This window comes from Macrotis lagotis, chromosome 1 (assembly GCF_037893015.1).
Source record: "Macrotis lagotis isolate mMagLag1 chromosome 1, bilby.v1.9.chrom.fasta, whole genome shotgun sequence".
NCBI lineage: Eukaryota > Metazoa > Chordata > Mammalia > Peramelemorphia > Peramelidae > Macrotis > Macrotis lagotis.
Window position 1 is genome coordinate 9206887 of NC_133658.1, and position 72089 is coordinate 9278975.

General features: G+C 44.4%; 1 protein-coding gene across 3 annotated transcripts; it reads right to left on the reverse strand.

The window, feature by feature from the left end:
* Positions 1–7747: 7747 nt before the first annotated feature.
* TRIB2 (tribbles pseudokinase 2) lies at positions 7748–50475 on the reverse strand. 3 transcript variants are annotated; one of them, XM_074195098.1, is made up of 4 exons: positions 49960–50475; positions 41009–41301; positions 15215–15711; positions 7748–14772 (listed from the first exon to the last, which is right to left on the reverse strand). In XM_074195098.1, the coding sequence occupies exons 1-3, from the start codon at positions 50227–50229 to the stop codon at positions 15243–15245; spliced, it is 1032 nt and encodes a 343-aa protein (XP_074051199.1). In that variant the 5' UTR covers positions 50230–50475; the 3' UTR covers positions 7748–14772; positions 15215–15242. The 3 variants fall into 3 exon arrangements, 2 of the variants coding, with proteins under 2 accessions (XP_074051199.1, XP_074051195.1); XR_012470311.1 differs by having other exon boundaries at positions 7749–14772; positions 14859–15711; XM_074195094.1 differs by having other exon boundaries at positions 7750–15711.
* Positions 50476–72089: the final 21614 nt, after the last annotated feature.

Here is a 72089-nt window from a genome sequence, read left to right on the forward strand (position 1 = left end):
ATCTGAGTTCAAATATGGCCTCACACACTTAATAATTACTTAGCTGTGTGTCACTTAACCCCATTTCCTTTGCCAAAAAAGTTGAAGTACAGCTATCAACAAATTACAGCACATCTGTAAACATACACACATATTCATGGACTCCAGTATAAAAGTCCCTGACCAGACTGTTCCTAAGGTCAGTAAGTGATTTTTAATTAATGCTATAGATCACAGAATAGAAATCTAGATGAGAAAACTGAGCTGCAGTGTAAGATTTCATAATTTCTTACTGGTAACATCAAGTCGCATACTTCCAGTTATTCATAGCATGTCAGGGTTGGAAGGGACTCCAGAGGCTGCCTCTTCTGGTATAAGCAATTCAAAGGTGGGTAGAAATGCCTTCTGAATTGGGTTCCCTAATCTGTCACTCCAATTTCTTATTCCAACACAGTATTCTGCTTATAATTGAATCAGTGCTGCATAGGAAACAGACATTGATGGGAGATGCAATTATGCTGATTATATCTGGAAAAGGCGCCATCCTGAAGTCTGATTCCAACCCGCTTCAGTGCCTTCCCGTGAAAGACATAATATGGCCTCTTTAGATGAAGCCTCTGCTGCCTGAGTCTTCTCAAAAGGCTCAAAGTTGCCCTTCCCCCCAGCTAACTTCCTTTACAAGACCCCATCATAAATCACTTTACCTCCTCACATTCCACAGCTGTATATGCTGCTGCCCAAGTGGACTTACTCATGTGTAGACAGACAGGAGCACACACCCTCCTCTAGGCAGGCTAATCTTAAATCCTTTGTGAGTTCTGTCTGAAGTTGGGAGTCCAGGCCCATCCTATGTTTTGTCTTCTCATCACCTGATTAGAGTTTAGAGCTTCTGTCAGTGGCAAAATGGATGAAAACTTCCTGAGATGGCTAGCTTAGCACATGATTAGATAAACTTCAGAAGTTCTCTGAAAGAATGGGAGAAGTTCAAGGACAGGGCCATTTCATCTTTGTCTTTGAATTCACAGTGTCTAGACCAGGGTAGGTACTTTCTAAATGTTTATTGAATTGAATTGGGTTGGCCTAAGAGCTATGGCATCAAAATGAGACTTCCAGATCAGGCTGGAGTCTGTTTTCATAATGAGTCCCAGGTAAGAGAGACAAAATGATCTCATATTGGGGAAGTAAAACTGAATTTGGGGTAAGGTGATTCAGGTTAAAATCTTTGTCTGCTGACTAGCTAACTATGTGAACTTGGGCAAAATACATAACCACTCTGACCATCAGTTTCCTTATCATTCCAAAAAAAAGAGGCATGGACTAGATTGCCTCTAAGGGTATTTTCAGCATGAAATCTATGGTCCCATGATAGGAAGCTTTGTTTCTGTCCTGCCACCCATGAACACATACAGAGACCTAAATAATAGCTTCAGGTCTCATTTCTGCTGGGAATGAGGAGATGCTGGGTCTCTGAAGCACCCTCCCCCACACCCAAACACATATACACAATCACACACACACAGTCATATACCAAGACATGTGGGCACCATGTTGTAGAGCAACTCTCAGACATTGGTGGACGGATGAGTCTTAGAACAGCTGGTTATCATATAAAGTAGCAAGGGGCAGGCAACTCATGGGGAAGCTCATTCATGTTCTTGGGTAGGCCAGGTCATGAAAGGGGAGGGACATAAACCAACAAATACAAAATGAAATGACATCGTGGTTCATCATATTGCCACTGCTGACCTCTGGAGGAGTTAGATGCAAAGAAGGTAGTGGCAGAATTGGTGCAGAAATAACCTCCATCTTAGAAGGACTTGGGTTTGACTCTTGCCTCTGAAATAAAAGTTTTATGAGCTCTCAGTGATCTGGACAAAGTTTTTAGACTATGAGCTACAGAGAAGGTTCTCATCATCTGTCCACATGAGAAGAAAGAGATTCTTCACCTTGTCTAGAGAAGAGAGGTCACTACTACCAATGCAATCACAGGGTTTGACTCTTACCTTTTCTGTGTGGCTAATAGTAATGGAGGAATGATATGGGAAAGAACCCAAACTTGTCCCAGATGACTGAAGGAGGTAGGAAGTCCAATGAACCAGTGTACAAGTAGACATGTCTTGGGAACATTGAACTTGACCTGACAGGATCAAAAGAAAATAGATTGAATCTTGGAGGTGAAAGGCATCTGAAAGAACTCTGGATACAAGTCTTCATTTTGGAGATGAGGAAACTAGGCAGCTTCAGTTCAGTTTCCTGCTAGAGTAGAATGGGATGGCAGTGGAGTTGATGGACTATCTTAACCTTCTATGTGGATATATGCTTAATTATAGGCTCCGATGGATCCCGACACAAGAAGTGAGTTACTGAAAGTTTAAAGGGGAGTAGTAATCATGACCTGAACCCAAGTCTCTGTGGTCTCTCCACAGCATCCTTTGCCATCCCTGATCTTCCTGAACTCTCCACTGAACAAAGACATTTCTGATGAAGGAAAGTGAAAAAGTAGAAGGCACTAATGATCTCACCCAATCCCTCTTCCCAGTCACAGAAGAAGTGACTAGAGTTTCCAGGCACAACAGTCTGAATGAAGTAAAATAAAATATTAAAGGTATTTAGAGCATTGAACTGAAAGGGACAAAGAACAACAGATATACAGTCCCTAGCTCAAAACAAAGACTCCTGAGATCTGGATGATGACTGGATAAGATATTACAGTGGGAGCCAAGGACAGAGAAGAATGGCCAAGATTGTGAACCAACACAGAGTATAGGGGCATCAATGGAATTATCTACAGTTGGAACTAAGAGGGGTTAGAATAAAATGTCAGACCTAGGAGGGAGCCTAAAACCTAGGATGCAGAATGACAGACCATAGAAGAGAGGGTGGAAGAGCTTGAAGGAACTTCAGAAACAGAACATTAAAATATCAAACTTGAGAGGGAACTTAGAACATAGAACCCAGATTGTAAGACCTGGGAGGGGCCTTAAAACAGAGAACTGAGATCTGGGATGCCTCATTTCAAAGAGAAGTAAAATGAGTCCAGAGAAGTGATTTGCCTAAAGTGACCAGCCTGCTTTGGGGCAGAGATGGGACTAAAAACAAGAACTCTTAGGTCCTAGCTCAGGGCTCTTTCTACAACAAGATTATCTATCAAGGTAACTCAAAAAACATCTCCAGTCATGGAGACTTTACCCCTTCCAGATGTAGGAGAAAGTTCTAGTGAACAATCAGTCAGCTGAGTGTTTCTCAGGATATCTGTAAATGATCCTGCTAGCAACAGTCTCCTGCTAGTTCAGTCCTTGGAGAAAATAAGTTAATATAAGAAATGCTATGATGTGGCATAATATGTGTGATATATCACAGCAAAATGTGGTATGATGTAATGATATGATAAATGTGGTCTAGCATATATGATGCCATAGGAATAATATAGGATTTCATAGTGCCATATACCATTGTTGTAACTCTCACTTCCATGATACTTCAGGGTTTGCAAATCACACTGCAGACATGAGGATATTTGGTCCTTACAGCACCCCCATGGGATAAATGCTCGCTGAGGTAAATGATTCCCAATTCATAGATGCAAAAATTAAGACATTTTAAGTGGCTTATCTAGACTCCCATACATCTCATATTACTTCCTCTTTTGGGAAGCACAAAAAACTTTTGGAATTCTTTTGAGGCCTGCAGAAGAGTATGTGATTGTTAGGAAACTAGAGGGGGCTCATTCATTCTGACTATGAATGTCATCAGAATCTAAGGAAGACTCAGCACTAATGGAAAACAGGTTTGGGATCCGAAAGGATCTTAGAACTGAAATGTCCCATGCATTTCCTCAGTTCTGTGGTGAATAGATGGCCTCAACAAAGTGTACACTCCCTCCATTGATGCAGTTGGGGCCTGTCTATGTCCTCTCATTAGGGCTTCAAAAGGGCAGCTTTTGTCCACAGCTCCCACAGAAGGAGGACCTCCTACACATTGGGAAGCTTTCTCTAGGGCTTTCCTATACATTAGAGAAAGAGATAAATAGATGTTAATATAGAAATAAAGATATATATATATATATATATATGTAAATATATATATAACACTAGAGAGGCCAGTGCAGATGAATGAAGGAGGGAGGGAAGGAAAGAAGGAAGAGAGAGGGAGGGAGAAAGGAAGGAAGGGAGGGAGGAAGAGAGGAAGGAAAGAAGGGAGGGAGGGAGGGAGGGAGAGAGGGAGAAAGAAAGGAAAGAAGGAAAAGGTGAAAGAGGGAGGGAGCAAAAGAAAAGAAGGGAAAGAGGGAACAAAGGAGACAAAAAAAGGAAGGAAGAAAGGAGAACAGAGAAAGGGACCAATTTCTCAACTGGAAAGAGCTTTTTCTTATGGTGACACTATGACCCAGAAAAATTCAGGGACTTTCCTCTTTCTGTTGGTATCAGAGCTCTTCTGTCATCCTTGATTTTTGACCTGTGACAGCTGGAAAATGATGCTGTAGTGGGCTGGGACTGTCCAGTCTTCAGATATCAGTCCAACTAATAAGTTTCTTCTTCGGAGGCAATGGCAGCTAAGGTGCGCCTAAGCTCCTGCCCTGAGTGGGCTTCAAGGGGATCTGAGTTCCAGGCTTCCTGTCTCCACTGGGTCTTGACTCCTCAACCTCTCTCCCATGAGGCAGCACGTGGCAGGATGAGAAGCACTGTTGAGGACTCCTTTATCTTGACCAAAGGTCTTCACTGGGGAATCTGAAACCTGGGCAAGTCCCATAACCCCCTCATCTGCTGTATTAATCCCCAAGGCCAAGGAAGCCAGGAAACCTGTTCGTTAAGGTCTGGCCTCCCAAAGTTATATGGCACAGTCAGGTCTGGGAGGAAGGAGATGCAGTTGGAGCCACAGAAGGAAAACTGGCCAGGAACTCTCCCCTGGCTGCTCCCCTCAGCCCCCATAAATCACCCAGACTTAAAACAAGGAGGGAAAGCAGATTCTTTTGCACTCTAGGATGACCCTGCCTCCCCCTTTTCCCAGGAGGTAGCATCAATGAATTCAGTGGTTTTAAATTTGGATGGAGAAACACCTCCCCTCCGAGTTATCTGAGCTGTCAGGTGGAGAAAGCCCAGATCTGGACTCGGGCACTCAGGGCTGAGTCTTGGGAGGAAAAATTGAACCTTGAACCTGAGAGATTCCTGCTCCTTCTACTCTCTCTGTAGCTTAAAAACAGCTTTAACTGGAGGCAGCCAGAAAGGCCAACCAGCTCAAGACCAACCCTTTTCATTGTCCTTGCCTTGCTGGAATGGGATGATTTGCACAAGGTCACACACAAAGTATGTGACCCTGTTAGGATTGGATTTCAGCATCCTTTTGCACCAACATCATGCTTTCCCCCAATCCACAATTAAAGGACCAAGGTCTCCAATAATTTCTGAAAGAGAATCCTTCAGAGCATATAGCGGGGACCACAGAAAGAAAACTGGCCAATTTAACTCACACCCAGTGCCTCCAGTTTCCTGGTCAATAAACATATTCTCTATCCTCTTTATTACTTCGATGAGATGAGCCAGGCTCTCCATCTCTCCCCATGTATACCATAGATCATCAGAGAGCTGCTAAGGACAGCAACCAGATCTTGGGTTGCATTAAGGGAGACTCAACTTCCAAACACACAAAAACACTGATGGTCTAAACCAATTAGGAGAATTAGGAATAATTTTATCTATCAGATCTATGGAGAAAGCAGAGATGGAGAACATTATAAAATGCAAATTGGGTAATTTTGATTACATTGAATTAAAAGGTTTTGTGTAAAACAAAAACAATACAACCAAGAACAAAAGAAATCTGGGAGGCAGAAATATGAAAACAATTTTCCCACCTCGCCTTGCTGATCAAGGACTCTTTTCTAAAATACATAGTCAGATTTTAACAATACAAGTCATGGGGCGGCTAGGTGGCGCAGTGAATAAAGCATCCGTCCTGGAGTCAGGAGGACCTGGGTTCCAATCCGGTCTCAAACACTTAATAATGACCTAGCTGTGTGGCCTTGGGCAAGTCACTTAACCCCATTTGCCTTGCAAAAACCTAAAAAAAAAAAAGAAAAAAGAATACAAGTCATTCCTCAATTGATAAATGGCCAAAGGATATGAGCAGGTAGTTTTTTTTTTTGTTTGTTTTTTAGGTGGCTTGCCCAAGGCCACACAGCTAGGTAATTATTAAGTGTCTGAGACCGGATTGGAACTCAGGTCCTCCTGACTCCAGGGCTGGCGCTCTATCCACTGTGTCACCTGGTCGCCCCCAGGTAGTTTTCAGAGAAGAAACTAAAGCTATATAAAGACACATAAAAAAAAAGCTCCAAATCATTATTAATTAGAGACTTCAGATTGAAACAATCTTAAGCTCCCATCTCATACCTATTAGATTGGTCAACATAAAAAAAAAAAGGAATATGATCAACGTTGGAGAAAATATGTTCTGTTAACACACTAGTAGTGGAGTTGTGAATTGATTCATCTGTTCTGAAGATGATTTGGAACTATGCCCAAAGGGCAATAAAACTATGCAGGTCCTTTGACCCAGCAATACCATTACTAAGTCTATATCCCAAAGAGATCATAAAAGGGGGCGGGGCTCACATGTACAAAACTATTCATCGCAGTTCATTTCATGGTGGTAAAGGATTGCTTAATTGAGGGAACACTCTATGAATATCATGAAATCTTCTCATGAAATGAGGTTGAGTGAAGTGAGCAGAAGCAAGAGAAAATTGTACTCATTAACAACAGCATTATGAGAAGATGGGCTATGAGAGATACAGCTTCTCTCAGAAGTTCAGTGATCAAGGACAGTTCTATGAGATCTGCTATGGACAAGGCCATCCATATCCAGAGGAAAAACTTTGTAGTTTGAAGGCAGAGCAAAGCATACTATGTTCATTTTTTAAAGCTGTGTTAATGTTTTTTCTCTCTTTCTCATGGTGGTTTTTTTCTGTTTTAGCTCTAATTCTTTCATAACATGATGAATAAGGAAATATGTAAAAATTGATTATCCATGTGTGACCTCTATCAGATTAGTCTGTCATAGGGAAAAGGAAAGGAAGGGAAAGTGGTAGAACTCAAATCCAAAAAATAAAGGTTGAAAACAATCTTTGCATGTAATAGAAAAAATAAAATAAAATAACATTGATTTTAAAAATGATGAACTCCCTTGACTGTCCAGACCGGGGTGGGGGGATTAATGTCCTTTTCTAGAACCCCTGCTCTGGGTGGGTATTGGTGAACTGAAGGGTGTCTAGGGATGGGCAAGCTGGGTGAAGAAAGTCCTGATCCATGAGGTTGAAGGAATGACTGAAGAGCCCAGAGATGTGACCCATGAGAATGCAGTTGACTTCTCCTCCGAAATAACTATGCATCCACTTTGTAGGCATTTCATAGATTGCCAGTTCTTAATCTGGTATCTCTGTCCCACCCCCACACCCACCCCCACGCCCACCCCCACGCCCACCCCCATGCCCACCCCCACCCCCACCCCTTTAGAATAGGAGCTCTGGAAGGCTAAGGCAACTTTTCCTCTTCCTTTGCAAGCATAGTTCCAGGTCCTCAGTAAGCGCTTAAGAAATGCTAACTGTTAGACTGATCACAGGCTGACAAGACTCCCAGGGGTGGCCATGTGGGAGGATTAAACTTGCTCTCTGACTCCAGATCTGTAGCCAGTCGTATAGACTAGACCAAGAAACTGTAAAGAGGTCAAGGTGAAGTTTCTATTGGGAAAGTTAAAGTCTCTCTCTCTCTCTCTCTCTCTCTCTCTCTCTCTCTCTCTCTCACACACACACACACACACTCAAACTCACAAGCACACAATTGCATGTATCCACACTCACACGTTTATGCACTCATATGCACACTTACACATTCATAAGCATGCACTTGTGCTCACACTCATACCCATTCTCATACACAGGTTTCCACATGTGCACACACATACTCACACACACAAAATCATACACACTCACGTACTCACATTCATACACCCAATATTCACTCACACACATGCCTCACAATGAGATTTGTCCCACTCTGCCCCCACTCCCAAGGAGAATCATCCCCCTGAACACTGTCATCCAGAGGCCAGGCCTTCTTCCTAGGTTCTGCTTCATCTGCTGAACGCATCCTCCATTTCTTCACCTCTATGACTTTGTTTTTCTTTGAACCTACATGCAGATGTTCCTCCTTCCTCTGTTGACTTCCTCCTCACCCTTTAAAGCTCCCCCCATATGTCACCTTTGACATGTAACCTACCTTGATTTGCCAGTACCCCACAGTCTCCCCACTTTCACTTTGCGGAGCTTTCCATTGGCTCTTCCAGAACACCTGAAGTTTGTTATGACCCTGGCACAGGGTCTGGTTCATTGGGACACTGGCTTCTTCTAGTAAGCTAGTTCTCTGAACAGTGTTTAAAGGCAATTCAATTGCATTGCATTATCTATAGTTCCTGTCACATAGCTATGGGCAAAACTCCCCCAAATATTTATAGATGCACATACACATAAATACACACATATAAATGCATATGTGTATATGTATACTTACATATGAATACGCATGTGTATATATCATTATATAAAGCACTTTAAGATTTGCAAACACTTTCCCTCAAAAGCAGACGGTGCAAGTCCCCCCCTTTTTTTTAGGTTTTTTTTTTTTTTGTAAGGCAAACGGGGTTAAGTGGCTTGCCCAAGGCCACACAGCTAGGTCATTATTAAGTGTCTGAGACCAGATTTGAACCCAGGTACTCCTGACTCCAGGGCCAGTGCTTTATCCACTACGCCACCTAGCCGCCCCTGCAAGTCCCCTTTTTTACAGATGGAGAAATCAAGGCCCAAATAAGTGTAATTACATGGCAAGTCCACAAGTTGAAAGAGACAGACAGAGACAGAGACAGAGAGAGATCGAAAGGAAGAAAGATTGATAGAGAGACCAAAAGAGAAAGACAGAGAGTACAAGCTAGGATGTAAATCCTAAAGTTATGGAGTTTCTTTCTCAGCTACCTACAGGCTCTATGTGTGTGTGTGTGTGTGTGTGTGTGTGTGTGTGTGTGTGTAGTAACAGACTGATGGGAAGTTTGAGATGCCTTGGCTTTGGCAAAGCCCATGGCCTTCTTGGCTATGATGAGAAAAAATCCCTCTACTTATCTATGTCTAGGCTTCTGGCAAGACCTGGAATTCTTTTTAGGAAAAACCCTTAAGTGGAAACTGTGATGATTACGTAAGGAGCATCAGTGGAATGATTCCATAGACATGTGAGTGGTCAAAGGGAGAGAGTTCAAGTGTGAAGTGCTCTGGTAGATAATCAGATTATGGGTAGGAGGCTCTCATGCTCACCTGATAAGAAGATGGTGGCAGTAATACTATGGATAATACTACAAAAACCGTTTTGCCAAGTTCTATGAATCACTGCCCATTTGTCATCTTTGTCTAGCCAGTTCTTTCTGAACTTCAATGTTGCCAACTAAAAAATGGGACCTATTATCATATTTGCACCATATCACTTGGTTGTTGTGAAAATAAAAAGGTCATTGAATATGACCTTAGAGGTCAAATAATTTCAATCTTATTTTTAAAGAGGAGGCAGAGTCCTGGAATCATTCCAGTTTCTGGGGTGGGAGATGGCAAAGCAGGCATTAACATACTACTCCTCTGCCCTTCAATTTAGTGGTCCTACCACTCTCCCTTTCTATATAAATGCCAGTCTGGCAGAATGACAAGTCAGGATGAGGATTTAATAGGAAGAGAGTAGGCTGGCTTGTACTTAGATAATTGTGCAGTTTAGCCAAGGATAGCCTGTTGCCTGACCATATAATAAAAATCCTATCCTTTCTTATTAAAAATGTTCTGAAATTAATACTGTGTGAATATGAATCCCAGAACATCTCAGTCTCAGAAAGTTCAATATTCTGGATGACTCTCATGGTAGACTTAAGTAGGTTTCCACAATTTCCACTGATGGCTTCATAGAAAGGATAAAGGGGTACTCCAATGTCTCCAGTACTTCTGATGTCACTGTGGGAATTCCCTCCAGTGGTATAGCGATAGCAACTCATCCCTGCTCTCTCATCATCTATAACTTCTATACTGCCTGGTTTGCTACAGGGGTTCACCCTGTAAATATTCCATGTTCCCCTGCTTTAATTTTTCCTGATATTGAGGATTCTGGTAGAGCCCTCAGATTAGATGTCTACCATCCTCACCTTTTAGACTAGCCTGTCTTCTGAATTTATTATATTTTGCTCTCAATGTCCTATTTATTCTCTGAAATTGCCCCTCATGAATATGTTGTGACTGACTCACACCCCAATTGTTCTGAGATAGACCTGTAAGTGATACTTACTTTTTTTGGAGATTAACATCTTCTATGACTTATAGCTATACTATAATTCTGGTAGAATATCAGGATTCAAAAGATAGGTCCTTAATTTAGGTAGAAATAGAACTATGGACAGTTCTCTCCCTAACTCCACACACACACATATACATACATACACACACATGTATACCTACTCTAAATATATGCATAGATTAATGAAGGGGCACTGTAATTGGTTCATCTATCATTGTTTATCCTTCATTTTCAAAGAAGACCATGACATCAGGGAGGTGGTACCATGACAAACAAATGAATTGGATTTGAGTGAGGGTAGGGAGACTATGCTAAGTCATCAGCCTCACTTCCTCCTCCAGAGTCAATTACATCCAATGGCCAGATAAGGATCAGGACCATTGGAGATGGTCCTGGATTTGAGGCAATAGGGGTGAGGTGACTTGCCCAAGGTCACAAAGCTAGTAAATATCACTTGTCTGGAGCCATATTTGCATTCAGGTCCCCCTGACTCCAGGGCTTGGTGCTCTATTTGCTGAGTCACCCAACTGTGCCAATTGGTTCATCTAATTTATGTTGCAAGCTGGGTAACATATTTTCCTAATCCAACTTGATGTCCCCCTGTTCATGGTCAGGCCAAACTGTTATAGAGTAAGTACATCACCGTTTCCATGGAATTCTAGGAGTGCTCTAGGGCCTGATGCAATCCATATCTGGAGCTCTGAATGTGGCTTCTCCATTGGGAGATCCATCTATGACTTCAGCCCTCTGCTAAATCTCCTATGTGGTGATGGTAAACACCACTGGCAAGACTCCACTTCACTGATTTGACACCAAGTCTTAGGTGAATGATCAGAAAGACAGTTAAACTAGATTCTCTCTCTTGTCATACCAAGGAAACTATAAACCTTTTGATATATCTTGTTGAAATAGTCATTATGGTGCCATTTTGTTCTATAGAATCAGATGAACAATAGTGTTTGCATTTTCTACATCATTCTATTAACTCTATGATAATAAAACATGCCATCTTCCATGAAATATAACTGGTGATCTCATTGAGAATTCTGATCATATGATCAGGAAAAAGAAGTGGGTCCACCATGTAGCTGGACCAGGGGTTATATGGGCAGTCCTGCTGTTATAGCTACATAGTAGAAAGACTGAAAAAATGGCAGAAGGCAATGAATAGATCTTCAGCAGATTATTAATGGAAAAACATGGACAGAAATCACCCAGGATGTATAAGTTGGGTTAGGTTGTTATCTGTATTTACAAAGAGAGTATTTCTTCTAGCCATGATTCCAAGGGTCCATTGAAATACCATTTGCAGCTATTAGTAAATTTTTTAGCTTCCTTTTTGTTTGTTTTGCAAGGCAATGGGGTTAAGTGGCTTGCCCAAGGCCACACAGGTAATTATTAAGTGTCTGAGGCTGGATTTGAACTCAGGTATTCCTGACTCCAGACTGGTGCTCTATCCATTGTGCCACCTAGCCGCCCAGCTATTAGCATTTCTACTGGAAGTTTTCTGATCAGGTTGACGGATGCTGGTGCCAACTCTAAGAGTTTAGTGGAGAGACTATTTTGACTTGAAAGAAGATCCAGTTCAATGCAGGGGATCTGAAATTAAAAGAAGTATGTCTCAAATTCTGATGGTGCTCATCAATCCTTGGGCAAAGTGCTTAGCTACTTTGGCTCTCAGTCTACTCCCCCCAAAACATGAAGTGTGATTAGACAGCTTAGTGGGTTGATGCCTACTACTTCTTATCTGTGTCATTTCAGATTTATCCTGTCACCTCTATGAGCCGTAGTTTCCTCAATTTGTGTGATAGAGGAATAATATGTACCTCTACCTCAAAGATCTCTAGTTAAGAAACCATTGTGCCAACTGTCCAAAGTTGGAATGATATGGACTGCTCTTATCATGCGTAAATAATAGCATGCTCATGACAGACTCATTGTTGCTCATCCATAGACATTAGAATGATACCACATCAAAAGAACTCCAACTTCATTCTCCTATGATATCACTTTCTCAGGCAACTAGACTCTTTGGATCCATCCTTCTTACCCCTTATTAAAACCTATTTTCAGGGGTGTACCTTTAAGTAATTCATGAAAAGGATATATGACTATTAATTGAAATTTCACTCTTTCAGAATTTTTTCTGGTATTACAACAATGAGCCCACATCAAAGGAACTGGGTCTCTTCTGCCAAGGGAAGGGAAGACTGGGGGGAATAAGACAGCCATCTTCTTGTATTTGTAGGGTTGTCACACGGAAGTAAAAGTCTTGGAGCTAAAAAAGTTCTAAATCTCCTACAACTTCCACTGGATCAAGTTCATTTGTTCTATTTGGCCTCACAGGGCATCATTTGACAGAATGGTCAGAATCTGCAAAGGGGTAGACTTGATGCCAGATCCCAAAGTGACAAGGGCTACTTCTGGAGGTAGGGAGATCCCCTTCACTGGAGGTCTGCAAGTCGAGACTGGCTGATCATTTGTTGAAGGAGAGATTGGACCCAATGGTTTCTGAGTTTCCCTCTAGCTTTGGAATCCCAGAAATCTGTCATTTTCAATAAGAGTCTGTGTTAGGAGGCACTGGGGAGACAGCTCCCCAAACTATAACATATCTGGGCAGGTAGGTGAAGTTCCAAGATTGGCAGGGAGAGAACAGAGTCAACCGTGACTTTTAGTTAAATATGCACAATTTTATTTATTGAAGAGATTAGGACAAAAACATGAAATCGAAATCCGTGACAAAGCACCAGAGGGTGGAGAGCCCCGCCATGCACATCACCGATCTTTCTTCCTACAAGGGACTTAAAAAATGAGGGAAGGGGAGGGGAGGGGGAGGGAGAAACCAGACAGACAAACAAACGGGGGGAAAAAAGGTCCTTCTTGACACAGCACCATCATCAGAGTGTAAAAAATAAAATAATAAAATAAAATAAAATAAAACAATCCTCCTTTCGAGAGTCTCAGTGATCAAAATGAAACCGAGGGCAGGTCGGCGGTAGCTCTGTCTCCTGGGAACACTTGTCTTGTGAGTGTGACCATGTTATATCCTGCCAGGCAGGTTGGTAGCATCCAAGCATCTGCATGTACATGCCACATACTCTAACGAAACACAAATTCAAGTAACATTTACATCCTAGAGAGTCCACGTGTTACCTACCCAGAAAATGTGACCATTTCACAAAGCACACACACAGGCAGTCAAGTCCCAACAATGAGGTACATACTGGAAACACAAAGACTGAGGCCAAGGGAGTTCCTTATCATACAGCAAGAGAAAAAGGGGGAATCTGCCAAGCTAAATCAAAGAAAGCTAGCTACCTAGGAAAGTGAAAGAAACAGTCATTTCAGGGACAAATACCCAAACAGAGGAAGGAAAAAATAAAAATGATCATTGTCAGCTACAGCATGTAACATGTCATCCCGGTGAACCCGTAATTGACATACTGGCATTAATCTATCACCACTGTGACTTTTTCTGTAATAAATAGTGATTCCGGACAATACAATACAAAACGAAGGTGCATCTCTCCTCTCTGTTGAGCGAGGATGGCAGGCTGCCGCTCTAATTCAGAAGCCAATGGCTAATGAACCCCCCTCCCCATTCCAGTGGGGTAGCAGGTGAGCTCAACCAGGGCCAAGCTCCTCTCTCTGAAAGACAACAAGGTCTGACCCTGGATTTTACTCAGGGGTCAACCAGTTGTGATGCTGTTGTGTTCAAACCCAACGTTGAGAATCACAAAAGAGTCCAATGAGAGATCCAGGAGAGCACCCGGAAGTTAGGATGTTAAGAGTTGGAAGGGACTTGAGCAATCACCCTCTTGTTTTTAACGGAGGAAGAAACTGAGGCCAAGAGAAGAAACTGGACTGGACCAAAGTCACACAGTGACTTAACAACTTCCTGTTCTCTCTGGCCCTTTTTTGCTCATATCAAGCACAGCAAAAAGGGAAACCCATGTTCCCAACCTATGTCATCGATAACCAAATTATGTTGAGCTTTTCTATACTTCTTTTTTCCACTTCTCTTTCTCTCTCTCTCTTTCTCTCTTTTTAATTAAAAAAAAAAACTCCAGTAATTAGCTCTTTTAGCAATAATGCTCCTGGAATTTCAGAGTCCTAATAGCTTCCTGTGACAATCCATTCAACGCAAAACAGAAGGGTTTGCTGAAGGAGAGAGATCCTTCCCCAGGAGGGGCAGGAAGCACTCAAGTGTCAACTCCTGATGAGAATACTAATGAGTTGACTTAGAAGAACCAGATCAGATGTGAACTGAACTCTTCCGGTGTTCGTGTTCGCCTTTGGCACCCATCTTTCCCACGCCAGACCATTTTGCACCGGCTTTCGTTTTGTGTTGGAGTGAGTCCCATTTAGTTATCAGACAGGTTGGTTTGTTTTCTTGGAAAGTAAAAATTGTCGGCCAATCATCCCTTCCCTGAATAAATGACAAGGAATTAATTACTAACAGTGCGATGCCAAATGTGTGTCTGAGGCAAAAAAGGAAAAAAAGAAAGTTTCTACCCCACTGAGATCCGCAAAACACAACAGAAATTGGAGTGGTCGAGAGCAGCCCCTGGATTGGAGAATCGACATGTGGCATCTCCTCGGAGCCTAGGTACGTTGAGGGGAGTCACGCCCTCTCCCTATTGCCTTGGCTCCCATCAATCTACCCTGATAGCAGAGTTCTGCCCTGGCCCACCCCACCCTGGCCTCAGCGATCCCCCGTGCTACATGTGGTGGCGAAGGGCAGCTCTCGGAGGGCAGATCTTCTTTTCTTTGACCCAGGAGCTTGTGTCCCTCTTTTGCTACCAAGCTAGGCCAATGTGGGTGGGTGGTAGAACTCAGTCAAGAAAGGATCCTTCATGTGACTCACGTACCTTCTAAACACTGAGTCTTTAGGTGTGCTCAATTAAAAAAAGGGTCCAAGTCTTCCTCCATGTTTACATCCGGCACCAGCTGGTCAGATACTTCCTTAGCACCATATCCCGAATTTGAGACATTAAAATCTGTGGAAAACCAAGGATGGTCCAGAATCTCCTGGGAGGTCAGCCGCTCAGAGGGCTCCCGCCGAAGGATGCTACGGATAAGACATTTTGCCTTGGGGGAGAGAGTCTCTGGAATGTTGAACTGGCCCCGCCGGATCTTGCTGAAGAGGGAGCTGGGCTCAATGTCATGGAAAGGGTATCGTCCGACCAGCATGGTGTAGAGCATGACGCCCAGGCTCCAAACGTCTGCGGCTTTGCCAGAGTAGCTGCCGTTGGTGTTCAGGATCTCCGGGCTCACATAGGCTGGGCAGCCGTGCTTGTCCGACAGAGAATCGTCCCCTCCTCTCAAGATGTACGCATCTTCCAAGCTCTCAAGTTTTACTCTAGTCCTGTAGAGAGAAGGGGAAAGAGAAGCAGAGAAATGAGCAAGGACCTCCTGAAGAGAACAACAGAATGAAGAGATAGGGGGAAAAAACAATCACAAGTCTCAACTATAGAATGAAACACGTCATCTCCAGAGAACCCCTACCTGATGGATTAGAATACATAGGGTGAGTCCAGACAACTTAACACAAACCAAAGAAATAGCTCATTGTTCTAGAATATCTGATCATTGAAGGACCTGAGAGCAGGGAATGTCCTAGTCTTTAAACGGAAGGGCAGAGATGGAGGGACCATAAACCTAGGACCTAGAAGGCCAGAAAGTTAAGAAATTTGTAATACAAAAAAAAAAAAAAAACAGAGAAGAAAATACCACAAGGAAACTTTAGACAAATACTGTTAGAGCTAAAAGATGTTCTCAGAATGAAGAATGAGCCAAAAACAGAACCTTGGAATATACAATGTCAGCACTGGAACGAACCTAGAAGAAGGGTCAGAGCCAGAAGGGACTTGAGAACACAGGATAGAGAACATTAGAGATAGGAGAAGTCTTACAAGTGAGACAAGAGGATGCTGAAAGGAAGGACGCTTCAAACATAGAGGAGCAGAACCTGAATGAGTCTTAGAACAAAGTTTATAGATTATAATAGCTGGAGGGTTCTGAGAAGTTGTTGAGTCACAGGAGATGATCCTTCTTGGATTGAGTAGGGATTCTGTAGACAATCTCATCAAACCCTGTCATTTGACAGATGAGGAAACTGAGGCCTGGACGGGGAAGTGTCTTGTCTATAGTTAATAAGTAGGTAATAAGCAGCAAGATCTTGGGTTTGGAGTCAGGTCCTCTGCACTGAGAAACTGTACAATCTCACTCATGTATTCTAGGTCTTTCCCTGGGGAAAAATAAATCTTTCAATTTCCTTCCTAGATTAGTTAAATGATATCAGGGAAGTTTCAGAAAACAAGTCAACAGTCCTCTCTTTTCCCAATCACAGTTCTTTACCTTCTACCCACATTTTTTGATTTTGTTTTGTTTTATTTTAAATAAGGGTGAAGTGAAGAAAGAAAAATATTCTAAAATCCTCATCTTTTTTGGTCTCTTTCTCTCTCAGCTATGTGGCATGTCTCTTGTCAAAGAGATTTAGCAATCCAGAAGACTGAAGAAACTGAGGCACAGAGTGACAGTGACTTATCCAAGTTCATATGGGTAAAAACAAGCCTGGAATTTAAACCCTGCCTCCCTGAGTCCTGGCCCACTACTGATTCCACTCCAGATCTGCCTTCCCTAAATTCAAAGTGCTACCTTTTCCTCTTGGTGGAAAGACTCTTGAGAGCAGAGTTCCTGTATTTTCTTTGTGTTAGGGCATGAACTCCCTTTAATAGTCTAAAAGTGGACCTTTTGGCATAATCATATTTTTGTCATAATCAAATACCTACAAAATAATGCACAGCATTTCAAAGGAAACTAATTTCACTGAAATACAATTTGTCCTTCCTATATTTCCAAATTTTATCCATCCATCCATCCATCCGTCCATCTGTCCATCTGTCTGTCTATCTATCTATCTATCTATCTATCTATCTATCTATCTATCTATCTACCTATCTACCTATTTATCTATCTATATCTGTCTGTCTATCTATCTATGTATCTCTATAGATCATCTATCTTATGTTCGTCTATCATCCATTTGTACATTTTTAATTTCTCTATCTCTTTTTATATATCATCTATTTGTCTGACTATCTATTCATCCATTCATCCATCTATCCATCCATTTACCTATCTAAAAAGTTCCCAGACTTTATGTTAAGAACCCCTTCTATACAGGCAACACATTCCTAAGTAAATGAGCAGCACCTCTACTTCCCCACAGTAGCTATGGGTTCCCAGACAATGGCCTAAATGCTAACAGGGTAAGCCCATAACAACTGATGCCATGGATCCTCTGGTAATGTAAGCTTGATCATTGGACCAGACATTGATGATGAAGGGTAAGTTTGTTGTATAAGAATGTGAATGTGTGTGTGTGTGTGTGTGTGTGTGTGTGTATTATAAATGTGTGTACATAATGCCGTGTATATAAAATTATGCAATTTATAATGCTATATGTCTCTGTCTCTATCTCTTTTTAGCAAATCTCCCAATTGGGCAGAGAGAAACAGAAGACTTCTCCAAATATCCATTTTCCTCCCCACCCCCTGCCTCAAAATGCCATAAAAATAGAACAGAGTCGGATGGGCTCATCTCGAATTGTCAGCTTAAAGACAAATCCTTCCTAGTCTGTCAGTGGCTGCTCTGCTCTCTAGGGCGTGAGGCAGCCCTTACCCTCAGACCAACTGCCCAGGAATGGAGAATTCCTAATAGCAGCTAATACTTGCATCATGCTAACAATGTGCCAGTCATTGTCTTGAAAACTCTATAATTGTTATCTCATTTGATCCTCACCACAAGTCTGGGAAGTAAGAACTATCATACACATCATTTTACAGAGAAGGAAACTGAGGCAAACAGAGGTTAAGAGGTTTGCCAGGGTCACACAGCTTGAAAGTACCTGAAGCCATAAAGGAGAAGTGACTTATATAAGGTCATGTAAGCACTAAGTGGCATGGCAGAATTTGAATTCATGTCCTCTGACACCCACTTTCTAGTGGTCCACACTGTTTCTGTCGGTCACCATGGGAAAAGAAACCTCTCTGAGTCTCCTTGGCAAATGGGGTCAGTCTTTGTATTCTGCATTCCTGACCTCCCCAAGGAGTTGTGAGGACCAATGAGAAAACATATAACTCAGACGCAGAAAGAAAGGGTAATTGGTTTAATCAGTATTTGCTGGCTGATTAAGTAATTAAGGATAAGAAAGATGATGACCAGCCTGGGGTCCCTGCCAGGGCAGACCTGTTTAAGGACCTGGGGCTATTTCTCCTTAGGAAGGAGCTGAGGGTTCCTGGCCTCCCAAACTCCAAAAGCTGCTATGTGTGGAAGAGAGGCTGGTCAGGTTGGGTCTGGGCATGGGAGGCTGAACTCGGAGGAATGGGAAGAGATGGCAAAGAGCCTATTTTGTCAGGAGAAACTTGGAAAGAAGGTGGGCTGTCCACACCCCAGGAGGTGCATGTTCTCCCACACTGGAGGGTTTCCAGTGGTTAGGTCTACCAGGTAAGGGTGGGGAATTCCTCTGAGGCAGGGCTGCTTTGAGCTGCTCTAGAGATTTCTTCCTTTTCTTGAAACTGAAATTCTGCCCATCTGTGGTGGAATGATTTAAGCCCCTCCCAACTCTAAATGGATAACCCCATCACTTGTGCCAACTTGTGATTATTGGAAACTCCCCCCTGCTTGCCTCCTTCTGAGATGTCCAGGCATGGGCACATCCCTCCCCTCTCCCAGTTTCCTCCTTTAAACCCCAGATAAAGTCCCTCCTGGGGCATCCAGATGGCAGAGGACCACAGAGGGGCAACCTTCTGGGTCTCTGCATCACCAGGTGTCTCATGGGAACGTGTCTGGCTCTTGTGAGTGCTCTCCCTGTAGCTGCTACTGGGCAGGAGGCCGGTCTCCCCTGCTGGGCCTGCTATTGCTCAAGATGAGAGGAATAAGCCAGAACAAGGGCTGAGAATGGAGGAGGGGGAGGGCCAGCTTCTCACACTCAGAGGTCATTTCTTCTGCCCCTTCTCTGCTTAGCAAACATCCTGTTCTTGTTTACATCAATCCATTAGGAACAGTACAAATGGGAACATTCAACTATGTTGAAGTAAGGGCCTCCACCTAGTCAACAAGAGACTCTAATGGGAGGCCAGACCTGCCACTGAATCTGGGCAAAGCCTTTGTCCTCTTGGGGTCCCAGGTGGCTCATCTGGATGATGGAAGGGAAAGGGAGAGGGGCCGGATGAACTCTCAGTTCTGAGATCATTCCCTGGTGATGTTCTCTCTTCTGTGTTCTAAGGTCCCTTCCAGGTCAAGGGAACCTGCTCTGATCTGGGGTTCCCAACCCCCAGCACCTTCAAACCGAGTCCCATGTGGAAGATCCTGCCCATTGCAAGACTGCCCAACTCCACCATTAGAGGATCATGCAAGTTCCAAGGCTAGTTATCAGCCAGGAACATGGCACCCTTACTCCCAAGTCAAAGACTCCCAGCCTCCCTTGGGAGGGGTCATCCCATGGACCTTGGGATGCTGCAGGGCCCCTGCTCCCAATGTAGCCGCAGGGCTCCAGTCCCTCTTTCAAGTTACAACATGGGAACAAAAAGGGAGGTCGCAGGAAAAATCCATCTGTCTGATCGCTGATAAAACAATGCTTTCACTTTTTATAATATGTGAAAGGGGAGAGATAAGCCTGTCCGCTGCACCCCCCCCCCAGACATATACATACCCAGACAATTCATATACCACATACACACTCACACTGTACACACATTCACACACATCAGACACATACATACATCACATTCATGTACATCTCCCTACCCCTCTACCCCTCATTCATCGTCTGGAAGGGAAGAAGGGGGCTGGGGCTGTGTCTTCCCATGACTGGTGAATGGAACCACAGAGGCGCAGTCAGAGGGTGGGGGAGCCCTCCAACGGAAATGCGTGGCCGTCTCCATGGAAACAGACAGGGAAACCCAGGAAAAACAAAGCCACTCTGAGGGCTTATCAATATGCCATTCACTGACGCAGCCCAGCCAGGCTGAACGGGGAGCTCAAAGGGACCCCGAAAGCCCAGGGCTTCTCCACATTCCTTGGCCCCAAGTGGGTTGGGGGGAGGGGGATGCAGCATGCTCTTACCCCCTCCCCCACTCCCTCCAAGAGATGCTCAGAGAAGAGCCTCAGCCCCCCCAACCCGAGCCCTGTCCCCCAAGAGGTGGGTGGCATCCTCAGACCCCTTCTGGCCCATATAGGATCCACAAAATCCTCAGCTTCTGCTCAGGTCTGACAGGCTAAGGCTTCTTCTTCAGATGAGGAAGGGAGGGGCCTTACGTTCCAGAATTCCACCCTGTCCTTTAACAGAGGAAGAACCCCAAGTGGATCGCGCAAGGTTTTGTAGACCATATTATCGATCCACATCAGAGAGTTATTATTAACTGCACAGCTGCAATTTAAACGCAAACCCTCTCCTCCTCCTCCCTCCCTCCCTCCCTTCCCTCCTCATTTTGTACTGTATGTTATACAATAACTATTTAGATAGATCTAGCTATATCACTCCAGTGAAACAGTAACTGGTCATATCTCACCCCACACATTAATGAAAGCATCCCAATAAAGTGGTGACTTGGTGTCTGAAGATCTGGGTTCAAATTCCACCTGTGAAATTCAACTGTCTTCATCTGGAGAATGGGGCTAAAAGTACCTGATGCCCCAGGCTCACAGAGGGTCTCGAATGGACTAGCAAGCTTAAGGTTGTAGTAGGATTTCTAATGCCAAGACATCAGTGTGGATTAGAGCAGATGGGGGAACCTTCTGGAGGAGGCAGGACCAGATTGGGCCAGAAAGGATGGGCATAATTGAAGGAAGCAAGGTGGGTACCCTGGGGATATGGGGGAATGGCAGGGGACACAGTATGAACAAAGGCATGGATGGCAGAGAATTCATTCATCAAGAAACATATCTTAGGCACTTGCAACAATAACAGCCACAATCATGCACATAGATGCTTCCTATGGGCAGGGACTGATTTTAGTTCTTTTTGTGTCCTCAGTTTTAGAAAACTGCCTCCCCAGATGACATGTGCTAAGAGTGTAAGAGCCCTGTTGGCTGACACAAACACATGTATATCCCATATGTATGCTACATAGATGTGTATAAATGTGTAAATAAGGCACACACATGTGTGTGTATGATCTCTCTCTCTCTGTATATACATATATATATATATATACACACACACACACACACACACACACACACACACATATATAGATATAGATATAGTTAGTTAGAGAGACAGAGAGATTTAAGGTTTGTGAGGCTGTCTGTGTATCATCTTATTTGTTGAGAATAGCCCTGGGTTCCACTGCCCTTGGTGACCATCCAGTCTCATGAGTCTCTCTGCCAATGACAGTGAGATTACTCCTCTCCTCAAGGAGTTCTATGCCCCTGCTTGAAGGACCTAGGCAGACCCTGACTCATCCTATATTATAGGTCGAGACATAAAATAAAGGGGACTCTTTTCAGGGGAGTTAGAAATACCCCTTAAGTTTAGGGCCATGGGTCAACAAATCACTGTTGACCCTTCTTTAGACCAGGACACACACCAGGAGTGTCTAAGAGTGCATCATCTGTATTCAGTCCTTCCCATCTTTCCAAGAACTCCCAGTACAAGAAAGAAGCAAGAAGGGCAAACGCCATGGATCCCTCCTACTTCAGGGATGAGAAAATGGAGATATGAAGCAGCCAGGATCATGCAAAGTCAGGATTCTAGCCCAGAACCTCCTGCTCCAAATCCACTGTTCTTTCTCCCTTCCCACCTTCTTGGTTATGCAATGGACCAATGGACAGAAGGACCTGCTTGTCAATTCTGGTGCTAAGTAAGGCACAAGAAGATGATGGTGGGTGCCGATAGTTAGCAAATCCACTCAAAGGGTGGCCCAAATTCCTTTGCATTTTGTGACTTTTCAACCAGACCTGGGTCTTCATTGGCAGAGAGAAAGGAAACCTTGACAAGATACCTGATGGACCCAAGGTCACAAAGTAAGCATGGCTCAGAGGCAAGACTCAAACTCAGATTCCTCTTTTGACCTACATTGACTTTGTTGTGGATATTATTCCCCCCCCCCCCCAGGAGAATGGATGCTCCATAGAGGGTAGGGGCTGTTTCTTGTTTTGTCTCTCTATGGACCAGAGAGACAGTCTACATAACCCTCTGAAGCATGAGCCTTGGGTTCAAGTTCTACCTCACTTGTCTTTTCTAATGACATCCTTTGTAGGGTCCTTTGACCTCTAGATCTGGTCTTTGGAACCTCTCATAGTCCCCAGCAAGTCTCTAAGCCTATTGGGGCGGGGAAGGGAAGGGGTAGGCCAAGCACTGCACTAAGGGTTTTACAAATATTAAAAGCACTACCTCCTATCAGGTGCAGGGGAGGTGCCACTCTGCACTGGTTGAGGAACTCTCCTCTTTGGAAGCTAGAGATCAATGAGATCGCAGGTCCAGTTCAATAAAGAGTAATTCCGGTGACTGGCACATACTCAGTACTTCATAAAAGCCTGCAAATGAATGAATGGTTTCAAGTCGGAGTTCTACCTAAGACTAGCTGTGTGTCCTTGGGAAAGTACCTTCCTCTCTCTGTGCTTCCCCCCACAATCTGTGCTCTTAGGATTGTTTACAGCCCTCTACAAGACAGAGCCTGGGAGAAGATTTCCCTTCTTTAACTGTGATTACAAAAGCCTTTCACAAATGAAATTACACCCTGCCGCCAACACTGCCAACACTCTGAAGCGCATGTCACTTTTCCATAAATCATTAAAACCCAGAAGGTGTAAAGGATTGGTTAATTTTTCCCTCCCTCCCAACCTCCCTCCCTTCACTAGATCCAGGGCCTGAAAATAGCTCTTCTCTGGGAGAGGCAGTACAGGTGATTCATAATTTCATTCAAAATTAGCCAGAGTCCCACAGGCTGGCTTCCTGTGCCCTGAAGAAACTGGGTGTGGGTGAATCCCCAGATCTGGAGATGGTTGGCATGGGATAGAAAGAACTCTGGATTCAGGGGGCAGGAGATCCAAATTTCTTCTATTCCTGGCTTCTTGAGTTTCTGGGCAAGTCCCTGCTGTGCCCCAGACCTCAGTTTTCTCATCTACAAAATGGACATGTTCATTCTAAATTATTTACCTCTCAAGAAAAGAATCTAGGGGGATCTTGGACTGGTAGCCAGGGAACTGGGTTCAGGTCTTGTTTCTGTTAGGACTTTGGAAAAATCAATTGCTCTCCCCAGATCTCAGGTGCCTTATGTATACATTTGAGGGCTGGGCATAAGACTCAAAAGCTCCTTTCCAGCTTTAAACCAAGGTTCATGTGAGATTAAAAATGAGAGCTTTAAGATCAGGAGAGGAAGACTATCCTCATAGGACAGATAAGGAAACTGAGGACCAGGGACAAATTGCAGAGAGTCAAGATCCAACTCCACACCCTCTAATTCCAAGTCCAAGATGGAACTGGAATAAATAAGGGAATAAATGAACAAACATTTATTAGTCAGTAATTACAAGACAAGCCAGGGATACAAAGAAGCCAAGACAAGTCACGTCTCCCAAGTGTTTCCGTTCTTCTGATAACTTGCCATCTCTGGAGAACATACAGTCAACTAGAACCCTGGGAAACATCCACAAATTCAGGGGATAGGAGGTGATACAAGGAAAGGAGACACAGTCACCAGTGTAACTGGGAGAGGGCTTTGTCACGGGAGGTCACGGGAGGAGAGAGAAGGGAGAGCCCAAGAGTGGTAAAAGTCCAAAAGGATGAAGAACAAAGGTAGATGCAGGTAGGAGGCTGGAATGAAATGACAGGGAAGGCAAGCTTGGAAAGGAAAGGAGAGAGGAAGGGGATTTGACCTTGACCAAGAGAAGGCAAACTCCTTTTTCTTTTTTTTGCAACCTCCCTCTTTAACAACTGAAATAAAGGGAGGAGAGAGTGAGGGGTCAGTAGAACAGGGAAGAGGAATGACTTCAAGGCCTTGATTTTCTCAGTAAGACAGAAGGAAACCTAGATCTGTGTAGAAAATTTGGAAAGAATGAGGGTGTGCTGACCTGAAGAAAACTCTGGGTGACATATTAGCCATTTTTAATCATTTTAAAGGCTGTTCCATGGCAGAAGGATTAGATTTAAGGACAAAACTAGAATGGGTGCATGTTGCAAAGAGAACAATTTAAGCTGGTGTCCAGAAAATAATGGCAAGCTGTCCCAAAGAAGGAGCTGCCTCAAAAGATGGGGGCTCCCCCTCACTTGAGTGGTCCAATCAGAAAAGAAGGAACTCCTTGGCGGGGGGGCTCTTCTTTATATTTTATTGTGGAGACTCTGTTGGTTTGGGCTAGCTGGCTGCTAGCCTGTCTCTCCTGAATTCTGCGATTCTGGGAGCGATGAGGAGACTGATTGGGGATGTCCTTGGCAATTAGCAGAGATATGTCCACTGGAAACTGGGTAATAGACATTTAATCAGGACAGAATGAAAGATCTACCCTTCTGAGGTTTCAGTTCAACTGATTCTAGCTAACAAGAATGGATAGGAGAGTGAACTATCATGGAAGACTTCAGCAGAGCCACCAATCTGACAGACTATGAGCTCAAGTGTGGAGGATTGTCTTTGACATTCTGGTTATTTCTCCTCACAGGCAGAGAAGTAATCCCTTGCTTTCTTTCAGAGGGGCCAAGGTCTATTACAAGAATGACAAGGATTCCATTATTTGATAAAATCTGTCTGAAGAGAAAAATAAAAGTGTCTGTTCTCTCCCTCTCCAACATACATGTGATTCCAATAAGGTTCTGTTTCCAGGTTGGAGATGGAAGGTGACCTCAGACCATCAGGGTAGAGAGAACCAGAGGGTCCTAGGATCCCCAAGCTGGAACAGACCTCAAAGCATGATTATTACCTTCACTTTAAAGCTGTGGACCTAGAATCAAAGAGATTAAGTTGGATTAGGGTCAGAACCAGTCTCAATCCAGGGCAGAATGTAGCTGATCGGGGTTGGCTAGGTGGCTCAGTGGATAAAGCACCAGCCCTGGAGTCAGGAGTACCTGGGTTCAAATCCGGTATTAGACACTTAATAATTACCTAGCTGTGTGGTCTTGGGCAAGCCACTTAACCCCATTTGCCTTGCAAAAAACCTAAACAAAAAAAAAATGTAGCTGATCCAAAATGACCCAAACCCTGATAGCAAGGTAAAGTCTACAGGTAGAAGGGCCCTTTGTGGAGGACCTTTAGAACTAGGAGGAAGAGTTACAAAAGAAAGAAGACAAAAAAGTTAAAATACAGAAAAACAAAGTCCTAGAAGGAAGACATTAAGGAGAGAGAACCCAACAGACATGAGATTCATTCTCCTTTCTGTGTTGGAGTTGGGAAGTGGAAAATATGATAACTCGTGGGTCTATGGGAAAATATGATAGCTGGAGGAAGTGGCTTCAAATCCAGCCTCACATCCTATTTGCTCCATCTTGGACATGTCACTCAGTTTCCTCATCTGGAAAGGATAAGGATCAGGCCAGAAGTTCAAAGTCTCTTCCAACTAATTATAAAACAACAACCACAAAAGACTTTCAGATGCTATTTAAGGATTTCAAAGCGCTTTTCAGATCTCGGGTATCGATGATTCATAGGGTTGTTTCTTTCCCATTCCATGTAAGCAGAGGGAAGGAAAATCTCAGCACTGGAATACAAACAGCCCTCAGAAGCCATCTGCATTATCCGGATGTGAGTCCCCTGGATGTCATTCCTCACACAGGAACCTCCAGGCAGGACAAGTGCCTGAAACTAGACACAATAAGACTTGCCACCTGAACACCTAGCAAACCTGGAGATGGGGGCATTGTGAGGGATCAGGGCAAGGAAGACACTGAATGATATGCCAGCAAGTTTCTGGACTGTTTTGCCTAATCCTGGAGCTTCATTGGAAGAGGGAGCTGTCATAAAATTATAATAAATAATAAAAAAAGAAATCCATACTTTCTCCACATCTTCTGGACATCAAGAACAGCCATGTGACCCCAAAAGGTTACCTTGCATTGCCCAGCTAGTACTACAGGAGACAGGATTTGAACTTGTCTTCCTGACACCTCTCCCCATAAAATAGCTACCACAGGAGAGATTCTTCTACATACCTGCCCAGCTCCCAACCTTTTCAAGAAGGGCCTGGATTTTTTCTCTTTTTCTCAACCACTCCAATTTTCTCTTCATTTCTCTAAGATAAATAAATAATTGTTGCCTCTTCCTTCAACTTCCAATTTTGGTAACTTGAGAATTTAGTCATTCCATCTCTAAATAACAATTTAGTTCTACTGGTTGAAAGAAACTGGTTATAGGGCAATGGGTAAATCACTAGATATCAAATCAGGGTGTGGGTTTGAATCCTGAGTCACTCGAAACTTTCTGGGTGTCAGATCCTCATCTTTAAAGTAAAAGGACCAGACTAGTGGATGTCTTCTAGGTTGGCACGTATTATGATGCTATGACCTGAAAAATGGCCAGGCAGATAAAGATGAACTCAGGGTCCTTTCCTATCCCAGACAGATGATGGCCTAGTACAGGTGGCCGATACCAAAAAGAGCCTTCAAGGTCACCTAGACCTGTTTGCTTGTTTTGTAAATGGGGAAATCTGCTCAGAGATACTCAATGTCACCCAGGTCACCATCCCATGATGAATGTATCAGGTAGCCACATTTGAAAACAAGGAAATAATTTCCAATCAGGTTTAGGCCTTAATTCTCTCTTACTTAATGCAATTCTTTTATTCACTCACACAATGGGCAAACCTCTGAGGAGATTTGGGTCTATTGTTACAGAGCCTTCAGGCTCTCTGCAATCCTGTGGGAGGCAGGTCATGCAAGGATGATTAACCCCATCTTGCAGAGAGAGAAATAGAGTCATGGAGAGACTTCTCCACCATCACATACTCAAGAAGGTGCTGAACCAAGCTGACTGGGGGTGGGAGGCTAGTGGAGTGTGACAGAAAGAACACTGGGAATGGAGTCAGGAAGGCCTGAAACTTGTTCACTACACCGCTTTAATAGGTCAGTAGGAAGAAACACAGAGTTTGGGGCAGGGGAAGTTTTCAAGTATGTCCTATTTTTTAAGCCTAATTGAGAAAAATTGGAATAGGGGCCTTGGAGGGGAGGGAGGTCATTGTTTTTAAACATCTGAAGAAAACTTTTGGAAAAGGGGAGATTGTACCAGGTCTGTTTGGCCCCTCTTTGAGAAGACAAGAATTAAAAGAAGACAATCCTAGGGAGGTGTCCATTCTCTGCCATGTAGGAGCTGTGTGACCATGAGAAAATCATTTAACTCTTCAGTGCCCTCATCTATATAAGAATAAGAAGGCTAATTAGCAGGTATATGGTGCTGACTGTATACCAAAAGGTTTACAAATTATTATCACAATTAAACCCCATAACCACCTGTGAGACAGTTCATTTTATAATTGAGGAAACTGAGGATAAGTGACTTGCCCAGCATCACCCTAGTCAGAGTCTGAGATTGAATTTGAACTCGGGTCTTCTTGGTTCCAGTGTTCTATCTTGCTGCATTCTAGCTCATCTGTAAAATAAGGATAATAAATCTTTGGGACCTACCTCAGAAGGCTTTAATGCCAATAAAACTTTGGTGATGACTATGTGAGGCCAAGGGAGATGTAGAAAGAGCAAGGGTTTGGTTATCAAAGGGCCTGGATTCGAGGGTGACTCAATGACTTTGTATGTCATCAATTCTGGTCCATAGGAAGAGACTTGCTTGGTTCTCGGGTCAGGCTACATTCAAATTTCCCCTTGGGGCTCACACTAGCTTTGTGACTGCAAACAAGTCACTCATCCCCCTGTAAAATGGGTCCATTCAAGTTTGAGATCTGTGATTTTAAGAGTTTTCCCTTGATCTCACTTTGCTCACCTCTAAAATGGGGACGGCAATGGGAACTGTTCCTCTTTTTCCCCCTTTGGGTCCCCAGTACATAGCCCAGTGACTGACAAATGGCAGATGATTGAGTAAACAATCATGGACTAACCCTTGCCTGCTTCCCTCACCAGGGTATGGTGAGGACCAAATGAGATGAGGCTTTTTAGACTGTAGCATGTTTCCCATGTGTAAGGGACCACTGATCTCAGAAAATCTACCTTCCTGCCGTTTTTAGGACCCAGACTCCATCCTCCCGCTGTTCACCTTCCCAGATGATTTGCTCTAAAAGAACTAGGGACAGGTTGTGCCAATGATTGATCTCCCACACAGAAACCAGAGGGAGTGGACACCAGCTTCTAACAAGGAGGGGGAGGCCCTCCCCTGACAAAAGTTTCATCCTATTTCCTCAGAGGCCAAAGAGAGCCACTAAGCTATGTGAAGGATCAGGGAGTCAAATACTCATTCATGACAGTCCAATGAGGGGGCTGTGAGATAAGAATTTCAGAATCCCCCCCCCCCCAAAAAAACTAACAGGTTCTACTATGTGAAACTGGAATCCTGCCCACAATAGCCCTGCCAAGTGCTCACCCTGATTCTGCTTGGTTACCTGAAGTGAAAAGGGACTTCTTGAAATAGTCCATTTCATCATTGGGGCAGCTACAGATTGCTAATAAATAATATTCATATTCCCCTTCATGGAGTGATTTAAGATATCCAAGGCATTTTACAAAATGATCATATTTGTTTCTCCCTGCAACCCTGGAAGATAGATTATCATTGCTATTTTAAATTAAGGAAATTGAAGCTGAGAAGTTAAGTGACATGCCCTGAATCAAAGGCAGAATTCAAATGTACATTCTCCTGATTCTAAATCCAACATCCCTTCCTTTATGTAGGCTGGTCACATCCCCAAGGTACTTTATGATTTCTGAAGTATTCTTCTTTTGATAATCCTGAGAAAAAGATAGTGCAAATTCTACCAGCTCCATCTGAAATGAGGAAACTGAGGTCCAGAGAGGGGAAGTGACTTGTCTAAGATCACTCAGCTCAGGAATGGTTGAAACAGGGCAAAAACTCCTGCTGGTCTCCTGTTTTCTAGACTGGAATACTGTTGTTCTTCCTTCTGTCACCATGCTGCCTCCAGGAACTTCTTCCTTACACCAACCACACCGTTAATTCCCAGGCTTCGGCTGGTTTTGAGCCTGTGCTGTGTCAGACTCCGAGGATGCAATGGCAAATATGAAGCAGTCCTAGCCCTCAAGTGGCTTAGAGCAAGAGATACCATGTATCCAAGCCATTGTACACAGATGCAGCAAAGGAAATAAAATGTGTCAGCCCTGGGACAGACGAGCAACTGGGAGGGATGAGGAAAGGTCTCCTGCAGAAGGGGATCATTGAAGAAAACGCATAAATGATCTGGAAATCGGTTTGATGTTACAAGGGATTCCTGAGTGAGGTCCGGTCCTCCACAGAGGGGCAGGATAATACATAGAACTCCCACTAGGAGCAACTATTGTGGAGAGATTTTACAAGGACCTAGAGATGGAGGTGGGGGATGGGGGGGAATGTTGGGGAAACAAGAACCATTCAGAACCATTGGAACTATCATGAAAAAAAAAAAGGATTTGCCCAGATCTGACTGGTCTGAGTACCATGGTGAATGGAAGTGTCAATGAGAAAGATTTTTCAAATCTGAAATGAAATTCTTAATGAAATTAAGAGTAAAAGACATTTTTAACAACTTGAGGTATCTAACTATTAATGGGCTGCCTGGGCTCTCTGTCTCTCAAGGGGTTCAAGCATAAGCTGAATAACTCCCTCACAGGCATACTGAAGAGAGGATTCTTGTTTTGGGAGTGAGATTGGGCAGCACCTTCCCAGGGTGAGCTTCTGTGATTCTGGGAACTGAGGGAAGAATCAATAGAGAGAGTTTGGTAATAGCACTCCTTGTTCCCCACCATCTCGGGGCAATTTTTTCCCTATTAGCAAGTAAGTCCATTGAGAGAAGAGATTGTTTCATCCTTTGTCTTTCTGTAACAGTATATCCAGGGCAGTGTCTGACATCAGTGCTTGCTGCCTGGGATTGGACTGACCCACACTGCATCTCTTGTGTTTAAAAAAAAAAAAAAGGTTGGGGCAACTAGGTGGCACAGTGGATGGAGCACCAGCCCTGGAGTCAGGAAGACCTGAGTTCAAAAAGGCCTGGGACCTTTTATAATTACCTAGCTGTGTGACCTTGGGCAAGTCACTTAACTGCATTGCCTTACAAAAACCAAAAACCAAAACAAAAAATATATATAGTGAAGGCCAGGATTTCATGAAGCATGAGAAATCTTCAGATCAATGACCTGATGAAATACAGACCTAACAACAATGCTCCTTTCAGACTCTGACTTGTGCACAGTCCAGACCACTCACTTTATACCCACGTCAACTCTAATGATGAGTTCCCAAATGTAGAGAAGCATTTGATCAATGCAACATTATGAACTGACAGACACAAGTACTATAGGTCTGATCTGATAATGAGGAAACTGAGGCTCAGTGACTTGTTCATATAACTAGGAAGGAACAGAGTGAGGATTTGAATTCTTCTCTTTGATGCCAAGTCTTGCATTCCTCCTCTGCTTCACTTGGCTTCCTCATTACTCCCATAGCCTTCTCATAGGTTTTCCTGTTTCTTCTCTGTCCCTGCTCCTCTCTTTCACAGTATTACCAGACCAGATGGATCTTCCTTATGTACACCTTACTCAAATCCCTTATTTCAGGGCCTCTACTGACCCACAAGTAAATTTCTGGCTTCTTAGCATGGGTCCCAAGGACTCACTGGCTAGAGCACCAGACTCTCTTGTCCCACTTATTTCACACTATTTTTCATCACTTGTGTAATACTTTGGTCCAAACAAACCCAGATATACCTATTATTTCCTATCATCTGCCTCCTTGGAATCTCCCTTCCTCCATGTCTGATTGCTGAGCTCCAGTTCAATCACCTTGTTCCAAGTCCAGCATGAGCTCCTCCTTGACGCACACAAGGCACTTGCTCTGGTAGTAGTGACCTTCCTCCCCAGGTCTCACAGTACACTCCTATTTTCATCTCACTGATGTAATCATCAATACTTAATAAAGGAGTTTGGTCTAAGCCACACCCATAGGTGCTTGAAAGGTAAAGATGGGAGGGGGGATAAAGGACTGAAGGGTGAATATTGATTTTTAAGAAGAAAAAGAAGGGGAAGAAAATGGAACCTATAAACCAGAGATTAGTGAGTTTGATTGAGATTTCTGGCAACATCTTAATATGTCTTATGTAAGACATGATCAGTGGATAGCTAGTAAAAGAACCAATATGGCTTCACCCCCAAGAGTTCACAGAAGACTGATCTCTTCCTTCCTTCCTCTTTCTGAGGGGGCAATAGAATCATCACTCGATAGAATGGGAATCATTTTCGGACCAAGACCAAGGGTGTGTGAAAGTGGAATGAGCTGCCTCTGGAGGGAGGGAGGGTGGGAGTTGCTTTGTCAGCAAAATCCTGGCCACTTACCAGCCACCTTACCCTGGCTTTGTCTCTCATTATCTGTATGACCTCAAGCAATGAACTTGGCCTCCATCATTCAGAAAATAAAGGGATAATCTTCTTCCTACTGAAGATGAATGATCCTATGGCACTCATAGTATGTAGCACAGACTAGGACCTTAATGGATGCTTGTTCATGGATCCTTTAGTTATAGTGGATACTTTAAAAAAATTGCGATTGTTGAATTCAACTACTTTCCTGATTTACAACAAGGTATTATCATTCCCATTTTACAGATCAAGAAATGGATCCTCCCAAGGACTGCACTATCAATGTCAGGATATGAAGTCAGGTCCAGACTAAGAGCAATTAGCCTCTCAGAATCCCAGTGAGTCTTGAAACAGGCCAACAGCTTCGTCTAGGGACCAGCAAAAAGTCAACAGATGCTAAAAGGGAACATGAGAGTGGCCCAGCACCAAGTTCTAGGGGTTCTCCAGTGTGGGTTTTCCCCACACTGATGCCATGGAGCCAACCGCCTGTGGTTGAGCAGTTCTTGCCCAGACCTGCCCATAGTGCTTGACAGATGGTAGCTACTGAGTCACCTGCTCTTTTAATACAACCCACAGTCCCTCCAAAATGGAGTGATTGGAGGGAGTGCTCCCTGAGGAGGAATAATGACAGCATATTTTGGAAAATTAGAGTTCAGGTACAGACAGAGACCCTTGTGAGATCAGCAAGACCCTGGACCTTTCACTGGCCCATCTGGCCTAAGATCTCACGTTTCCCTCATTAGCCTGAAGAGGGAAGGCAAAGAAAGTATTAGCCACTGCAGAGTCTATATATAGTGGTGAGTATTAGAAGTACTTAGGAACAGATGTCATTTGCAGATTCTTCCTAGTCAGGTTATTAGACAAAACAACACTCTGAACATCAATTTTTCGGATGCTTTGGAGAGAGGACAAGATTTCATACAATCTAAGATTTGAGGCTGGATAGGACCTGGAAACCCAGAACATCAGAGCCAAGAGAACCTGAGAATGTAGAATGTCAAGAGTTGCAAGAGACGATCCGCACAGTTACACTGAGGCCTGGAGACACAGAAAAAGACAAAACCTAATCCCTGCCTTGAAGGAATTGAAAGTGAATATATGTCACAGAAAGACAAAGCCAGGGGGAACCTACTAGAACATATGTTAGAAGAGACCTTAGAACATAGAGCATGAGGGGTGGCTAGATGGTTCCGTGGATAGAGCACCAGCCCTGGAGTCAGGAATACTTGAGTTCAAATCTAGCCTCAGACACTTAATGATTGCCTAGCTGTGTGGCCTTGGGCAAGCCACTTAACCCCATTGCCTTGCAAAAACCTAAAAAATGAACATAAAACATGAGATCCAGAAAATACCTTACTGAAGATCCTAGGAGATTAAAACTAGGAGAGACTCTAGTGATCACACACACACACACACACACAGCCCGATCCCTCATTCTTTCAAAAAAGAAAACTGAAGCTCAGGAAGAGGAAATGATTTGTCAAAAGTCTCACAGGTAAAAGTGTCAGAATTCAAACCCCAGTCCTCTGCTGGAATTCCATTCTACTAGAATGATCTCTGAGCTCCTCAAAGGAATTGAAGCGTTCCTCCTAAATCTGAACACCATTTAAGACTTGGCGCTCATTCAGAAAAGCTAGATCAAGGAGGAGAGGGGATTCAATGCCATGCCATTCAAGGAATGGTGAAGGAGCTGGGAATATTGAACGTGGATGGAAGATGAAGACCGAGAACCACTGATTTAGAGACAAAAGGAATTTCAGTGGCCACTCTCTTCACCTCACAAACCGAGGAGGTCAAAGAACATGCCTAAAGTCACATATATAGCAAGGGACAGAATGGGCATTTGAACTCAGCACCAGTTCACAAGTGGCATGATTATCTTTAAGAGTAAGGATTAGAATCAGAAGGCAACCCAAGATCACAAGGGATTAGTTTGATGCCCGAAAACAGAACCAGAGACAATTGGGGGAGGGGAGGAGTTACAAAGATGCAAATTTGATAAGAAAATATAAAGACAATTTCCAGTAATCAGAGCTGTCCCATAGTAAACTGATGACTTCCAAGGACTCCCCCTCAGCTGGATGACTACATGCAGGTCCTTTGTAGGGGAGGGGTGGGGTTAAGGGTGGGATAGACGGGCTCTGAGGTCCTCCCAAATCTGTAATCCAGTGACTTGCAAAAGAGCCAGATGATATGAGAGCAGTATAAAAACCAATCTTCTAATCAACAAAACAATGGGGAGGGAGCTGTCCTATGAAGGAGGGTCTTCTCCATTACTAGAGTATTCCAGGAGAGAGTGGAAGATTGCTTATGAGTAAAGATATGAGGGTCTGACACATGATAGAGGGTCCAATTGGCTTGGACAGCATATCAGTCCCCTTCCAATGTTATGATGTTAAGCAGCTAATAAATGAATTATTCATTGAGTCATCCATTCATCCAGAACCCATTCATTAAGCACCTACATGACTGTTAGACACTCCTATTAGAAGAACAGATTCCACTTGTCCTCTATCATCTCTCATCCGAAAACATACACTGGGGGAAGGGAGAAATCAGGGCATCATTGACAGTAGGCTGATGGGATGGTGATCACCCAGGGAGGGGCAATTTCCCTTTCATTCATTTCCACAAACACTTATCAAGCCCCAGCCCCACTCAGAGCACTCTATTACTCAAAAAGTAATAATAAATAATAAGATCCAATTTTTATATAGCACCTACTATGGGCTCTAAGCTTAGTGCTTTCTAATTATCATCTCATGTGATCCTCAGAAGAATCCTAGAAAGTAGGTGCTATTACTTAACCCCATTGCACAGATGATGAAAGGGAGGCATATAGGATGAAGTAGTTTGTTCAGTGACATAGCTATTAAGTATCTGAGGCTGGATTTGAACTCAAACCTTCCTGCTATACTATCCACTATGCCACCAGCTTCCTGGAGAAGAAATAAAGATCAGGATGCCAGCACTGCATAGGAGTTCAAATCCCATCTCTAATACAAACTAGTTACCTGACTCTAGGCAAGGCATTTAACTTTTCTAAGGTTTAGTGCACTCATCTGTAAAATGTGGTTGTTATTAAAACCCAGCCTGAGTGACCCATCCCCCAGTCTCGATGGGAGACTGAAATGAGATAATGCTTTTGGATGTTACAGCATTTTATCAATGTTAGACATTTTACTGGTGATCCCAGGCACAGAATCATAGAATTTGGAAACTATCTCCAAAGCCTTCAAGTCCTGTGCCAAAGGAATCCCCACTATGACAAGGGCTCAAAGATGTCCCAGGAAAGGGATCTGCCACAACCAAACTCCCAGAGAAGTTGCTTCCATTTCCCTTCCTCATAACAAGCCTAAATCAGTCTCCTTGCTCCAAGCTGCAAGCTCCTAGTACCTCTGGAGATAGCTAGGTGGCCCAGGAAATAGAATATCAGCCTTGGAATCTGGAAGGTCTGAGCTCAAATCTGCACTCAGAGACTTCCAAGCTGTGTGACCCTGGGTAAATCACTTCACTTCTCTCTGCTCAGTTTCCTCATCTGAAAAATAGGAATAATACTAATATTTACCTCCCAAGATCATTGTGAGAATCATTAAGATATTTCAACAGTGCCTGCTGAGGTATATCTTATTAAATGTGTTTTCCCCTCCCTTCTCTCACCTATAATATCCACTCAGATATTTTAAGAAAATAATCTGCCCTGAGCCTTTTCTTCTCCAAGTTGAACCTCCACAACTCCTTCAGACTAGGAGAGGGACTGGCCCAAGGTCCTTCAGACTAGGAGAGGCAGCCCAAGGAAGAGGCTGCCTGCTTCCCTGGAAGATGCCTCCACCTCCTCTTCACTTCTAGAACCTTCAGTGAAGAAAAACCCAAGCAAGTCAGGATCATGCCTTTCTGGGTGTCCTAATTATATGGCCTTCTTGCAACAGCCCTCCTGACTTTCTCATTCCTTTTTTAAAATTTTTTATTTATGGCAATGGGGTTAAGTAGCTTGCCCAAGGCCACACAGCTAGGTCATGATTAAGTGTCTGAGGCCAAATTTGAACTCAGGTCCTCCTGACTCCAGGGTCGGTGCTCTATCCATTGCTCCACCTAGCTGCCCAACTTTCTCATATCCTATTTATGCATTGTCTTCCCCCATTACAGGGTCAGCTTCTGGAGGGCAGGGACTAGCTTTCCTTTTGGTTGTATTTTTATATCCAGGGCGCAGCATAGAGCCTGGCCTGGGATAAGTCTTAAAAAATTATATTACCTATATTATCTATATGATATAAAACTATATGTGATCTAGAGCTACCCACCCGTCCATCAATTTAGCTAGCTGGTTTTCCTCTATCTCTCTAATGCCTAGCTAGTCATCTGTATTAATCTATATTAATAATAATAATAATGAGTAACATTTATAAGCAATATTTTTTTTTTGGCAAGGCAATGGGGTTAAGTGGCTTGCCCAAGGCCACACAGCTAGGTCATTATTAAGTGTCTGAGGTTGGATTTGAACTGAGGTCCTCCTGACTCCAGGGCTGGTGTTCTATCCACTGTGCCACCGAGCCACCCTATAAGCAATTTATAAACAATTTTTATCTCATTTGATCCTGGCAACAACCCAGGAAAATAGGTACTCTTATTATCTTCATTTTACATTGAGGAAACTGAGGCAAAGAGAGGGTAAATGATTCGCCCAGAGTCACACAGTTAGTATGTGAGGCTGAATTTGAACTCGGGTCTTTCTGACTCCAGGTCTGGTACTCTATCAACTGTAGCCCCTGAAGGCTTTCTCTTTCTCCTTCTCTCCCTGTCCTCCACCCCACTTTCTGCTTCAGTCTCTGTCTGTCTGTCTCTCTAATTAAAAGTAGGATCAGCTCCTGGACTCAGGCTGCTGACCGCATGCTCTTTCCTCCTTCCATCAGAACACATTGGCCTGCACTTGGCATTAGAAGGAGCCTGGCCAGATGTCTGCCCCACATCAGCCAATGCTATGACACACGAATTTGTAATTGGCAGGCCTGCTAGGTCCAGGGATCCACCACGAGGGAAAAATAGAAAGCATTCCTCCACTAAGGGAACTCTTCTGAAGCCATTGCCAATCGCCAACTCAAGTGCCCAAGTTTGTGTGTGGGTGTGGATGTGGGCGTGGGTGTGCATGAATGTGTGTGGGTGAATAGTAGGGATAAACAACAATTCTGAGACTCCCTAGCCTGGGGCCTACAGTGCTGTGGGATTTTTCCCTTGTCATGGAACTAAAGCCAAAACCCAGGTTTGTTGGTGTATGGAGAATTAGAAATGGGGTCCTGCCCCCAACAATTGAGGATGTTGAGATCTAGGTCCAGAGCACCTGTCCCCTCAACCTAACTGCCAATGGTCAGAGGCCACTGCCTGTCCCAGGCCTAAAGGGGACATATGCAGGGTGAGGTTGGGTGAGGTTGGGGGGCTCCCTCTTCAGGGGTATGTGAAAAGAACTAACTTAATATGTAAACCTGGGTCCCTTCTAAGGGGTATCAGGATTTCTAAGGTCCCTCTCAGTTCTGATATTCCATATTGCAGGCTACTGACCAGGTCTGTTAATCCTATATTCGAGAGGTAGGATGGTATAGTGGATAGAGCATTGCCCTTGGAGTCAGGAGGATGAGAGTTTGAATCTGGGCTCAGATACTTGAGTCTTCCTAGCTATGTGACCCTGGACAAGTCACTTAACCCTGACTGTCTCACTTCCAGGGCCATCTCTAGTCGTCCTGATTCCTATCTGACCACTGGATCCAGATGGCTCTGGAGGAGAAAGTGAGGCTGGTGACATAGCACAGCATTCCCCTCAATAAAATCCAGTTCACATGCTTGTCATGACATTATCTCCCCACTGTCATGGTCATCTTCAAAAACAAAGGACAAACATCATCATCATCATCATCATCTGGCCACCGGACTCTGATGAATCTGGAGGAGAAAGTGAGGCTGGGGCCTATGCAGAGGTCCCACTCAATCCAATTCATGTGCTTGTCATGGCATCACCAACCTGATGCAGCCTTCTTCAAAAATGAAGGACGCATATTACTCTAGGGGTCCCTCCAAGCTTTGCCATTCTATGCTCTGAAGTTCCCTCTCATTTTGCACATGCAAAGGCTGACAAGTCCATTGAGATGGAACACTCCGCTCAAGGATTCTGGGACAATCAATGGTGCCACAAGGAATGTGTGTCTCTTTCTGGAGGAAGGATGAATCAGGAGAAGCTGACACCCCAGGGACACTCTAGTATAGGGATTCCCTGGAGGGCTGGGCAGGGTGTTAGGGGTGGGTGGAAGAAGAGGAGTGTGAGAGAAGCTTCCAGACTGCATGCATAAGTGAGTATGTTTATCTTTGTCACCACTTCCTGTGTTTACATTATCTTCCCTGGTAGGACATAAGCCAGCTACTCCCCATCCAACAGATCTCCTGGCACCCAGGGAGAAGGGAGGCCCCAGCTCTGGCACTACTGAGAAAAGGGCACAGCAATGAGATGCAGGGAGATCCCAATGTTCAGTCTGGCTCGAGTACCAACAGGGACAATCTGAGTCTTTAACCTCACCTGGAGAAGATGGAGGCTGAACTGGTCCAGATGACCTGGAAGATCCTCCCAAGCTCTACTTCAATGACACAGGATCTCTTTGAAGGTTTTGCTCTCTCCTCTATTAAATGAGAGGACACAAAGCCCATATACAGGGTCCCTTTGACTGAGAAGGCCATTGGGTTCATTTTTATCTCAGGTCCTTTGTAGACCCATTTAAGACACTCTTATCTGAGCCCCTTCCTGAACAATGCAATCATAAACTCTAGAACTGTCCCTCGACTCCACCATCAGACCATTTCTCTACCAGTAGCCCAGGAAACCAAGGGAGTTTCCAACCCAGGTGCTCCGTACCACCATCAAGTCACAGACCTGCAAAATAAATTACTGCTTACATTTTCCCAAGATTCAGAAGGATCTTCCTGCTAATAACTCTTGGAGACAGGCAGAAAATGCCCTTCCCACTCCTTATAAGCCCACTACTGATCCACCCCATCCATTCACCCAAGATTTCTAAGCACCAGTCTGGCTGAGGAAGCAAGAAGGTAGAATATGAAACCATGCTTCACTTTTCCTCAATTACATGAAAACAATCCAAAACCTGGAAGCCCAGTTGTTGCTTCAACATCCACTGGTGTTTGAACCCCCAAAGAATCTTCCCACCCTTAGCTCTATAGTCCCCAAACCCAAACCAGTGGTCCTCAGAGTCTAAAATCCTGTTTCATTCCCACTTTGGAGAGGATGGGAGAAGCTCAGAAACACCTGCAAGAGTTCATCAGACTCTACTCCAACATCACTCAGTTCCCCTTCCAGAGCTGTCTCCCCCATGGCAAGCAGCAGCCCACAACTTATCCAGACTCTCTGAATCCATATTGCTTCTACTTTGCCATGACTTATGGGGGGATCCAAAGGGATGACATTAAGGGAAGAGACACCATCTACAGTGGGGTGTGATTTTTCCCATGTCATGGAACTAGAACCAAAACCCAGGTCTGTTGGTGTATGGAGAATTAGAAAACATATAAGACCTTAGAACACAGACTACAGCGTTTATAGAGAAGACCAGAGAGGGATTCACTCTGCCCGAGAACCTGCAGGTACAATTTGTGGTAAGGAGTTAATAAATAATTCCTAATTGGTTAATTGCTGATGTTGGAGCTCGATTCTGGGATTAAAATTCCCAGAACTGAGAATTAGAACGTATAGGACCTTGAGCAAATTACCTTCCATCTTTAGGATACAATTTCCCTCTCTCCAAATTGAAGGCATTAGATTAAATCAGGAATTTCAAATTTGGGGTCCACAAACTTTTTTTTTTTTTAAGATTTATTACTATTTTAACATAATTGGCTTCCTTTGTCAAACTTCATTATTTTCTTATGAGAATTTAATATCATTATTGGGGCAGCTAGGTGGAACAGTAGATTAAGTTCCAACCTTGGAATCAGGAGGACCTGAGTTCAAATATAGCCTCAGAAACTTCAAACTCACTTAGCTGTGTGACCTTGGGCAAGTTGCTTAACCCCATTGCCTTGTAAAAATCAGGCAAAAAAATTTTAAATCATTATTATGAGAAGAGATCTGGAGTACAGGTCACCAACTAATTGAAAAATCTTCAGATTACATTTCTATTCTGTCCTGTTCTGAACCACATGAAATCCTCTGCTCATTCTATGAGTTTTTAACTAACTAAACATTTTATTCTTTAAATTTAGATAGGAGAAGAAACAGGGCTGAAGTGTAAACCCTCCCAGACACATTCCATTTTACTTAAGAACTGAACAATAGCCTCAGAGAACATCTAGTCCAACCTCCTTATTTTGCAGAAAAGGAAAGTGAGGTATAAAGAAGAGAAAGTAATTGCCAAGGTCACAAGATATTTTAGACAGATTTAGAGGTGACCTAGATGTGCTAACTAAAAAGAGAGAATACAAAGATCTAGATCTGAGGAGAGGGAACCTGCACAGCAGCAAAAGTCTAAGATTTAGCCTCAGAGGACTTCCTTTTAAATCCATTCTCTGCTATTCGTTAGCTGTGTGTGCAAAACCCTAAAATATGTCCTTTCTCAGTCTCAATGTGCTCACCTCCTTTTGAAAAAGCACCAGCAAAAAAAATATTTATTCACTTGGAAGTTCCCTATGCCCATAGAATCACACATCTGGCCCCTATTCCTACTTCTGTTAATATTATCCAATTACACTGAACTGTACCCATAGAAAAAGGTCTATGTATTCTTTTGCCTTTCTCATCTTTTAGGCTTTTGCTAAAATCCTTGTAGATTTTCTCCCAGAACCTTTAAATCACATTTATCCTGTCTGACTTCCTGGAAGCAGAGATTTAGAATTGGAAGAGACCTGAGAAGTCATTAAAGTGAGCTCCCCCTTTTTTTTTTACAGAGGGGAAAACTGAGTCACATAGCGAGTAAAGGTCTGAGGCACGATTCAAATCTAGGTCTTTCTGACACCAAGCCCAGCCATCCTTCCTCTCTATTAGATAACTACCTCTCAGGGAATTCCCCCTGCCATCATCAAATTTCTCATCCATCTCTATGACGCGTCCACTGTTAGAGTGGTAACCTTACCACCAGGCCACAGTGGAATGCAATGGAATGAGAGAGCAGGGAGTCCTTACCTTTCTTCATCCTTGAAGATGAACTTTCTTAGCTTGAGGTCCCGAAGGACCAGTCCCCCATCATGACAGTGAGCCACAGCAGATGCAATCTGGTAGAAAAGTTTGGCCGCTTCTTCCTCCTTTAGCTTCTTGCAGGTTCGCACAAAGGAATGCATGTCCCCATAGCTCCGTTCAAAGAAAACATAGGCCTTGGTCTCCCCAAGAAGAATTTCGGTGATTTGGTTGATATTGTTGTGGGCAGGCAGGCAGAAGCAGGGAGCCAGAGACTCCTGGTAGCAGCTGACATCAAACACCTGAGGAGATAATAATGTTTATCTTTCATTTTTGAAGAAGACCATGCATGACATCAGGGAGGTGATACCAAGGCAAGCACATTGAATTGGATTGGGGGGGGGGGGTGTTGTGCTCACCAGTCTTACTTTCTCCTCCAGAGCCCCAGTGGCCTGCCATGAATCAGCACAACTGGAGATGACTCTGGATGTGAGGGAGTCAGGGTTAAGTGACTTGCCCTAGGTCACACAGCTAATAAGAGTCAAGTGTCTAAGTCTGGATTCGAACTCCTGTCCTCTTGACTCCAAGGCCAGTGCTCTATCCATTGAGAGGCAGAAACAGGAGAGCAGAGGGTCAGGACCTGGCTGAATGGGCCAGCTCAATGTTAATATAACCAGAGAAAGAATGTCAGAGAATGACAATACCAACTATCAGACCTGAGAGGGTCATTAAAACCTACAACAGAAAGTGACTGAGCTCAAAGGACCCTTATCGAATGTACCAAAGAAGATCAGAGCTGGCAGGGGGCACCTTAGAATACAGAACATCTAGGCTGGGAGAGACCTCAGAATAGAGAACAAAGGAAGGGACTTTACAGCAATCAAAGCTAAGAAAGTTATTGAGAATAAAAACACAGAATGTCAGAGTTGAGAGGAGCCTTTAGACCACAGTGTCCAGTCTTTTAGCTCTTCTGGGCCATATTGCCCAACAAAAACTTGCCAAGGGCTGCGTATAGAATTTAAAATTTATTCACGCCTACAGTGGAACCCATGATTCCAATGAGCATCATAAAATATAATGAGGTCTAATACTAAAAAACATGGAGTATAACAATACTCAAAAAATAATGTCATTGTTCATGTGAACACTATGCCTGTTTTTTTCAATGCCAGTAGTTTTATACCTGAGTTGACAGAGATTGTGGGAATGCAGAGAATATTTTCAAGATGCTCAGCTGAAATTTTTGCTTTATTTTAACTGTTTTGCTTGCTTCATATAGGAAAAATATGAGACACCATGAGCACGGCAGGTTCATGAAATGTTGTATAGTTTTCTTGAGGATGATACAACTTCTAAAAGTCCAATAAAGACACTTGAATACTTTTTTTTTTTAAAGTTATATATCTGGGTGGATCTAGATGGTCAGTGGATAGAGAACCAGCCCTAGAGTCAGGAGGACCTGAGTTCAAATTTGGTCTCAGAAACATAATAATTATCTAGCGTGTGACCTTGGGCAAGTCACTTAATCCCATTGCCTTGCAAAAGTAAAAAAAAAAATTGTATATCCGAATACAATTCTACACATTCTATTTGCAAGTTTGCAGGCAATGTTGATGCCACCTGAGAAGGGAGTAGCAAATAGACTGAAATGCAATTGGTGTTTTCTAAAATCTTGAAACCTATTCTCAAAATCCTGTGACAAAATAGCAATGCTTCATATAATAAATTTGTCTGTTGCAATTATGACGAGTCATTTCACATTTTAAAATAAAGATCTTAATTCCTCTGTGCATATCTTTTGTGAAAATAAAAACAAAAACTCCAACAGTCTGTGAGACTGCACAATATTCATTACATGTAGAAGTCATGTTAGTTAAGAGTTAAGCTGAACTGGGGGAAGCTAGGTGGAACAATGGACAGAGCGCTGCTCCTGGAGTTAGGAGGATCTGAGTTCAAATCTGACCTCCCACACTTAATCCTTACATAGGGGTGTGACCTTGAGCAAGTCACTTAACCTCATTGCTTTACAAAAACATAAAAAAAAGAAGCAAAACAAAAAAATGAAACAAAACAAAGGGATGTTACATTGGTGCACGTGCTCATCCATTCCTTTGATGTGGGCTTCACGAATGGGCGTTGAGGGGCATATGCACCCCAGGGGTCATGGTTGGACACATCTCTTAAGACAGAGAATGTCAAAAGCTGGCAGGACCCTTTGAACACAGAACAGGAATGACGAAGGACCTTAGCCAAAGAATAAAAACTAACCAGGAACTAAGTAGGAACAATCTTGGGGAAGAAAGAAAACACTAAAACCAAAGAGAATATGTGGGTATTGGATGACACATCAGAGATATGGAAGATGTTGGCACTGGATGGTGCATCACAGATGGATAGCCTGACCCCCCTCATTTTGAAACCGACGCCCAGAGAAGAAGAGAAATAACAGGGTCGAGTTCACCCTGAGTATAGCAAGAGGGCCAAGACTACAACTGTGTTTTTGTATCTCTTAGATCCCATTACAGTTTCTAGACAATTCATTTCCTTAAAACTGTTAGTGACTTCCTTGTTCTAGATATGAAGGGTTAGTAAGGGTTAGTAAGATGAGTAAGGCCCAAGAGGGCTTCAGCCTAGCAGAAGAGGTAGACCTATGTACAAATAATTAGAATCCCCAGGAGAATGTGTTTGAGACGTACAAGGGCTGTAAGAGTTCGGCGGCGTGAGACATCAACGCCCTTTATTTTTTTGGGGGGGGTGGTCGAAGGCTTCATGAGGAGCTTCCGTGGCAGTTGGATCTTGAAAAATGGGTTGGACCTCAACAGGTAGAGAGTCAAAGGAGCAGAGAATTCCAAGTCTGACAACTACCTCATAGCTTTGTCTCTTTTTTCATTCTGTCGGTAAATCATAGGCATAGGTGAGGTGATCGGACCCCTCCAAAGCACCAGGACCATCCCACAGGGACCCAGGCTGCAAAACCTATTGAAGCCTAGTCTATCGTCCCCAAGTCCTTGAATTCATCATGTGACTGAAAAAACATGGCCAGGAATGAAGGTTAGCAATGTCGTTCATGCCAGAGCTTATGAAGGAGAGAGAGGCAGGCACAAAGTGTGGGTGGAACCCTTACTTAGAAAGCAGCCTGGCTCCATCTCTAAACAACGCACTTCATATTATCAATTAACATCCATTCAGGACTTGGGAAGTCTATTAGCTAGGAAGCAGAGTCGGCAGCTCCCTAGCACTGCAAAGAATAAGCCTATAGATTCAGAGCTAGGAGAGATCTGGCAGGTGTCCAGTTCAAAACTCTCATTTTTCATATGGGGAAGTTAAGGAAGTGAGAGGTGAAGTGACTTGTTTAAGGTCACACACAGGAAGCAAGGGTCAGAGCCAGGATTTCATCCCAAGGTATAAGATCATACATTTCAAGACAGAAGGGAATCCTGACCCTCAACCAATCTACTCATTTTTCAGATGAGAAAACTGAGGCTTATTGAGGGGAAGTGGAAGTCACACAGGTAAGAAATGAAGACACACAGGATCCAAGGAGAAACTTAGACCACCCAAGGTCACCCAGCCAGTGCTCAGGGTGCAAGGTGGGGAACAAGTTCTGATTGTGGGTGAATGAGCCCTAATAAATCTATCTCCTGAAACCCACCCAGTCACCACGGCCGCCACCGAGAATCTAAGAATGAACAGCACATCAACATCTCTCCCACGACCACAAATCACACAGGGAGACCCGTCAGCTGTTGACCTCAAGCTCTGCCCTCAGAGGATGAGCAATTAAGGTTAGGAAATGACTGAATCAACTGGAACACCCAGAAAGGGGCAGGAGAAACTGGGGGAAGCCTCCCAGAGCTCTTGGAGAGTACTCCCAGGACATGACCAGCCAGCCACAGAGGGTGTGTTAGAGAATAGCAAATGGGGGGCCAGCACTTTTCTGTTTGACATCACTAATTGCATTTGATTACAATTTACCATCTACTTCTTAGGGGCAGGCTGCTTTTTAATTTTGTTTAAATTAAAGTTAATTCCAGAAATGATTTTCTAGAACTATTCAGCAAATGTGGAGCCACAGAACGTCTACTACTCTCACTAATCACATGACCTAGGGCCAGGGACCACTCTCTCCCCAGTCCTCAGTTTCTTTCTCTTGAACTCAGATGAAGGACTGGGATAAGAAGACTTTAAGGATCAAAGATTTAGACTCAAAATGATCTCATCCTTATTTCACAGAGGAAGAAAATGAGATCCATTGAGGCAGGTGACTTGTATCACCATGACTCACGTAGGTAGCATATGTAGGATTCAAACCCAGACTCTGACGCTGAATGCAGGGTTTGCTCCATTTTCCTGCCCACCTAATATCAGAGCTGAAAGGAGGCTTAGAGCACAGACATTGGGGGTTTTCCAGAATTTGAGCAACCACATCATGAAGCAGTCAGGAACAAAGGAAAAGCTGTCTATCCAAAGAGTTAGAGGACCTGGGCTCCTATCCCAGCTCTGCTCCTTGGGGGGGTGACTCTGAGCAAATCACTTAACCCTCTTTGGACGCCTGCGTAAAAGATTAGGACTAAGCTATGAATCAAAGAACCCCTCCTCTTAGCAAGATGTAACCAAAGATCAAATGGGGAAGCTTTTATAGCTTCCTTACCCTTGAATCCCCTACAAGATCCCTCATACAGACAGAGCCTTAGAAGGACCTGGGGTGGACCATCCCTCCTCTCTCAAATCTTTCTTAGCTGGGATTTCAGAAGCTCAATCGCCTCATTTGCAAAATTGGGATGATCATCATGGCCTCTACCTCACAGGTTTCAGAGAGATAATTAATATGTGAAGTCGTCTATAAACCTATGAGATTAAGCATCAGCTCCTGTTATAAGAGTGAATCCCGGATCAATGTTGTGAAATTGGATGAGGTCAAAACGCGAGTGGAGGAGAGAGGGAGAATGACCTTGGCAGGCAGCATCAGTCCCCCATCTCCCAACTGTTCCTTCCATTGCCCTTTGCTGCTTCCTTTCATCTGACGAGGCCAGTGCAGCCTCTTGTTTTTCCTGCTCAGGGCAGGAATCCCTCCTGGCAGGAGATAGATTTCCTAAAATCAAAGGTGGAAGCATCAGCTAGACCAACAGGAAAGGGGGGTGGGGAAGAAAGGAAGGGTCATGGTCTAAGATGGCAGGCGATTTCCAAAAAACAGAGCAGTTCCTTCTGTCTCATAAATTGAGAAAGCCAAATTTTTATGGGAGGAAATAACTTCATTTATGAGTTTACATTGCCAATCAATTCCCCTCTTTCCCCCAAAGAGGAAACCCAGCCCAGTCTTTGGTCCGTCTGGTTTCTTCATTTGGGGACTTTAATTATAGAGGGTGACCAATGACAGGCCTCTAAAAGCTGGCACCCTGAGATATCATCCAGGCCAGTCAAACCATTCACTTTAGAGAGGCAGAAACTGAGGTTCAGGGAAGAAAAATCACAGGGTCGAGATTGAGTAGAGGGAGGGCCCTAAGTAGTCATCTCAAGCCTCTTCCCTGTACATGAGGCATCCCAGGCCAGGCCAGGCTGCTAACATGCAGGGTTTTTTTTTTATTGTCCTGTATACATATGTGCATGTGTGGCTACACATGCGTGTAGTGTGTGCATACAGAAATGCACAAATGCATGCATGTTACTTCAAGGTTCAGCTGAGTTGCCTCCTACAGGAAGGTGAACCTAATCACAGCAGTTGCTAAGGTCCTCCCACCAGAAATCATTTTCTGTTGTTTTTTTTTTAAATCAGGTTTCTATTTAATTTTCTGAGTGCCGCTATTTTCCTTTGATATAAGGTCAGCTCCCTGTGGGCAGGAACTAGTTTGTTTCTTGGCTTTGCATCCCCCCCAAAGTATGAAGCAAATGGGGTGCTGTCCTGTGTTATCCCACAAATACAAACCGCCTTCCTATGTCTGGGGTCCAAAGCTAGCTCTCTTTCCACTCTCCACACTTGATCTAGGAATCATTTGACCTCTAATCACTTCTTCCCAGAGAGGCACTCTAAGTGAGAGACAAAGACTGGGATTGGGGGGAACAAAAGTTTGAGGTTCAAGAACTGTTTCAGACTAATGGAGATCTGCATCGGGGAAAGCACTGCCCACGCTGGGAGTCCCTCCTGGTACTGCCATAGTTGTTCCATACTCAAATGAAAAGGAGGGGGAAAAAAAAATCAACCTTCCAACCAAATAAAGATGCTCACTATTCTTCCAGTACCTTAATTATCTCTAGTGTTGGAAATGAATGTAATTCTCTGGGAGATGACAGATCAGACGAATTGTTGGAGTCTCAAAATGACTCTTTCTTTGATAGTATTCTCTTCCAGAAGCCTTTAAGGATCAAGGGGAAGATTTAAGATGCTAACTACAGAATTCCTTATCTTATAAATCGAGAAACTGAGGCCCAGGGAGATTAAGGGACTCCCCCAGGCCCCCAGGAAGCAACCTCTGAAGACCAGATCTCAACCCAGGGGACCCACAAATCCAGACAAGTAAGGGCCCTGGAGTAGGGCAGATCCGGATAAAAATTTGACTCAGACTTGGACTAGCGATGCGATCTTGAGACAGTCACTTAAGCGGTTTGCCTCAGTTTCTTCGGATGTGAAATGGAGGCAGAAACAGCACCCACTTCCCCAGGTTAGTTACTGTGCGGATCAGATGAGGGGTCTGAGACACACAGTGAGCATTTGATAATTGCTTATGTCCTGCCTCCCTTCCTCTTTCTGGCGCTGCCTCCTTATCAGGGCTGCTCCTCACCCCCCCCCCCCCCCCCCCCACCGCCGCACCTCTCCTTTGTGCCTCTCCACCCGCCTGGATGAGGGAGGCTTTTGTTCTGCAGTCCAGGGTGTCAGGGAGGGAGAATCCCAAACTGAAGGGGCCCTGGCTGCCTGGGCTGCCTTGGGCGGCCAGTGCTTCCCAAGCCCGGCCTGGAGAAGCCCCCTCCCCGGCCTCCACCCGCATGGGCGGGGAGGGTGCCCCGGCATCATTGTCTGAAGGCAGGTAGCGGAAGGTAAAAACGTGCCCGGCGGCTTCGGCTAACCGGTCACCCCAAGGCTGTCCTCACGGGGGCGTGAAGGAGCCTCTTCTGTGGTGCGGGGCGGCACAGGGGCCCCCGGGCAGCAGAGAATGACTGAGTACAAAGCTGGGCAGGTCGGAGTGCCCGGGTGGCGGGAGGCCGCAATGGCAGCCTGGGCCGGGCCGCGGGGCGGGCAGCCGCCCGCTCGGTGCTGCCTTAGAACGATGGCAATGAGCGCAGGGCTCCGGGGCAGCCAGGCGGGCAGCCAGGCGGGCAGCCCTGCTTGGGAACAAAGGACTCTGCCCCGAACTTTGCTGCAGAGCCTCGGACTCGGCCAAGGAATCCCGGCGCTGGGCAGAGAGGAAGGAGGCCCCTTGGCACGGAGCGGCTGCCCGGCAGAAACTTGGGCTCCGTGGCACCTGGCCATGGCCGGGGCTACCCGGGGACTTCTGGCCACTGCCTTGGGGGAGCTCAGGGGGCCCTGGAGGGGCCCAAGTCTGAGGTCAGAGGTCCGAGCCTCCAAGAGGCGGGAGGGGGCCGAACATTCCAGATGCAGCGGGGGGGGGGGCACGCGCCGCGCAACCACCTTTCAGGGGCAGAGGGAGGCCACAGGTCCAAGGATGGGAGCTGGGAGACCTGGGCTCCAGCGGAGGGTCTGCCCCTTTCCCAGGCCTTCGCCCTGGCTCGAATGCACCTCAGTTTCCCCCTCTGTAAAGAACAGGCAGATGCCGAGCACCGCGTCTCGTTTCCTCCGGAAGGCACTGTGCGTCTCCCCTAGGCTGCCGCAGTCGCCCCTCCGGGCTGTGTCTGGGGCGGGGGGCTGTGTGGGCCCCTGGGCCGCCGCGGCTCCGTGGGCAGCCCCGCTGTCCTGGGCCAGGCCCGGCGCGGGGAGCACAAGGGCAGCAGCAGCAGCAACAAGAACGATGCTGCTGCGGCGGAAGCCAGCCGGGGGGCTGCAGGGGGCGGCCGGGCTGGTCTCCCGGGACTCCCGGGGGCACACGCGTGCACACACACACACACACACACGCACACGCGCGCGCGCCGCAGACCCCGCGGCACACAGCCTCACAGCCACGCAGACGGGGCTACGCGGTCGCACAGGCGTCCACACACCCTCCCGCAGCCACGGCCACCCAGACGGACTGGCACTTACACGCTCACAGCCCCCGGCCGCGCACAAACCCGCTCACACTCAGACACGGCGCCGCCGGCGCGATGCACACGCGCGCGCACACAGACACACACTGACACGCACAGACACACACAGACACACAGACACGCACAGACACACGCACAGACACACACAGACACGCACAGACACACACACAGACACACAGACACGCACAGACACACACACAGACACACAGACACGCACAGACACACGCACAGACACACACAGACACACAGACACACAGACACACAGACACACACACAGACACGCACAGACACACAGACACGCACACACAGACACACACACACAGACACGCACAGACACACAGACAGACACACACACACAGACAGGCACACAAACGCGCACTCGCACCACTCCGCCACGCACAAACACACAAACACGCTCGCGCTCACGGGCACACCAGCACCCCCGCTCCCCAGTCCTCCTTCCGCAGGGTCAAAGCCCCCCGCGCCCGGGCCGGGCCCCGCTGCCCACGCGCTGGCTTCCCACCAACTTCCCTCTAACGCCTCCCAGGGAGCCGGGCCGCCGGGGCAGGGCCGGCGGGCCGGGCGGTGCGGCCCCATTGTGCGGCCGGACAAAGCTCCGGGAGCCCCCCCCCCCCCGGCCCCGGGCCCACAGGCACTGTCCCGGGGCGCCCCGCTATTGTCCCGAGCGGCCCGGAAAGTTGGGCGCCGCGGCGGGCCGGGCCCCTCGTCCCGCAGCGCGGGGGGCTGGCGGGGGGCTCCTCACCCACCTTGCAGACGAGCTCCTCGCCGCTGTGCAGGTGCGCCGCCCGGAACACGCGGTCCCCCTCCAGGGGCTCCAGCAGCAGGTAGGGGCCGAGGCAGGAGGCGCAGTGCGGGCCGCCGGGGGCCTCGGGGGGGCTGGGGCAGCCCAGGCCGGGGCCCAGGCCGGGGCCGGGCTCTGCGGGCCGCGGCGCCGGCGGCTCCTCCAGGTCCTGGGCCTTGCTGCGCGGCCTGCCATGGCGCGAGATGGGGATCGGGGGGGACCTGGGGATGCTCATGGGGCCGCCGCCGCCCCTATTGTTCCCGGCCCGGGGGGGGCCGCCTCCCGGGGAAACCGAGGCAGCGAGGGGGGGCGCCCCGAGCCGCAGCCGCGTCCGCCCGCACCCCGCGAGCCCCGGCGGGGGAGAAGAGCTCGGGGGTCCCGGGGGCTCCCGGCCGCCGGAGGGCAGCAGCGGGGGGGGGGGGCTCCCCGCGCCCCCCAAGCCGGGCCGCCCGCGGCGGGGGGGCTCCGGGAGGTGGTGGGGGCGCTGCGGCGGGGGACAGCGGCGGGCGGGGGGCCCCCGGGCTGGCCGGCCTCAGGGCGCCCGCATCGCCGCCGGCGCGGCCGGGCTCGGGGGTCCGAGGGCGCCGGGGCTGGAGCGGCCGCCGGCGCGGGGAGCGGGCGCGAGTGTGCGGCGCCGGAGCCCGAGCCGGCCGGGGGGCGGGGCGGGGGCGGGGCGGCGCTGCGCGCGCACCCGGAGCTCCGCCCCCGCCCCGGCTGCGAGTCAATGTCACCGGCGCCGCCCCCCGAGACCCCGCCCCCGCCCGGCCCCGCCCCCGGGGCTCCCGAGTCAATGTCACCGGCGCCGCCCCGCCCCCGCCGCGGCCCCGCCCCCGCCGCTCATTGCCTGTCCATCACGCCCACCCCCCCCCCCCCCCGCCTGCCCTGCTCCGGCCGGGGGTCGGCCAGTCCGGGAGGTGTCCCTCCGCCGGCGCCCCCCGCCCCCCCCCGCCTGGCCTTTCCCGCCTTTCCTCCCCTGGGTGAGCCCGCGGGGTCTCCCTGCGGACCAGCCCCTCCCCCAGCTGCCCCAGGTGGCCCGGAGCGGGGGGCGGGGGCCGCGCTGGGGGTGGGGGCCGGGGCCCCCCCGGACCCGCCCTTTGTGGCAAAGAAGAGAGCAGGAACCCCCGGGGGGCAGGGCCGCCGGGCCCCGGGGGGGGCGCTGACCCGCAGAGACCCAGGGGACCCCCCGAGGCAGCGTCCCGCCCGCCGCAGCCCCCTCCCGGGGGTCCCCCGAGCCCCGCGGGGCGCCCACACCGGGAGGACCTGGCCACGAGACCCAGCCAAGGTCTGCAGCCCCAGGGGCCTCGGGCCCCCCTCCTGCCCCTTCGGGCCCCCCCGTGGGACCTGTCCAGGGGCGCCCTGTTGTCCACAGAGGCCAGATGCACAGGCAGCCCTCACTGCTCATGCCGGGGCGCCTCCGGCCGGGACCTGACAGGACAAACCTCCATCATCCCCAGAATTTCCTTCCTTCCCTCCCTCCTGCCTCCCCCCCCCCCTCCTGCCTTCCTTCCTTCCTTCCTTCTCCCCCCCCCCCCTTCCCTAAGAACCTTTGAGAATCGGGGAGATCAAACTGAGATGAGTCTGGCAAACCCCCCCCCCCCCACTGCCTTTCTGCAAGGCGGACCGGGCCCCTCCAGTGCCCGGAGAACGGGGCTGCACAATGGGATCCCATGAGCTGGGCTGCCCGTTAGACAGTCTATAGGAATTGGGGGGGAGGCCAGGGACTCCCATCCAGAATGAAGGCCAAACCACAAGGATCCAGACCCTCCCAGCTGGGTGACCCAAGCAATGGGACTCCTTGAGGAAAGGCGGCCGGTCTTTGTCTTTCCGGGATCCTCCCAGCCCTCAGCAGGAGCCAGGACGCAGGGAGCTGTCCATCCATGAATGGTCGTTGGGTGACTGACTGACCACAGAAGTCCCCTAACTTCTGGGACTTTGTAGATGAAGGCAAATAGCACCTCTGAGACCAACCCCAGGGGGGCTGACATGGGAGGGATCCTCGAAAGTCAGAGAAAGTGGCCATCATTGTCCATAAAATAACTGCCAACGGGAAATGATTTTCTCCTTGCTTCCCTCCACCAAATCAAAGGCAAAGACAAACACGATGAGATTCAGAGAAACAAACAGAGCGAACTCTCTCCCAGCTTCATCCAAATCCCTGATGCTATAATTGAGTCTGATGCACGCATGAAAGACATGCCACTATAACCTGCTTGGGAGATTTTCAAAAGGGGAAACCCAGTTCCATCCACTTGGGGGCAGCTCTTCAGAAGGTTTTTCCTCTGAGCAGACCTCATTGCCTCTTCCCTCGTTCCCCCTCTTGGTGTTGTCCCCTCGGACCAGGGCAAGGCTGGCTCCCCATCCATGGGCCAGTCCTGATACTTTGGCACAGCTCTCCTGGCTCCCCCCCGCCCCCCGCTCCGGTCAGTCTTCTCTTCTACAGGATCCAAATGTCTGGTGGTTTGAAAATACCATGAAAAGCTTCTACATCACAGAGAACAAAGGAATCAGGACTAACTTGGGAAAGCCTATAGGACCAGAGACAAGGAGAACCACTTACCCAGTGACCACAATGCCAAGTGAAACATCCCCTAAGAGGTAATAGAACTTAGATCCTTCTAGTGACAAACCTGGATTCCAGAAGACCCGTGATGAAACCTATTCCTATCCCTAGAGGGGGGAGGTTCCAGGTGTGGAATGCAGTGTATATACTATCAAGGTGCATGTGTAGGCTTATTCTGCTCTGCTGCTTCTCTTGGTCATTCAGGAGGGTGCTAAAAGGTGTTGGGGTCTTTGGAAAAATGGTGATCACTGAAACGAAAGTATCAATTAAATATTTTAAAAAAGAAAATCATTTGAATGAAAATCAATTTTCTTTCCTTCCTACCCATCCCACTCACATGTTTAAAGAAAAGCAAAACAAGACCCTTATAAGAATTAGGCAGAGTGGGGCAAAACTACTCCCTCCATTGTCCATGTCCAAAAATATGTATTTCAATCTCCACTTAGATCTGCTCCTCCGGGAAGGTCCTCAGCAATTGTGATCTGTCATTGTTCAGCTAGGAGTTCTGAATATTTTAAAAGAAGAAACAACCAAATTGATTCAATGATCTGAGCTCCTAGCAAGGCCACTGGAGGAAGAGCCTATAGAAATATCGAAATATAGCCTATATAGAAATCAGGGTGCTAGGTTTCTTACCCTTACTGACCTGTGACTTAGGGTAGACCTTGAGCAGGGATCCTTCCCTTTTTGGTCCTGCTTCCAGATTTATAAAACAAAAATAAGAATACTTGCCATTATCTATCTGAAGGCCAAGCTGAACTACAGACATGTTGATCCAAGTTAGTTGGTAGTCCCTAGTGAACAACCAAAGTCCTCCCATGCCAACACCCAGGTGGTCTTCAGTTCTCAGCATCATCTGTGCTCTCTCCCATCTGGGTATTTCCATCAACATGGTGGGTCATAAACTTCCCCTTTGCCTGTTTTTCCTTGGGCCTCTTGTCCATATCTTCTGAGGTTCTTGCCTAGGGACTCCAGCTTCAACAAACCTGGGTACATGTGGTCTGCCACTGTTCATTCCTCTTGATTCACTTCCCCTGAAGTCATGGATCTTTCTGATTCTTTATCCTTCATTCCAAATCAGGTCCCTCCTCATCCTGACCTGGCACTCATCTTCATGAACCTCCCCATTTCCCTTTGGCACTGAAGACCCCCCCCCCAAAGATATTTCTGCTATTTCTTTGACCTGTGATTATTCCAGAGGCCTAGGGCTTGCAAAATTCCACCAAATAGCCTTGTTTGGGAGGAATTAAGTAGAGGAAGGCATATGGAAAACATAAAGCATAAGTGCAAATATTTTGATGAATACCCGGGCCCATTTTCTCCATTGCCCATCTTCTCCTTCCCCTGAGCTAAACTGGTTTATTGCAAGATTAAGGTTTTAAAGTCCAAGAGAAACCAAACTAAGATTCCCTACAGAGAGCCTGAAAAGGGGTGAGGAGCAAGCCCTAATGTTAGAGGAGGACTTCAGAGGGCACAAGGAAGGATGCAGTGGAGGCAGGGAAGGTTGTTGGTTTGACCTCCAGAGAGGTCCAGGAGGGCACAGACCAGCAGAATCTCTGCTTTTATACAATTTCCAGGATTTTAAAGCTGGGACATTTCTAATGACTTCTTTTCAAAAGTGAACCAAGTGAAGTCATGAGAGAAGAGAAATAACTTGCTTGAGGTCACCCAGATGGATGGCAAGGAGCAGAACCAGGAGTCCTATGTAGGTTGCTGACTCCAAATCCCCGCTGATTCACTCCACATCCACACAAAGCTATTCCATGAGACTCTGAAGGGAGAATGTGCTCATTGTTATCTCATCTGAAAATCTCCCTACCATATCCTTCCCTTCCCAAAGGTAGCCCACCTGTCTTACCCCATCTGTGGGCAGCAGTTCAGTCCTGCTTCATTCTCTTTCTGAATCTGAGCTCTCCTTCATGTGGCATTCCCCCACTTCCATTGGTGCTCTCCCAGTTTCCTAATCTAGTGTTTCATCTTGTCTTGGAGGTGACATTATTTGCTGAAAAATATAATTAAATACATACATTTTTCTATTCTCAAACATTTATCCTTTGCTCTCTCCCATTCCCCTCCCTTAAGGAATTGGGGGAAGGGAACAACATTTTTGTAACAAATGCAGTTAGTACCTAGACAAGTCTTGGGTGACTTGGTCCTGGGTGACAATGAATTCTTAAAGGTTCTACCAGAAAAAACTTAGCTCTGGAAATCCACACCTCTCCCTAATCCCCACCCTGCAAACTCCCAAGTGCGTAGACCCTGTGTCAACTATTGCAGTATTCCTTTCAAGCCCATACATTAGGGCAGAGCCCAGAGGTAGATGCAGTCTTTGTTCTGAATGTCAATAGCAGAGCACGGAGGGGCTCCAACCTTACAGGTTGGTCATTAGATGACCAAGGCTTTTACCCTAACAACCACTCAAGATTAAAGGGGGTCGAATTTGAGGGTTGCTGTTGGCATTTGAAGTCATATCCCTAGAGTGACTTGGGGGAAAAAGTTCTAAGAATCTGAGATCTCCAAAGCAGCTTCTAAAGGTAATGCTTCTTCCTCAGTGGATATGGCTAAGAGGCGCTTGTGTGACTTCTCCATTGGCTTGTAGTAGGGATTTCTTTCTGGTGTGGATTGACCTGGGTTAGGTCAAAGAATCTTTATGTCTTTATTACATTTTTGCTCTGTAGAACACTTTGCTAGAACTAGGGCTGGGGATTCCAATACCAGCGATGAGCTCAAAATTTATCTAGGGAATTCATAATGATGTTTATAGAGACTTCTTTTTATAGAGAATCTCATTTGATTTCTATAATAACCCTCTGAAGCAGGTGTTCTTCTTATCCCCATTTTGCAGCCAGAGAGACTGATACACACAGAGGTTAAGTGACTTGCCCAAGGTCACACCACTAAGGTCTTCTCAATGCCAGGTTGCCCTGATATATGCAAATACAAAGTAATTCAGCTGGAGGGATTCAGAAAAATCTCCAGTATTAGGTGATGATACCTGGACCGAGCTCAGAAGGGAGGCGAGGATTCTAAGTGGAAGAGGTGAGAAGGACATTCATTTCAGAGACCAAAGATAGTCACTGCAAAAGGTGACAGATTGCACAAAGTGTGAAAGGAAGGGCAAAAAAAACCCCAAAACAATTCTAGATGGATCATCGAGTCAAACATAATTGGGCTAAAAAGGGTAGCTTTTAAGGTAGAGAGTGAAGGGCTGTAAATGTCACACAAATAATTTGTGTTTGTTCCTAGAGACACAAGGGAGTCACTGGAACTATCTGAAGAAGGAGTGATGAGGTTAGATCAATGTTGTAAGACTCTTGCTTGATAATTATTAAGGTCCATTCTAATACTGTAATGCGGTGATTCTGGAAATCTGGGGATTGAACCATATCCATATTAATGTTAGTATCCTCCCCCCCTCCAACTTCCTTGTATGTCTTTAACATATCTTTTTCTATTTGTTATGTATCTAGCACTATATGGAGATATGAGTGTTCCCATTTACATATATCGACATACAAGCATGTATACAATGCATGTCTATATGTGAGTGTATATATTTATGTCTGTCTATATCAATAACTATGTCTATATCTATATCGATATCTATGGCTAAGTCGATGGCATATCAATAGCTATTTATCGATAACTATGTCTACGTCTCTATCGTATCTATATCAATGTTCCAAACTATTACATCAATGTATATCAACATTTATGTCCATATAGATCAATATCTATCTTTTTTGCTTTTTTTATTTTATCAGTATGTCTATGTCCATGAGTATCTATTGCTGTTTATATTAATATCTATATCTATTTCTTTTATACCAAATCTTGTCTTCATCTCTTTCAGCATCTATATCTATTTCCAAATTGATATCTATGTGTGCGTATATATACATACATACCAATATGATGATGATGATGTCTGTCCTTCATTCCATCAAAGACCATCACATCAGGGAGGTGATGCCGTGACAAACAAGTGACTTGGGTTTGAGTAAGGGGTGCTGTGCTAATTCACCAGGCTCACTTTCTCCTCTGGAGCCATTTAGATCCAGTGGCCAGATATGAATCCGGATGACTGCAAAGGGACCTGGATAAGAGGCAGTCAGGGTTTAGTGACTTACCCAAGGTCACTCAGCTCATTAGAGTCAAGCATCTGAGGTCACATTTGAAGCCAGGTTCCCTTGACTCCAGGGCCGCTGCTCTGCCCACTGGACCAAGTTCTTCTTCTTATCAATATCTATGTCTAATCACATCAATATCGAGTAAGTTTCCATCAATATCCATGTCTATATCAAAGTCTATATTTATGAGTCTATCAATATCTATCCTTGACCCCCACACACACTAGAATGTTAAGCTCCATAGGAATAGGGCTCATTTCATGCTTCCTTTGTCCTAGGAACTGTTCAGAACATGGTAGGTCCTGAGGAAAGCATGTTTACACATCAACTGGACTCTACTCACCTGTGTACATGTCTCACCACCCAGAAAAATGTAAGCTCACCGAGGACAAGGTCCATCTTGCTTTTTAGCCCAGCACAGCACAGAGCTGGCATGCAGTAGGTACCTGATGTTTTTGGAACATGGAGGCTGTAGGAGACAGCCAGCATCTTGTGACAAAGAGGAAAGAGAGTTTCATTAAAATTAGAAAACCCTGAGTTTGAATCTTGCCTCAGGCACTTGCTCTGGATCTCAACATTTCTTCTAGTTTCCTCATATGAATATGGGCACAATAGTTGCATCCATGTCATGAGGCTTTGTAAGGATTACAAATCCAGAGCCAGACATTATTGAACAGATGAAGAAACTGAGGCCCAGGGAGAAGTAACTGCCTGAGTCATGATTTCCACTTGGGGTTTCTTGACTCCAGGTTGAGGTCTTCATGTACTCCACCCACTCTGGACAGCATGAGAGAATCTATGGAAAAGAGCTTTGCCAATCTGAAGTTGATTTCTCAGCGTGAGTCATCACCCCCATCATCCACTGCCTTGGAGCAGGTTGGATGAGCAGACACAACATGCAAGATCTCCATGAAGATAAAGCCAATGCAAGTGCCTCCAGCTGGTGCAGGCAAAGGGCAGCATCAAGATTAACACCCCAGGGGCAGCTAGGTGACATAGTGGATAAAGCATCGGCCTTGGAGTCAGGAGTACCTCGGTTCAAATCAGACCTCAGACACTTAATAATTACTTAGCTGTGTGGCCTTGGGCAAGCCACTTAACCCTATTTGCCTTGCAAAAAAAAAAAAAAAAACCAAAAACAAAAAAAGATTAACACCCCACCCCCCACCCCAAGCCAAGACACCCTGGACTTTGGTTTTCAGCCATTTCAATAAAAGTCAGGAGTGTTGGGGAAAATAGATGGGGAAATATGGAGAAAGATTAGAAAATAGAGCTTATAGATAACTCAGGGCTGAGGATCATGAATTCTTCCCTCAAGAAAAGTCAGTAGGCTCTGTGTCTGGTGAGATCACACTTACATACACACACACACACACACATACACACACACACATTCATTCAGTCATATTTTCTCTCACAACTCTCACACTCACACATTCATTCACACATATTCACATCCCCTCACACTTACTCACACTCATTCATTTGCACTCACACACACACTCATACACACTCACCCATTCATTCCCACATTCTCACACACTCATTCACACTCACACATTGATGCTGATTGCTTATTGATTTGAGAGTACAAATTAGTTGTCTTTGCAGAGTCCGACCATCCACCCCTCATATGTGAACCAAATAGTCCAGGTGCTGTCTGATCTAGGCAAAATACTCTAGGAGCTCCTAGTCTGGGATACTATACTTCTCCTAATTCAGTCTGAGGTTAAATGAAGACTTTGACTGCCTTCCTGAGGTCCTTTTCTGTCTTACTCATCTATATGTTAAAATCTCCTGGACAAAGCTGATCCTTTGACAAGTTTTGGACTGGCCCTTGGTACTCCCCACCATGGCTGTCTGAATCAGAGACCTTTTCTAGAAAGACTTAACCTTTCAACTCTAAACTCCTAGCCTTGAGACCATAATGTACTTATTGGTTGGTACCTTCTTTGGCAGGTTCATTCAAAATGCATGATGGATTGATTCACCACTGACACTAACACCCAAGGCTGCAGCCTTTTACTTATCTGTACAGGGAGTCGGTGAAATGGAGATGAAAACACATAGGAGAAGCTTCACAAAGAGACTCAAACCTTGTCTCCTGGGAGGAAAGCCTTCACATTTGAGAGATCCACCCAGAGTACTATCACTTATGATCACAGATTGGAGAGATGATGGCAGTCAGTTCAGTTATTAATGAACCTACTCTATAGCAGACACTGTACTAAGCTCTAGGGATGCCAAAAAGTTAAAAGACAGTCACTGTTCTCAAGGAGTTCACAGTCTAATTGGGGAGACAACATACAAGCAACTATGTGAGAGGAGTTTCAGAATCAAGTCAGGAAATGCAAGAGAGGAAGGCCCCAGCAGAGAATGACAGCAACAGAAAAACTTAGACATTCTTGGACCAAGCCTCCTGAGTTCAATAAAGTCACTCCTGGACCAAGTACATCCTAAAGGGGAGGAACAGCAGGAGATAGGTCCTGACTGAACTTTGTCTTTCAATCATAATGTACGTTATATGGACTGTGCAGATCTGGGGAAAGACTTTATCTTTCTATTTCCCCCCAAAAGAAAAGCATCCACCTCAGAATAGTTATGTAAGTCTGTATAGATCCCCAGGGGAGGCACATCTCATTAGAGGTTGCGTTGTTTGAGTCTTTAGTAATCCCAAAGAGAATAGGCATGACTCTTTATGGCCTCTGGAATGGCATGTCTTATATTCTTGGTCAGAGTAAGTAAAGTATTTCTATATTCAGTGGTTTATTATGCTGGGCATTTACATAGGAACAAAAGGCCATCTTACCTTTTCTATAAAGATTTAGAAAAGAGCCCAATTCTGCTATGCTTGGAGAAAATCCTGGGTGGAGGTATAAGCCCAAACATTACTAAGAAAGGCCTCCCCAAGATTAAAACAAGCCCTGTAAAATTCAAATTTTGTTCAAAGGCACAGGTTATCTATATCGCCTTTGATTTTCACCATTTCCTGAAAAAAACTGTTGGAAAGAATTCACCACAGAGGAATGACTGGTTTGGGTTTGAGTTACTAATACTGTCTCTATTAAGTCATTTGGTCAGTGGGATATCCATAGTTTTGCAAGGATGACTTAAGTCACTTAATTCTGCTTCAGTCTCTTCACCTATAAAATGAGATGGAGAAGCGAGTGGCAAGCCACTCCAGTATCTTTGTCAAGAAATCCCCAAATGGGCTCACAGAGGATTAGACATGACTGAAATGACTAAACAACAGTGGGAGTTATGGTTTGAAAATCATTTCACACATGTTATCTGAACCTCTCAACAACCCTGTGAGGTAAGGGTTATAAGTATTACAGAGTTTCATGTAAGTGTTTAATAAATGTATTATTGATTCATTCATTCATCATTTATGCATCATGTGTACATACATTCAGAATTAGAAAGGGGCTGAGAGATTCATTCTGGTTCAAACTATATTTGAGTAGAAGTCCTTGATAACAAATGCATCTTCTGCTTGAATAACTCTAGTGACAGGGAGCTCACCATCTACTGAGGTGAGATAGCTTTGATATCTTAGCTAATTATTCAATATATTAATATTTAAATACTAAGAAACTTTTCTTCTCATAAGCCTCTATTGTTCTCTTTGCAAAGAGCTCCTGTTTCTGCCCTTTGGGGCTGAGATGGGCGAGCCTAATCTCCTTTGGACATAAAAATCATAGATTTCTGGCCATCAGGGATCTTGTTAATCAAGTCTTTCATTATTCTCATTTTACAGAGCATGAAACTGAGGCCCATAGTGGATGACATAGTTTATGCTGTATCACATAGGAAGGCAATGGCAGCACTTTAAAATATTGTTCTTATTTTATTTTATTTTAATTTCTGAAAATTTGAAAATTTACTTTAAATCTATATGCAAAACAAGAAAAGGAAAAACTTTGCCAAGGAAACAGCAGAACATTAGAGAGGACTTAATACAAAACAATAACTTTCCATTTCAAGAAAACCTAGAAAATAAAAAACTACACAGTTTCAAAACGTGCCTAGCTTTTTCTGTGTTTCCTTCTAGATTGTTCTCTAGTGTGTACTTTTTAACTTGATTTTTTCCCCCTTCTCCTCCCCTCTCCCCCAAAGAAGGCTATGAATATATTTATATATATACATATAGATATATTCATATCCATATATGCACACACATACACATATTTACATACATTTTCATAGCTATCTATAGAAATATACACATACACTTCTATGCTATTCTTATTTCCACTTACTCTCCTCTTCTCATAAATACAAGTCTTTCCATGCTTTGCTAAATCAACCAGTTCATCATTGTCTATGAAAGATTGTACTCCCCGACTCACAATTTTCTGCATTTCTTCTATTCTAGCTACCAGGTCTTATTTGTACAAAAAAATAATTAAAAATAATTAAAATTATCCATTTTATACATCACCAATGTTCTCACTTTATAATTTAAGTTCTGAAACCCCCAAATCTGCTTTCTTTATATCTTTTTGCCCTGGTTTCTTTGAATTCTCCTTCCAAGTGAAGTTTTTTTTCTAATTCAATAAGATAATTTTTAGCAATTTGATAGGGATCATAATTGAAAAACATTAGATAAAATTGTCATTTTATTATTTTGGTTTTACCTATCCATGAACAAGAAATATTATTTCAAATATTTAGATCTGACTTTTTAATATAAAAAGTGTTTTATATTTGTGTTTATATAGTTCCTGTGTCTGTTTTGGTAGATATAATCTCAGTTATTTTAAATGGTTTAGCACAATATTGTTTTCCTATTTTCCTCTCTTAGTTAAATCTCTTTTAGCTTTAACTTTGTCTGAAATCATGATTACCACCCCCTGCTTCTTTTTACATAACAAATTCTACCAAGGGTCTTTATCTTTGGGTGTATTTTTTTATTTTTATTTTTATTACATTTTGGGAAAGCAAGATATTATCGAATTCAGATTTTTAATGTGTAATCAGTTTCCATTTTATGGGTAAATTCAACCCATTCATAATCTAAGTTATCTTTAGTTGTGTTATTTTCTTACTTCCTATTTTTCTTCATCAGCTTTCTTACCCTGTTTCTATCTACCTTCATTCTTCTGTTTTACTGCTACTTGCTACAGTGACCTCCTATTCTTTAATCTACCTACCCCTCCAATCATCAATCCTCCCCCACTATCCCCTTGCCTTCTTATTTTTTTTCTGAATGACTGTAAGTTAACTGCAATACTTCCCTATTTCCTAATAGATTCTTTTGTTTCAATTTTTCCTTTTGTGCCTCATTTGTATGAGGTAACTAGTCCTTTTCATTTCTCCCTACGCAATTGTATTGTTTTAGAATCAACTCATCATTTACAGCTGAGCCCAAGATTTTCTTGCAAAGTTCCCACATAATGATGTTATGTTCACATATAAGAAGTAAAATAATTAACATTATTGAGTCTCTTATAATTGACATCTTGGTTTGCCATATACATCTCCTGGATGATATGTTGAATTTTCCCTTAAGTTCTGCTTTTAATCACAAATGTATGAAAATCTTTCAGTTTATTATATGTTCATTTTTTTTCCATTCAGGATTATACTTAACTTTATTGGGTTAGTTACCCTTGGTCAAAACCCAGCTCTTTTGCTCTATGAAATTATACTATTCTAAGACCTGTGGTCTTTCGACATAGAACTGTGAGGTCTTGTATAATTCTTGCTGTAGCTCCATGATGTTTAACTTACTTTTCCTTGTTTTCATTATTTTCTTCTTAAAACTTTGAAATCTGGCTGTGTTATTCTTGTAAATTTTCCTCCTGGGATCTCTTTCAGGTTGTGATCATTGGATTTTTTCCTATTTCTTCTTTGCCTTCTTGTTTTAGAACTTCAGGATCATTTTCTTGAAAATGTCTTTATAATGTATCAAAATTATTTTTTAAATTCCAATTTGCAGGTAGTTTGACTATTCTAATGCTATTCCTCCTAGTTGTGTTTTCCATATCACTTGCTTTTTTGATGAGATGTTTCTCATTCTATTTTTTTCAGTCTTTTAATTTTGTTTTATTATTTCACGGTACCTTAGAATGTCATTAGCTTCCTTTTGCCTGATTCTCATTTTCACGGAATTATTTTCTTCCATAAGTTTTTTTTTTTTAGGTTTTTGCCAGGCAAATGGGGTTAAGTGGCTTGCCCAAGGCCACACAGCTAGGTAATTATGAAGTGTCGAGGTCAGATTTGAACCCAGGTACTCCTGACTCCAAGGCCGGTGCTTTATCCACTACGCCACCTAGCCACCCCCTTCCATAAGTTTTTGATTGTCTATTTCAAGTTGGTTGACTTTCTTTCCATAATTTTCACATTTTTTTGGATTGCTCTTCTTTTCCCTAATTCTTCCTTGATCTCTTTTTAAAATTTTTTAAGTCCTTTTAAAGTTCTCCCAAGAATTCTTTTTATTCTTGACCATTTGACATTTCTCATTGAAAAAGAAGTGACTTTTAAAGCTCCATTTCCTTCCTCTGAATATGAACCCAGATCTTCTCTCCCCCCATAGGAATTAATTATGGTTAAGTTCTTTTCCTTTGTTTACTCATTTTTATTTTTATTTCTTTTTTATTTTGTTATCAAGTTCTAATACTGAGGTTTGGGGAATGTTGCCCTAAGCCTCAGGCTCTTCTGTTATTTTCTGAGGTCTGTTCAAGGGCTCAACCTTGGACTGTCCTACAAATGATCTTGCTCCTTAAAATCCCTTCACTGCTTCGAACCACCTCTGTCTTCTCTATCCTGGTAACTGAAACCAGGGGCTCTGTTCTCCTGCAAGTACCCAGAGCCAGCAAGGTCCCTACCCCTTTGCCATTGCACTCACCTGATGAGTGCTAGCTCATGGGATCACCTTCCTAATGTCATGGTCTTCTTTGAGAATGAGGGTCAAACATCAGCAGCAGCAGCAGCAGCATCATTAGACCCCCACACTGTGAGTGAGATGAAGGTTTCTAAGGAACTGAGGTTACCTCCCAACCCCAGCTGCCTCTACAGCCTGGTGTTGAGTCAGCAGTCAACCTAGAGGAGCTTGTATTTCCATCTGGCTGAAACTCTCCCCCTGAAGGTCAGGTCTTTCCTGGGGTCTTCTCAAATTATCTTAGGACAACTGTTTTATGTGACTTTTGTTCATTGATGCTTCTCTATGTTGACTCTGAGGCAATTTTCTGTCTTTTTTGTGTGTGTGTAGGAAATTTGAAAAGTCAAAAGCTTTCTGCTTACCCACTATCCTCCCAGAATTCTCTGGCAACACTACTTATTCCTCATGACAGCTGATTAATTACTTGCACATGGCTAGCCCCATCATGCCCTTCCAGTTTAGGCACCCTCAGCTATCTTCACTGATCTGTATAACCTACTTTTGGCACTTGTGACTCTGTGATCACATTTACCGAGATTGATTGACAGATCTTTTGAGTAAGTGACTGTCATAGATGATACAGCATCTCACTCAGTTTTATGGGCAGGAGGAATGAATCACTTGATTAGATAGCAAACCTCAATTTCTTCACATCTACAAAATGGGCACAGTAATTCTGTTGTTCCTTTATCTCTTTGAAGCATCTGGGCTCCCCGGGGGCAAGGACAAGGGTCTCTTTGGTCTTTTATAGACAGTGTCTCCCTCCAGTCCTAGCACAAAGTTCTCATTTGTTCACCTCAAAGATCAAGCCTTATCATTTCTAATATCTCTGGTACCCATTTTATTCTCTCCACCTATGAGCTATTCCCCTGGTGCAGAGACTCATCACTTCTCACTTAGGCTCAATCACCTCCTAACTGGCTCTCTCTGAGCCTTGGCTCTATCTCTGCTCATATTCCAGAGTGATGAAGTCTGACCATATTTCCCCCCAACTTCCATTCAGCAACAACGCTCCCTAGGAACCTCGAGGATCAAATATGACCCCTTTTGTTTGACATTTAATGGGGATCATGACCCAGTTTCTTGCCATCTTTCCTGTTCAAACACTCCATTCTCCTTCACATAGCCACTCAGATAGCCTGCTTACTATTACTTATAATGCTTTGCTCTTCATTTTCAAAGAAGACCACAACATCAGGGATGCCATGCTATGATAAGCACATGAATTGGATTTGAGTGAGGGGGGTCTGTGCTTAGTCACCAGTCTCATTTTCCCCTACAAAACCATCTAAGTCCAAGGGCCAAGGAATTGGGATGACTGGAAATAGCCCTGTATGTGAAGTAGTCAGGGTTGTGACTTACATAAGGTCACACAGCTAGTAAGAAGCAAGTGTCTGAGATCAGATTCAACCTCCTGTCCTCTTCTCCAAGGCCTGTGCTCTATCCCCTGGGTCACCTAGCTGCCCCTTACTATTACTTGAACAGGATATATCTTCTGCCTTTGCAGTCATTACCCCCATATCTAGCATTTTCTGTCCCCCTCTCATTTACCCCTCAAAACACCTAGTTTCCTTTAAGATTCCTCTTCAACCTCATCTTCTGGAAGAATACTCCCCCCCCACAGGGTTTTCAGATTACTTTCCATCTACTCTGTTATATTTTGTTTCAACTGAGTTATTTGCATTATGTTTCTACCATTTAGAATGTAAGCCACTGGAGGGCAGGGACCAGTTTTTCTTTTTCTTTCCAGTCTCAGTTCTTAGCTAAGTACTTGTTAGTGGAGATTTCATAAATGTTTTGTTGACTGACCCACTGAATTTGTACTCAGAAGGCCCTCAACCAGGGTTATTGGAGTGAAGAGAAGAGGCCTGTTTTGTTCAAACATTTCCTTATGCTCTGTGGCCACCTCCTTAATGAGTGACTTTTGACGATGCCATTTCTCAATTGCAATGCTTCTTTTGTGCTTGCAAAAGCTGAGTAATTTGATTTTCTTTCTGTCTCCACAGCAAATTCTTAGTTTTGCAATGATGGTCCTCTGCTACCTTGACCATGGGGTTTAAAGTCATAAATGGGGTAAAACAGATATAGGCTATTCTTAGATCCAGAAATGAGTTACCAGAAGATTTGGCAAGGGTACCATCTTGGACACTGCTTCGATTCCTATTTCTGCCTAAAACAGTGCCTTTGCCCCTGGAGTCTCTCAGTCCCAAGACTGTTCCACCCAGTGTTTGATATTGGCTTATTCTTACTGCAACTGATGTTCTCACACACTCCTCACCATACTCTCATAGATCACCACAATTTCAGAGTTGGAAGGGATATTGGGGGTTTTCTGAACCAATTCAACCCTGAGAAAAGAATACTTTCTTTTAGGTGTCTGAAAAATGATCACCCAGATTAGTCTTGAAGCCCTTCTGTGACAGGGAACTCAATTCATTCAATAGTATTGTCAAGTAACTAGGAAGTCCCCCTTGTAAGCAAGCTTAAAGTTGTCCCTGGTCAGGTTCTAAACCTGAAGCCAGGAAGACTTGAATTCAAATCTAATTTCAAATGTTTACTAGTTATGTGATCCTAGACAAATCACTTAAGGTCATTTGCCTCAGTTTCCTCATCTGTAAAATGGGGATAGTACTTCCCAGGATTGTCATGAGGCACAAATGAGATGATCATTGTATGGCTATAAAAGATATAGTATAGTATAACACAAATTATCACTATAACAATAGTAATTAATACAAATAAATAATAAAGATTATTATTGTTACACCTACTTTTACCTTCTGGAAACTAATAGGAAAACTCTTCCACTGTTATTCCTTTCAAACTTGAAGATAGCTATTAAGTAGGTTGATCCATGAGCACGTATTCATTTAGCATTAACTATTTATCAGACCTGCGCTAAGTCCCTCCTAAACCTTTGCTTCTCTCTCTCTATATATAACATCATCGCCATCTTCCTGGCTCAATCTTGCCATCACTGTGGCCTCCCCCATGTCTCCCCTGGACATTCCCCAGCTTCTCAGGGTCCCTCCTAGACCATGGTGCACAGAAAATAACACAGTCTACCAAATGATGACTCACCAGCTTTTCCAAATGAAACAATAATATGATTAATCAAGTTATTTCACCCATAGACTTAGTGTCAGTTTTTGGAATATTAATTGGATATAAACAGAATTTGAAATTATCCTAACAAAATCCAAAACAATATTAAAGTAATGCCGTAAGAGAAATAGAGCAAGATTGGCCCTCCCTCACCAAACATGAGGTTTGGTTGTTCTCAGAGGCCCCAACACATAAGTTAAAGTCCTGGAGAAATCTCTTTGGCACAAATGGATGTCACTTCCCTGAATAATAGTGTGGACAGGAGATCCACCTCAATGGATTTGCCAATCATAGCTCAAAGGAGTTTACTTCCTGATGGAGTCATTGAATCATTTGGATCCAAGACTGGAATCCAAAGGGCCTCCCTGGGTGGCATCCACACCAGTTGTTCCAAGGACCTCATATTGAATCTTAGTTCTTTTATTTAGTAACTGCGTGACTGTGCGCCCATCACTTCATCTGTTTGGGACTCACTTGTCTCTTCTCTAAAGTCTGGCTCCCTCTATCTCTATATATTCTCTATAATTATATGGACAAAGAAGCTTCGGACAGCACCAGGCCCATTAACAGAAAATGCAAAAGTGTTACCTTTATGATCAATGTAGATTATTCAAGCAAATAAGAGAAATTTTGCAGAGTGATGAAGTCTGACCATAGATACCATAATGATATATTTTATCATTACAAATTACAAAAAAATTAGTGCCTACTGAATAACTACCAAGAAAACTTGGTGGCTTTTATTTTTCCTTTGAAGTAGACTAACTTTTATAAACCAAGAATGAAAAATCCCATATTAAAAATATAGCACTCAAAGAAGTCTATAAATAAACTCTTACTAAACCCATATCTTTATCACAGATAAAATTGCTGTTCACCATCCCCCAGATATGACATGGATCTGTAAAAATTTCAAATCAGCAATTTTAATGGATGTGACCATATCAAAAACACAAAACTTTTTAAGTTGCATAGAATTAAAAAAAATTTCAAAGTATAGAGACCCAGAGAAAGAAATTAAAGCTATTTGGGATGGAATAGGACATCTATTCTGTCTGCAATTGGAATTGTCTTGAAAATGTATTCATAATTCCACAGAAAATGAGCTTAAAATTTAAATAAATGCTCCAAAGTTGTACATGCTCAGCTTGATAATTTCCAGAACATTAAGTTCATAAGAATAATAGCAAGATAGTGACTTGTCCCAGGGTTATCTTCCCAGGAAAAAAAAAAGACAAAAAAGTAAGATGAATGATAACGATAGCTGAAATGTATTTAATGCTTTAAGATTTGTGAAACTCTTGAAATAATACAGTTTGACCTTTTTACTACAATGGGTCTATTACCTCTGATCGTAAGGCTCCTCTGTTCAGACTATGGTTCATGTTATCTTCCCTTTTAGCTCTTGTATAGGAGTCTTCCTTTGTATAGTAGAAGCTTACCAAAAGTTTGTTGGTGACTTATGGAAGCTTAAGATTGTATTTGCCTTTTGTTGCTCAGGTATTTTTTAGTCATCTGACTCTGTAATCCCATTTGAGGTTTTCTTGGCAAAACTACTTCAGCTCATTGTTCAGATGAAGAAATTAAGGTGACTGGCTCAGAGTCACACAGCGAGTGTCTAAAGCCAGATTTGAACTCGGGAAGATGTCTTCTATTTACTGAACCACCTTTCCTATCTTCTAGGGGAGACTTATTCAGCTCCATTATCTGTTGATCTGGCTCACACAATAGCATCCCTTAGAAGAGTTCCATCTTGGGCCAATGGACATGAAGAGGGCAGGTTACTATGGCCTAATCATCTTGGTAAGGGGATCATGTGTTAGAAAGGAGGAAGGTAAAGGATCAATCCTTTAGCTGTTAGCCTGCTGGGGCTAAACACTTTATAAACATGATCTCATTTGATCCTCACCACAATTAAACTGAGGAAGACAAAGGTTAAGCCACTTGCCTAGAGGTAAAAGGCTAAATTAAGTCAAATTTGAACTCAGGCCTTCTGACTCCAGGATCATGCCCATCCTACTGCTCACCACTTAGCTAGATCCCTTAGGTAACTAAAGATGAACCTTTTGTAGTATTCTAAATGTCCATTTTCTTTTCATGTTGACAATGAATGCCTCAAACACACATGGTTAGTTAGTACATTGTCAATGGAGGTACCAACCCTAGATTGGAAGCAAGCAGAATTATTTGTTTGGGGTATTTCTTTTTAAAGAGATTGCACAGTGAGAATATAGGAAGGGCCATTATACGATTGTCTTATCCAACACTGGGGCCACCTAGTCACTGGTGCCAAGGCACGAAAGCCAAATTCTATGAGGATATTTCTGCTTCTTCCTATTCTTGAAAAAAATTGTCTTTGTCAATCCAAGGTCTTAGGCATTGTTGGTTTTGCTCTTGTTATTGAAGTGATTTTTGTAAGCTTTAGGGAACTCCCTGTATGGACAATCCCTCTACAGAGAGAGATGGGCAGGTCATTGTCAAGGACACTGACAGGTCAAGTGACTTTTCCACAGTTATTCAGACAGAATGTAGCAGAAGCAAGACCTAAACCCAGATTTTTATGATCCAAGAGTGTTTGCCTCTAATATGTATTGCCATGTAACTTGCTCCCCTTTATTTCCTTTTACACATAGTAGGTGCCTAATAAAGCATTATTGATTTTAATCAAGTTTCATTAAGTCGGACACAGGGGATGATGGAAAACTCTGAAGTAGCTACTGGGTGTTCCACCCCAGCTCTGCCACTAATGGCTGAGTGACCTTGAGAAGGGCTTCAGCCTCCAAGTCAGGGTCCTGGCTCAGACTCTGGGACTCTCTGGCCTGACTTGCTCCAACTCTCAGAAAACACAGCCTTTGTTCTCCGGGCTTTGGAACTCTCCCAGGTTTCTTGACAACCCCAGGTAAAGGCCGGGCCCTGCTTATGAATAAACCACTTGAATGGTTTTCCCCCTGCTGAGTTCCTCCCAGGGACGATTGCTCAATATGGTACAGCTGCTCATGAGAAATAAAAACAGACATTCTGTATCCGACTTACAATACAATATTGAATTTCCCTAATGAGATTGAGCTGCTCTCTTGGACTGAGACAATTTCAACAGGCTGATTGAGGTTTCGATCTTAATTTCCAGTGGGTGTAACAGGAAGTAAGAGTGTAAAAAACATACATCTATCTCTATCTCTATGTATATTACTAATGCTATTGCTATTTAAAAAAAACCAATATTTGGCCGAGATGGTTAAGATATGATTCAGTCCTTGTTCATCAAACTGCTAAATATTACTCAATGGGGGTAGTCACCATATGGCATCACAGAACTGACATGGCACTTTGGTGCAAAATATTTCATTGGAGGAAGATTTCCATCTTGAATGTCTTGTGGGGGCATGGCCAGATTACCGCTGCATGCTAACCAGGTCCTATGCAAGGGAAAGGGTGCATCTCTAGGCCATGGGAACCCAGCTTGTCCTCACACGCACTATGTGATGCTAATGGGAAAGTTCAGCAGTGATGGCCGAGTGGGCAGGGCTAAATATCCAGACCCAGATTTCATCTCTAAAGGAAATGAGCGTGGGCAACTGAGGCTCCAGCTGGGAAAGTCTCCATGACTAAGAGAAATTCAGTTACCTTAGAATTAAATGAAACACATTTTGGGTGACTCAATTCATTCATCTTCTTGGCTTGGGGTGTTGTGCAGATGGAATCATTTCTTACCAGGGAGGATAATACCATAATGAGGAATGGCACCTGAGAAGATAGATCCTATGTCTCTGGAAAGAGAGCCAACGTGGAGCAAAGGATCCATGGAAAATGCCCCTAGGAAGCATGAGGATTTCTCTAGTGGCATCATCAGAGTCAACCTTGTCTTCATCATCATTCCCCACCTTCGTCATATGGAACCTCCGAGTTGGGAGGGACCTCAAAGGTCATCCACTCCAGGTTGTTCCTTAGCAGGCACTCTCCATAGCATCCTTTGCAAGTGTTCATCTGACCTCCATTCTAAAAGCTTTACTTTGAATGCCACTGGATGGAGCAAGCTTACACCCAGAAGAGCTCTACGGGGGGAGTCCAGATGTCCATCTTCTAGGAATGAAGCAGAAGTTTGGCTTAAGCACGGAGCACTTGGACTTCCTGACTTTCTCTGCCTTTGACTTTTTTGGTTTTTTACAAGGCAATGGGGTTAAGTGGCTTGTCCAAGGCCACACAGCTGGATCATTATTAAATGTCTGAGGCCAGATTTGAACTCAGATCCTCCTGACTCCAGGGCTGGTGCTCTGTCACTGTGCCACCTAGTTGCCCCTGCCTTTGACTTTTAATGGTTTCCTGATGACCAAGTCACTTCACATTGCTCCCCTTGGCACAGCCCACATGCCAGCCAAGCTGACATCTTGCCTATTCCTCAAACATAGCTTTCTCTCTTCTTTTGGCTATCCCCAAAGCTTAGAATACCCTCCTTCTTCACCTACATCTCTAGAATTCTTAGCTTCTTTCCAACTCAACTCCAATAACTCCACCTATAAACTGCCTTTTCTCTACTCCAAGATGCTAGCCCACCCCCTCCTTCCACCCCAGGTGGCACTATAGACCTCCTCTCATGTTTTCTTCCTGAAGCTTCAGTCCAGACCCAGAATTCAGATATTGTAAGGAACTTCTGCCTCTGTACTCTCTCCATCTGCTTACCTGCTTTCTCCCAGAACCTTTATCCAAGGAAAAGTCCAGGCCAGCCATGTCTCATTTCCCTCCAGTTCTAGAGGTTACTTTGCCCTCATGCTAGGGATACCCCCCCACCTCCTCTGTTTGCTTTTATGTGTTATCTTCTCCCAGTAAAATAGAAGCTCTTTGAGGACAGGGACAAATTTGTCTTTTATTCCCAACATTTAGCACAGAGTCCTCAATAAATGCAAACTGAGTGTTCCCTAAAATTGTTTTGTAATTGTAAAAAATATACACATACAAAAGCATAAATGTCATATCAACAACACACAGCAATTTTAAAAAAATACATTTATTTTAATTTTTTTGGAGGCAATAGGGATCAATACCCAAGGTCACACATCTAGTAAGTGTATGAGATTTGAACTCAGATCCTCCTGATTCCAGGGTCTATACTCTAACCACTGTACCACCTACACACACACACACACACACACACACAAGCACACATGCTGTTTGGGATGGAATAAAAGTTCCACAAGGATGGAGAATGTTCCTTTTTTGACTTTAAATCCAAAGGAGCCTGAACAATGCATGGGATATTGTAGATATTTAATAGATGATTGCAGACTGACCAAAATATTCATCATCCAACAATATTGAATGAATTCTTGCTCCCAATAAGGCTTTGTGAGAGGCTCTGGAACATTAGATTAAAAATCAACATTTGATTTTCAAAGGAAAAATTCAGCTTTTTAAGATAT

What these genes read in the sequence shown, in the direction of transcription:
- TRIB2 (XM_074195098.1), bottom strand. Translation starts at nt 50,229, where the DNA reads ATGAGCATCCCCAGGTCCCCCCCGATCCCCATCTCGCGCCATGGCAGG. An exon ending in GCGAGGAGCTCGTCTGCAAG is followed by an intron (nt 41,302 to 49,959) that starts GTGGGTGAGGAG and finishes TTATCTCCTCAG; the next exon opens with GTGTTTGATGTCAGCTGCTA. An exon ending in ATCTTCAAGGATGAAGAAAG is followed by an intron (nt 15,712 to 41,008) that starts GTAAGGACTCCC and finishes TTCTCTCTACAG; the next exon opens with GACTAGAGTAAAACTTGAGA.